Source organism: Vicia villosa, linkage group LG2 (genome assembly GCF_029867415.1).
Source record: "Vicia villosa cultivar HV-30 ecotype Madison, WI linkage group LG2, Vvil1.0, whole genome shotgun sequence".
NCBI classification, from domain to species: Eukaryota; Viridiplantae; Streptophyta; class Magnoliopsida; order Fabales; family Fabaceae; genus Vicia; species Vicia villosa.
This window is the reverse complement of record NC_081181.1, coordinates 226,542,349-226,614,437: the sequence shown is the minus strand read 5'-3', so window position 1 is coordinate 226,614,437 and position 72,089 is coordinate 226,542,349. Positions and strand designations below refer to the sequence as shown.

The 72,089-nt window shown below is 33.0% G+C and overlaps 2 protein-coding genes across 2 annotated transcripts in view; one reads left to right on the top strand and one right to left on the bottom strand.

Moving 5' to 3' along the window:
- The window catches only part of LOC131651505 (uncharacterized), a 613-nt gene extending 79 nt beyond the window's left edge, over positions 1 to 534 (top strand). The window contains exons 1-4 of the mRNA XM_058921164.1: positions 1 to 12; positions 107 to 173; positions 249 to 344; positions 442 to 534. The exon at positions 1 to 12 is cut by the window's left edge and continues 79 nt beyond it. Coding sequence (XP_058777147.1) covers positions 1 to 12; positions 107 to 173; positions 249 to 344; positions 442 to 534 — 268 coding nt within the window. The remainder of the gene's footprint in view (positions 13 to 106; positions 174 to 248; positions 345 to 441) is intronic.
- A 47,507-nt stretch (positions 535 to 48,041) lies between these two features.
- Positions 48,042 to 55,440, bottom strand: LOC131654103 (pleiotropic drug resistance protein 1-like). Its single transcript, XM_058924525.1, has 20 exons — positions 54,755 to 55,440; positions 54,356 to 54,476; positions 54,088 to 54,261; positions 53,807 to 53,966; positions 53,645 to 53,721; positions 53,502 to 53,555; positions 52,504 to 53,178; positions 52,066 to 52,382; positions 51,793 to 51,953; positions 51,574 to 51,677; positions 51,240 to 51,477; positions 51,016 to 51,140; positions 50,577 to 50,909; positions 50,163 to 50,453; positions 49,964 to 50,047; positions 49,732 to 49,865; positions 49,412 to 49,639; positions 49,127 to 49,298; positions 48,776 to 49,030; positions 48,042 to 48,673 (listed from the first exon to the last, which is right to left on the bottom strand). The coding sequence occupies exons 1-20, from the start codon at positions 55,078 to 55,080 to the stop codon at positions 48,410 to 48,412; spliced, it is 4,293 nt and encodes a 1,430-aa protein (XP_058780508.1). The 5' UTR covers positions 55,081 to 55,440; the 3' UTR covers positions 48,042 to 48,409.
- Between the last annotated feature and the right edge of the window lie 16,649 nt (positions 55,441 to 72,089).

Genomic DNA, 72,089 nt, shown 5'->3' with positions numbered 1-72,089 from the left:
AATTGTTTCGACGTAAGTTTATCTTTCAAAGAAACTTTATCTTTTATATTGATATTGATAAGTAATTTCATATTTTATGTGGCTTTAAATGGTTTTTTTTAATTAGTGCTTTTGAGGTTCATCAATTTGCAAATTATGGCAATAGAAAAAAGGCTACATGGCATAGACCCAATGTAAGTGTGATGTAAATTATAATTCTATATTTAATTTTATGATAATTATTCAATAATTATGTTTTTCATTTGTAGACAAGGAAACAACATAACTCTAATGATTGTGGATACTATGTGATGAAAAATATGTTGGACATTGTCTCTGCAAATATAACTGGATCTTGGATGCAGGTAAAAAAATAACTTTAATTTGTTATTTACTTCGCGTTTTGCAACTTAATGATAATTTTCAAAGAATAACTTTGTATTATACATTTACGTATTGTAGGTATTTGATGATCCTACAGAATTAACACAAGAAGATTTGTATGATTTGCGACTCCGTTGGGCAAACTGTTTCTTTGAGTTATATAAAGGATAACTTTATGTTTAGTGTTTTTATTTTGTAGTAGAAAATGTGTGTAAACTTTTCTTATCATTTTGTACACTTTGTATCCTAAATTAATACTTTTGAATAGTTTGACGAATATATATGCATATATCTTAGCTATTTGGTGCAATTAAATGTGGTCTGTGTGTTGTGGGAAAAATGTGCAAAGTAGCGACCTTACATTGGTCTGTGTGGTATTTGTGTATTATATTGAAAGTTAGGTAAAAAAATTACAGGTAAAAATAGGGAAAATTGGAATAACAATCAAATTATGCTAAAAATCAGAAAAGATATTACATCGGGCCGTAGTAAAAACCGATGTAAAATGTACTCTATTACATCGGGTAAAATGCACACCCAGATGTAAAATATGGCGCATAAAAATGGCATGCTTTTTCACATCGGGCCTTTCTAAAAACCGATGTAAAAGGTACTCTATTACATCGGGCGAAATGAGTACCCGATGTAAAATATGGCGCATATTTTTGTTTAATAAAAAATTGCATTATCTTTCACATCAGACATCTGAATTAAACCGATGTGGTATGCTAATGTTTCACATCGGGCTTTGGCCCGATGTAAAATGTCTCAGACTTATTACATCGCCTGGCTTTACATCGGGTCTAGACCCGATGTAAAAAGTAGTTTTTACCCGATGTAAAAAGTACTTTCTGCACTAGTGTAAGTTTTTTGCTCACTCGATATTAAATTATTTTAAGTGTATGTGAAAATTCTAAGAGCAGGGCAGAGTAGAAGAGAAAATAATATTCATCATTATTGTGTGTTTTCAAATAAGCACAAATATTTTTAATATAATAAAATATTTCTTGGAAATAAACTCAAGAAAAGAAATATTTTTAGGGCCAAATATGCATCTTAATCGATTAGACTACGACCATAATCTATTATGGACTAGAAAAATAGGAAAGTTTTTGTTGGATTTTAAATAGTGTAATGGATGTAGGTGTATAAATATGGTGTCATGATATTATTTCTCTAAATTTTTATCTCAAGTTCATTTTACAACCTTTATATCAATATCAGAGTTCAAAAAAGGAATTATTTACTGATTTAAAGTTACATATAGAAATGATAAAGCAACAGTTAGACATGAAAAACTCTTACTAAGTTTTTTGCTCACTCGATATTAAATTATTTTAAGTGTATGTGAAAATTCTAAGAGCAGGGTAGAGTAGAAGAGAAAATAATATTCATCATTATTGTGCGTTTTCAAATAAACACAAATATTTTTTATATAATCAAATATTTGTTGGAAATAAACTCAAGAAAAGAAATATTTTTAGGGTCAAATATGCATCTTAATCGATTAGACTACGACCATAATCTATTATGGCCTAGAAAAATAGGAAAGTTTTTGTTGGATTTAAAATATAATCCATTATAAGGCATCCAAATCGATTATTGAGCGAGGTTTCTCAATAATCGATTACATAAGTTCCATAATTGAGTATAGTCTAAATTTCGCTATAAGGCAGCAGACGGAAGAGGTGGCAGTCCAAGTCTATAATTTAATGAGAGATTTTTAACTTACATACATTTCATTATGCCTCTTTAATTTGATACAATATTTTAAAAAGATTCATGATCAATGGCAATGATTTGAAATCACAATGATTCGTATTTTTCAAAATAATATGATGTTTAAAAAATACTGTAATATAGTGGCGCTTTGAAACTGCTATTATTTTGGGACAAGTGTGTTGATTTAAAATAGTAACGGCTTAAAACTGCCACAAAATGAAAAAAATTCAAAAATCAATCGGAATTGTGGCCGTTTTAATGTGTTGTTACGACTAGTTCAAATGACATAATTTACTAAAACCAAAATGTTTGAAACAATCGATTGGGGACATGTGTCAATTGATTGGTTCACTTGAAAATTTAGCTTTTAAAAGGTAATATTTGAATATTTTTTATGCATGATAGTTTAGAAACTTTAGAGATAATAATGTGTGAACTATTTTTAGCATCAAAAGGATATATCATGAATTATAATGAATCTTTAAACATAATCATTTAACTTGATTCTTCTCTTGATTAGCTTAATCATAGACCAACACTTGACCATAAATATCTTAATCCTTTTTCTTCTTTGATCTTTCTTCTAAGATAAATTTTTGTCTTCATCAAAACCAAACCAAGAAACACATCTTCTTCATAATCTCCCCCTTTTTTATGTTGACAAAACAAATGATGGGAATTTTTTGTATAACACTTGATACACTTGATTTCTCCCCTATCTTTGATATCTCGCCCTATCTTTTGCAATTTATGCATTACCTTGGTATTATGAAAAAACAACAAAAACAAAAACAACCATCTCTTCTCCCCCTTTTTAACATTATCGAAAAGAAAAAAAGTAAAATCCAAAGGATTATAATAGAATATCATTTCACTGGTGGATACAAATTGTTCGATCCAGTGAGAAAGCAAGTTGTGATCAGCCGGGACATGATCATATATGAGCTTAAGGAATGTGATTGGACTGAAAATGTAAAAAGGATTTTGTGAGATTCTTATGTGAAGAACCAACAAGTGAAGTCGAAAGAGAAGTTCGATAAGAAGAAGTCAGAGATCAAGCAAGCACGAGCAGAACTCAAAGAACAAGATACATGCAAGACTGCAGAAATGTGTGATTATATCAAATGTTGATGTTGATAATGAAGGTGATATGGTACATTACGCTTTCTATGCAGATGTCGAACCACTCAGTGCAGTTGAGGCATTGAAGGATTCAAAGTGGATGAAAGCTATGAATGAGGAACTGGAGTCCAACGAAGTCAACAACATTCGGTCACTTGTCGAATTGCCTCAAGACAAGAAGGTAATCAATGTGAAGTGGGTATACAAGGTGAAGGTGAATCCTAAAGGAGAAGTAACTCGACACAGTGCAAGACTTGTGGTGAAATAATTTCTTCTGAAAGAATGAATCAACTTCGACGAAGTTTTTTCCCCTGTTGCTGGGATTGAAACAATAAGGACAGTTGTTTGTCTAGCAAACATTATCATATGTGTCAGATGGATGTAAAATGTGCATTCCTGAATGGTCCCTTAGATGAAGAATTTTATGTTGCAAAACCAATTAGGTTTGTGAAATAAGGCCAAAAAGAAAAGTATACTAGTTGCATAAAGCATTGTATGGACTCAAACAAGCTCTAAGAGCTTGGAATAAGAAGATATATATTTTTCTAAGGGAGAAGGAATTTGTGAATTGCACAAATGAGCATGGAGTATATGTAAGTAGAAGCAATAGTGAATTTATTATACTGTGTTTCTATGTTGATGACTTGTTAATAACAGGTAGCTACAAGGAAGAGATCGAGGACTTCAAATGTGATCTTAGCAAGGGAATTGAAATGTATGATATAGGAAGCATTTCATACTTCATTGCTATCGAATTCTAAAAACGTAGTATAGGCTTGATTATGAATCAAAGAATATATGCAAGTGAAATACTCAAAATATTTATGATGGAAGACTGCAATGCGACTTCTACACCTGCTGAACCAAGACTGTAGTTATCGAAAGACTCGGATGAAGATGATGTCGACCCAACACAGTACATAAGGCTTATTTGGTCATTAAGATACCTTTTTCACACAAGGCATGATCTAGCATGCAATATAGGTATAGTGAGCAGATTTATGCATAAGCTAAAGATATCACATCACATCTAGCAGCGACGAAGATGATACTAAGATATCTCAAATGAACTCTCGACTACGACATTTTGTTTCATGCAGCTGATGAAGGAAAATATTTCATGCTAGCGGGTTACACTAACTCAAGTTGGTGTAGTGATGTTAAGAATAGAAAATCCACATCTGATTATGTGTTTATGTTAGGTGGTGCACCAGTTGCTTGGAACTCAAGAAAAGAACCAGTAGTAGCATTATCGTCGTGTGAAGCAAAGTACATAACTGCTTCTCTCTATGCATGTCAAGCAATATGGATGGTGAATTTGGTCTAAGAGATTAGAAGAAAGAATCATGGAGCAATTACCATGAAGATCGACAACATGTCAACTACCAATCTAGTGAAGAATCTGATAGCACATGGCATAAACAAACACATTAAGTTGAGGTTCCATTATCTTCGAGAGCAAATAGCAATAGGGAATCTGAATTTGGAACACTGCAAAAGTGAGAATTAGATTGCAAACATCATGACGAAGAGTATGTAGGTCGAAGTGTTCGGAAGACTAAGAACAATGATAAATGTAGAGAGCTTAGACACAATAAATTAGATTGTGTGTTGAGAATGTAATTCTTTGTGTCAAAGCATGTATTTTGATAGAGTCTATCGTTGTCAAATTCTAGTGTGTCGAAGTAAGTTGTCGAAATGTTGAAGGAGCTAGCCTCGACAGAATTTCGACCTATCATTATTTTGTATGTTTTAGTTAGTTTGTTAGAGATTGCTTAGTGTGTAAGCAATCTCAGCCTATAAATAGGGAGACCCTATCATTTGTAATAAGTGGAGAAAAGTTGAATAAAATTTCAATTTTGAAGGCAGAGAGAAACTCTGCAGAATTGTCTTCTTCTCCCCCCTTTCTCCCAAATCCTAATTCCTTTGTTCTTCTCGAATTCATCTTTTCTTTTCTTCTTTCATAATTATTGTGCAACGGAATCATCTTGCACCCAAGGTGTTGTTGATTCACTCGAGTGAAGAGTGAAGAACAAGAGACAAAATCAATCGAAAGAATTGATTCTTGTTCAACAAGATTGATTCGAAATTCTCCAAGTGTTAGGGTGTAATTTCAACACGGAGATGCATCTTCAAAATAAATTTTACATAATAGTGGTGTTTCTTTAATTTCGTCCGAAAAATGGCTAAAATATATGCGTTCGAAGATGCATATCTAAATACTAGGGACAGTCTAAACTTTTCATGGTGGTGTGAGATAACACCTTTTTAAATGGAAAACAACAATCCTTCTTATTTAGAACCTCTTCATGTAACAACAGGCTGTATCAAAGAGCAAGTGGTCCAAACTATGGCTTTCTCTCAAAATTTTGGATGATATTTTTATTAAAAGATCTAATTAATCATAAATCTTTTATGTGACAATTTTGTTATAAATATATCTTTGATCAGTTGATAAATGTGAAAGTTTCAAATTATCCTTAACCCGAGTTTAAATGTCAACCTCAATAAAAATTGATTTTTTAACATTTTATTTTAAAAGACATTAATAAAATAGTTGTTTTAAACATCCAAACATATTGGTTATGTGTTGCTTTCAAACTCAATAGTTTATACAGTCAGTAAGACAACAATTAATAATGTACTGTTTAATTCGTAAGTTGAAGTTTCATATGTTTATACGTGGATTAAAAAGAATACAATAATAGATTTAATAATCTTGTGTTTACTTGATGTCATACTAATTTATTTATCTTGACCGGGTAGATTCAAAACCGGATGACACCAAAAAAAAAAAAAATCCCGTCAAATAACATGATGAAGAAAAAATTAATTGAAAATAAAATAAAATAAAAAGAAAAACAATAGATTACCTTTCTAATAAAAAGAGTTTAATTGAAGATGGAAAGAAAATCCATCACAATTTATAGAAAAGAAGCATTACATTGATTAAAAATTAACTAATACTAATATCCATTATACTTATACCATAATTTATGGTACCTCTCAAATATTTCATAATTCTTGCAAGCGCTTCCCAACGATGCTCAATGGATCTATGAGTATACCTACTCAATCTGTTCACAGCATAAGCTATATCTGGTCTAAAAAAAATCATCAAATGTAACAAACTTCCAATAATTTGAGTATACTCAGATTCAGAAACATGATCTCCTTCATTCTTCTTTAATTGAGCGTTAGAATCATAAGGGGTATTCGCAGATTTAACATCATAGTGACCAAACTTCTTAAGAAATTTTTCAACATAATGTTAAAAAAATTTGATGTCAAATTTTGATGAGAGAAAACTCTTAGTTTCAATAACTATATCAATGCATGTACCAAAAATAAGCATGTCATCCACATACAAAGATATAATAACACGTTCGTCATTCAAAGTTTTTGCATACACGCATTTATCAACATCAAAAGATAAAAATCCATCAGTAATTAAAGTTTAATCAAAATTTTCATGTCATTGTTTAGGAGCCTGTTTTAAATCATACAAGGACTTGAGAAGTTTACAAACTTTATTTTCTTGACCCTTAACCTCACAACCTTCAGGTTGAGTCATATAAATTTCTTCTTCTAAATCACCATTTAAAAAAGCATTTTTGACATTCATTTGATGAATCTCTAATTTATGAATGGAAGATAAAGCAATCAAAACGCGAATAGAAGAAGTTCTAGCGACAGGAGAAAAAGTATCAAAATAGTCAATGTTTTCATGTTGGGTAAAACCTTTTGCAACAAGTCTTGCTTTGTATTTACCAATACAACCACCAGGGTGAAATTTTCTTTTGAAGATCCATTTGCATCCAATATGTTTCGCTCCTGGTGGTAATGTAAGAACAAGATTTGTTCATGCAATAAGTCTCTATGTTTTGACGATAACAGTACATATATTTTGTATGTAACAATTTATTTTCTAATAGTTTTCTTGAGTGTGCATATATTATGTTCTAAAAGATTCTGGATTGATGTCCGTGAAGAATCATCAGAAACAAGCAAGGCAACTCGAAATTACTATTTGCAGTTGAATCAGAAACATCAGTAGTTCTGAAGAATGTTGAATGTTCATCAGAAGGAGAGTTACTGTGCGCCTCTCAAATAAGTTGTTGCTTCAAAAGCCACGAGTAACCAGAAGGAAGAATTCCGTTAGAACTTCTGTTCAAAGCAAGCTTTTAAATCATGATCAGGAACCAAGATTTGTTTGAAGAGCTGTTGCTTCTAAATCTGAAGACAAAGTCAAAGATCCTGAATGCAAGATCCGATACATCAAAGCTCAAGCCGAGAATACCAAGATCACACTCAAGGATGTACTGAAGATTAGAACCGGGCTAATCAAGCAAGAAGATCATATGCTAAAGATCCAAGAACCAGAAGTACCTTCAACAAAGAAAGAACTTGTTCTCAGATTGGCTGTTGCCTGCATATCTGGAAAACAAAGTTCCAATTCTAAGGATTCTGAAACTATATCTGAACAAACTATAGCGTCACAAGACCATTCCAGATCAGAATTCGAGTATCGCTTTTCAGAATAAGCTGTTGCTGTCAAGTTCTGATATACGAGACTTTGACTCTCACAAGATAATGATTCTATGCTTCTCATCAAGTAGTTTCTGAACTACAAATCAGAATCATTATCAGAAAATATGAAGACAAGTTGATCTCTTTTAAGCTTACTACTTCAGAACCAGAAGTACATTATTTGAAGATAAGATCAAGAACTTAGTCAAGAAGAAAATAGTACAACAGTACATTACGGATTCCACTATAATCCAGTACGTGTACTATTTTAAATAAGCTGTCTCCCACCAACTCACAATGTATCAAGCTACGAGACAAAGGAAAGTACTATCTACAACAATGCTTGATTCTATATGTTGGGAACTAACCGTTGGAAGCCAATAGACCTTCTTATCCTTCAACGTCTCTTTTGAGAACTATAAAAGAAGATTAAATCATCCAACAAAGGTTGACGAAATTGTCAACGCTACTGATGTCACTGTTAGATCAAGATTTGTTCTGATCAATATTCTTAGTTTTGATGATAACAATGTATATGAATTTTGTATGAGATAATGTGGTAGTCTGATACTATGCAATTTCCATTTCAGGAATTATATAAAGAGTATGCACAAAATCAGCGCAAGAAGCACTGACTCAGAAGGTTCAGCATGCAACATCAGAACATGGTCTGGAAAGACATCAGAAGATGGTCAAGCAGAATCAGAACATGGTCTATGGAAGCATCAGAAGGACTTGATATCAGAAGCAGAAGCACTGAAGTTCTCATGGTATCACGCTAAGAAGCACTTCAAGGTCAGAAGACAAGAAGATGCTCTGCACCATGCTGTTTGACTCTGATGAAATTCAAACGTTGTTTACACAAACATCAGATCAGAAGCAAGTACAAGATGGCAGGCTACGCTGACTGACAAAAGGAACGTTAGTAGCTATTAAAGGCAACGTCAGTAGACACAGCGAAAGCAAGGCTCGAGGTAGTTGACAAAAGAGTGAAACATTAAATGCAATGTTGTACGGATCACGCAAAGCATTAAATGCTCCCAACAGTCATCTTCTCAAACGCCTATATATTGAAGTTCTGATGAGAAGCTAAATATAACACTTGTGCAAATATACAGAAACGCTGTCAAATTCAAAAAGCTCTCAAACTTCATCTTCAACCTCACTACATTGTTGTTGTAATATATTAGTGAGATTAAGCTTAAACTTAAGAGAAAATCACAGTTGTGATAATAGCTTTATAAGAAGCATTGTAACTCTTAAACGAATTTGTTTACATTAAGTTGTAAGAACTAGAGTGATCAGGTTGTTGATCAGTATACTCTAGAAAGTCTTAGAGGGTATCTAAGCAGTTTGTTCCTAGAGTGATCAGGTTGTGATCAGTATACTCTAGAAGACTTAGAAGTTGTCTAAGTGGAAAACCATTGTAATCTTGTGTGATTAGTGGATTAAATCCTCAGGCGAGGTAAATCACTCCAAGGGGGTGGACTGGAGTAGTTTAGTTAACAACGAACCAGGATAAAAATCATTGTGCAAATTGTTTTTATCTTACAAGTTTTAAAAGCTGCACTTATTCAAACCCCCCCCTTTCTAAGTGTTTTTCTATCCTTCAATCACATCTATTGATTCAAATGAATCTGATGTAGCGTTTGATGCTGCTGGTATCGCTACTGATGTTATTACCATAGATGTCAAAGTTAATGTTTATACTATTATAATGGCTTTTGTCGTTGCAGTTGTTAATTGTGATTTGGTTTGAATGGAACTCAACCAACACAGATTAACAAGAACAAAAAGATCAATAAAGAAGACAATGCTTAGAAGCCAATATTAAGAAGCATATGTCAAAAGGAGAAGCTGAAGCACATGCTAATTCAAAATGCTACTAGGCCAATTAGTTGATGCTAATGCCTAAGTAGATATGCAGAAGTTGATCAGAAGATGAAGAAGAAGATTCTACAAGATGCTACTCAACTACAATAATATACATCTTGATAGAAATCAGAAGAAGCAAAGAGTTGTTGCTCAGAACTTGCTCAACAAAGAAGATGAAGAAGAAGACCACTACAAGATGCTACCCAACCTCTTATTATATACATCTTTGTAGAACAATGTAATGAACACAAGAGTTTATGCTCGTATTGTGTTTTAGGTCTAGGTTTCTTCATGTAAATTGTTCTAACACATGAGTTGTTGCTTAGAACTGTGTTAAAAAATATGTGCTTAATTTAGTGTTTACATCTAGCTTGTGTAGAAGCATTATATTGTAAGAAAACCTTTATCAAACAGTTGTTTGATTGTTCCTTGAGAGACCGAGTGAAGGTCAGAAACTCGAAAAGACAATGGTTGCAGTCATTGTGGAAATCCTTATAAGAGACCAAGTTGGTCATATCTTATTGGGTCAGTGATAGTCATATCTCAAAGAGGATCGAGTGAAGATTAGACTCTTGTGAGAATTGACGACAGATATCACTGTGGTGGAAATCCTCTTAGAAGACCGAGTGAAGGTCATAACTCTAAAGGGGTCAATGAATGTTATATATGTTGAATCAGATAATTGAACATGTCATTGTTGGTCAATCACAAGCGGTTGCTTGTGCAGAGGTCAATGAATGTTATATCTTTTAAGTCAGATCACTGAACAGGTCATTGGTTGTCAGTCAGTGGTGGTTGCCCGTGCAAGGTTGTTAGTCACCTGATGTTGCTTGTGCATTGTACTGTGAGTCACCGGCAATTGCCCGTGCAATTGTAATCAGTTTGGTTATAGTGGATTAAGACCTTGAATAAGTCAAAATCACCTCGGAAGGGTGGACTGGATTAGCTTGAGAAATTCTCAAGTGAACCTGGATATATCTGGTGTTATTTACTTATGTTTGTTGTCTTCAAGGTTATTAGAATCTCTAAGAAGACTTTGGTTTTGAAGAAGGTTGAATGCTTCTAAGAAATGCCAAGCTTCTAATAAGTAAGAGCTTAATGCTTCTGATAAACCGCGACTAGTTAAGCTTCCGTGCGAGAGTTTTAAGAAAGGGAAATTATTGAAAACCCAACTCAAACCCCTCCGTCTCTTGTGTTTTTCTCCACCTTCAGGTAAGTCAACTAGAGTCTAAGTATGATTTTTAGTAATTGAATCTATTTCAGTTTTGATAGCTTCCTATCCAAAACGTGATTCATAAGAAGAAATTGCTTCAGAAAAGTTTAAAGGGTAACTATCGATTAAATAAGTGTAAAAATCATTTCCAAAGAATGTTGGTTTCCTTTGTTTCTTACTCCTTCTCAAATCCTCATATTCATCCTTATTAAGATTATCATTATAATTAATACTATGATCAGCAATTTCAAGACATGAGTCATCCACAACATCATAAGAAATATGATCAAACTTTAAAGAAAATACGTGTTTAAAATATTCAGAATTCTTAGTCTCTATAATAGTATTACGATCATGCACATCACTTTTCAAAACAAGAAATCTATAAGCAACACTATGTTCACCATAACCAATAAACATGAAATCAGAAGAGTTAGATCCTACTTTCCTTTTCTTAGGATCTAGAAATATTACCTTAGCAAGACACCCCCACACTTTTAAATATTTCATATTTTGAGAATAACTTTTCCAAAGCACATATGATGTCTAACGAGTTTTCTTATGAGGAATTCTATTTTGTAAAAAATATGCAAATAAAATAGCTTCACCCCACAAATTATTAGGAGCAGAGGAACTAACCAACATAGAATTCATCATATTTTTCAAAGTTCTATTTTTCTTTTCAGCAACTCCATTTGATTCAGGTGAGTAAGGGGGAGTTACCTCATGTATAATACCTTCTTTTTCATAGAATTCATTAAATATTATATATGAACCTCCTCTATCGGATCTAACTCTCTTAATCTTTCTATTTAATTGATTTTCAACTTCAGCTTCATAAGAAAGAAACATGTTGAAGGCATCATCTTTATTTCTAACAAGATAGACTTTAGTGTATCTAGAGAAATCATCAATGAAAGTTATGTAATACATTTTTCCACCTCTTGTCATAGTATGTTTCAAGTCTCCTAAATCCGTATGAATTAATCCAAGCAGTTCAGTTTCACATTAAACAACCAAAGGACATGGTTTCTTAACAGGTTTGGTTTCAACACAAATTTCACATTTGTCATTACATGATTTATTAGAACTACTAATTAAGCTTATGTTTTGCATTTTCTGAATATAAGAGAAATTAACATGACCTAGTCTAGCACGCCACATATCAAAAGAGTCAATCATATAAGCAGAAGAAGATGCATTCCCATTTATTATTTCATTAATATTGAGTACAAATAGACCTTGATCAAAAATATCCCTTCCCCACAAACATGTTATCCTTTGTTATAATAATCTTTCCAGATTGAAAGGATACCTTCATCCCAGCTTTTCCTAAAAGATCACGGAGATCAAGTTTGTTCTTATGGTCGGGACATGAAGAACATCTTTTAAATCTAGGGTCTTTATGGATGTGAGTTTGAGAAGAACTTTCCCTTTACCATGGACTGGAGCAGTCCGAGAATCACCAAGGTACGTCAGTTCTTCTCCTTCCCCAACATAAGAGTAGGAGGTAAACGCATCTCTATTTCCACATATATGCTTAGTAGCACCTAAGTCTACTATCCAATCCTCACACCAGAAACCATATTCACCTGAGAAATTACAACAACAATAACATCATCCCTTTTCACCAAATTCACATTTGGTTTATGAGGTTTTCCATTTCTCGGGCGGTGTCTGCAATGTTTAGCAATATGACCCAGCTTTCCACAAACAAAGAAAGTTCATTTGTTTTTAAAGGTAGGGGTGAATTTAGGGATATTTTGATTAGGTTTCTTATCTGCGTACCTCTTACTATCAGGTTTTTGTTGAATCAGATTAGCACGAGTGGCGAAAGCCTTTACTCTTGCTCCAACAATCTCCCCCCGACTTATGTCCTCAATAATGATGTGAGTGATTAGGTCACTAAGTGAGAGTTGTTTTCTTCTGTGTTTCAGCTGTTGTTTGTATTCGTTCCATGATTGAGGTAGTTTTTCAGTCAAAAGTCCAGCAACATATTCATCTGGAAAAATTATGTTTTTGCTTTTCAAGTCTTCAATGAGTTTGTGATATTCATTGATTTGAGTTCTGATTTCCTTATCTTCAATCATTTCCCACCTGTAGTGATTTCCTATGACAAATTGATGTCTCCCGATAGCTTCAGTCGTATACTTTAGAATCATGGATTCCTAAATTTCCTTTGCTAACTTGTAGGAACAGTACACATCAAAGAGCTCGTTAGATAAAGTGCTAAGAACAACATGAAGACATACCTTGTTCGAATATGTCCAATTCACAATCTGTTTTGGATCAGCATTGGAATCTGGTCGCGAATCAGTGAGTGCAGAAGCAACTCTGTGCATGTCTAAAGTGGAGGAAATCCTTTCTTGTCATCTGCAAAAATGTTAGTCTTCAAAGACTTCAATTTTCGAGACGTCAGGAAAGGGCTTTGCGTGATGAGGGACCGGAGCAGCACCAAGGGTAGAGACATGAATAGAACCATCGTTGTCGGATGTGTTGTTATATTTTCAAGCGTTTTTGCGCTTAGGGCTCTCCATTGGAAATGATAAAACTCTCAAGATTGTCGGACTTAGAGAGCAAAAACAACAACAAGTTCAACAGTAACGAAACCACAACGTAAATTAAGGAAATTAACCGAGCTGAGTTGTAAATTAGATCCACTGTCCTTGAGAGTTTTATTCAGGTATTATCTTAAACACTCTCCAGGATTAAACAACACCTTCTGGTTGCAGTAACCAGGAACTCAAGAACTAGCGAGAATCTCAAATATATATTGCCCAGGAACAAAGAAGGAAGGAGAAGAAGATAATTTTATGGTATATTGTTTCATGAGAAATAAACCAACTATTTATAGGACAAAATTAGTGAATAACAAGGTAGAGGAAGGAAATAAATGATGGACGACAAAGTTTAATAACTTGGGCGGCAGCACAGCAAACCATACTGTTTTAGTCAAAGTGGACCGTGCAAGGTTTAATATCTTGGGCGGCAGCAAAACAAATCATACTGATTTAACACTGAACTTTCACTGGTGGAAGTTATTCTTTAAAAGGTTGCAGTAGTGTTTTGGTCTGATTTTGCACTAACTTCCACTGGTGGAAGTTGTTCTTAAAAAAACTGCAATAGTGTTTTGATCTGATTTCACACTAACTTCCACTGGGGGAGGATAGACTTTAAAATACACTATTTTCCCATCAATGTTATGATTTGTAACCATCACAAGAGCGTGTTGTTTCAAAAGAATGGTAGTCATAGAACCATCGTAGAATTTCATCAAGGGTGGCTCAAAAGTTAACCATTCCATCTTCAAGATTTTTTTTTCAAATTAAATAGGCGATTAGAGAAAACCGTCATACAAACTGACGTAATACCTGAGGGAGGGCGCTTGTGACAGAACCGTCGCAACTCATCTAACGTAAATCATCTTTTATCTTATAGTGAAAACAAAAACTTTGAAACTTATGGACAAAAAAGTTGGCTTTTAAAATAGAAAAAATAAAACTATTTTTTTATAGTAAGGAGACAAAAAATGCATTTAAATCTTTTATTTAAATATAAAACCATTCAATTATATATAATAGGGTTAAATATGTTTTAGTCTCTATAAATTATCAAAATTTGTTTTTGGTCTCTATAAAAAATGATATTTTTTTGTGCCTACAAAATTATTATGCATGTAGTTTTATTCTCTCCTAATAAAATTGAATGATTATTTTGCAGGCATGTTTAAAATGTTAAAAAAAACAAAATTTTAAAAAAAAGAACTCAACATTTAATTTCTAAGTCAAGATTTTCATCACTTTTATCATTATCTTTAAAATTTAAAAAATTAAATTTATATTTAATTCTTCTCATTTTAAAAATTTCTAAAATTTGATTAAATATTTTACAGTATTCTAAATATCTATAAAAGTTAAAGGGTAATTAAAAAATTTTAAAAATTTTAAAAAGTAACATGGACAAAAACTTTATACATAAAAATTTTGCAACGACCAAAATATATATTTTTTAATAATAAAAACTAAAAATAAAATTTAAAATATTTATAATGACAAAAACATAATTAATTATACAATAATTCACGGTTAATTAATTTATTTTTATTAAAAATATGAGTAAAAAATACAAATATGAATATTTATATACAGTGTTTTAAAAACCAGACCAGATCGGACGGTCGGATGGGAACCGGAGGGGTCATCGGTTTGGTCTAATTGTTGGATCACATATGTTACAAATCGGAAAAAAACGGATGAACCGGCAGTTTAAGAAAATCGACGGTTTAAATGCATGCTTTTTTTAACACAAAACGACGCCATTTTCATAAATTCATTTTTTTAAATATAATTAAACTTTATTCAAAATATATTTGGAAGAACTTTACGATTAGACTCAGTTCATAATTTATTTAAATTTATATTTTGAATTATTTTATTGTGAATGACGATTATATTTAGAATTTGAATATAAAGAATAAACATGTGAAATTTTGATAATTTGAAATTTCAAAATTTTATAAGTGTCGTAATATTTTTTTGAGACCGAGTTATCCGGTTCGACCGATTTAATAAATATATAATTTTGCAATAGAGATCGGCTTATTCAACCGAGAGTTATCCGATTTAATCTAATTTAATCATGCGATTCAACTAATAAACCAATGATCCAGTATTCTCACCAATTTGATGATCGGTCCGGTTTTTAAAAGAATGTAAATCATGGTTACACAGGTATGTTAGCTTTGAGAACTGAGATTTATTTTAAGGATGAATATTACGGTCCCATGCACAAGCCATTGTCATTCCTAAGTTAAAATAATAATAGAAACTTCTCATATATTCCACATACATGTAACTAAGCTTTCTCTCAAAACTTAAGCATGGATATATATATATATATATATATATATATATATATATATATATATATATATATATATATATATATATATATATATATATATATATATATATATATATATATATATATATATATATATATATATATATATATATATATATATTTAAACAATTTAAATTAATTATAAATATTTTATGTGACAATTTTGTTATAAATGTTTCTTTCATCAGTTGATAAATGAGAAGGTTTCAAATTATACTAAACCTGAGGTTAACTCTTAACCTCAATAAAAATGATTTTTTAAAATTTTATTTTAAAAGACATTAATATAAAAGTTACTTTAGATATCTCAAAACGTATTGGATGCGTTGCTTAATAATTATTGGTTTAGTTTATGTCATATTAATTTATTTATCTTGACTAATAGATTCAAAACTGGATTACACAAAAAAAAAGAAAACTTAAAAAAAAGACCCCGTCAAATAAACATGATGAAGGAGAAAATAATTGAAAATGACAAACAATAAAATAAAATAAAAAAGAAAGAAAAAACAAGAGATTACCTTTCTAATAAAAATAGTTTAATTGAAGATGGAAAGAAACTCCAGTACATTCTATAATAAAAATAAAGAGCATTACATTGATTAAAAATTCTAATAGTATCTCAGCAGTGACGTCATTGGCTTGCATTTCTTTTGGTGTTTCAAAGAAACATAATGTTTGAAAAATAGAACTTTCACATATAGTGTTGACTTTCAAAATATTAACAATAACAACCAGAATAATCATAAGTAAATGAATATTGGTAATGCTTACTCTTTAATATGCTGTGTTAATTTTTGTTCTTTTTTTCTTTTCTTCTTTGATTTTTTTATTAATTTTTCTTGTGTTTGTACTGGTTTATTTTATCTCCAACCTTACTCTATTTTTTATTTTTCCGCCTCCTTTATTCTGAATTTTACACTTTTTTTTTTGTCAAAAAACTAGGATTAATATGTAAGAAGATGTCAAAGTTGCAAGGTTGTTAAGATTTTGACATGACCAAAATACATAGCAGGGTTGCTATATTTTTTAAATTTTGAAAGGAAATAATAATGATGATAAATGCAATTACATTAAAAATTAAAAATTAATATTACTTATTTTTTGAAATTTTATGCTCAAATAGTAGGGTCAAATAAATAGTTTTAATTTGATTTTTGTTAGATGTTTTACTAAATTGAAAAAAAGGTGTCAAACAATAAAAAAAAATTCATATAATTAATTTTTTTGAAATAGTGATAAAAGTGTTTAGAATTTTGTTTATAAATATTTTTGTAATACAATTTTGATATTTTTTAATCAAAAAATAAAAAATAAAATAAATGATTTTTTAAAATTCTATAATGAAATTAAAAAATAATTATGAATGTAGTGATGAGTCAAAATAAAGAATTGAATTGATTTTATTTTTTTTACATTTTAAAGATATTTTAAAATAAATTAGAAAAAAAATGTAATAAAACTAAACATAATATTAACATATTTTTATGAAATATATTTAATTGTCTAGACGATGTTAGACTACTAAATATAGTGAAAAAGTTAGAGTACTATTATCTACAACAGTAGAATCACAGGTTTCTTGTAGATATTAAATAGTTAGTGTTTCGGTCCTAAGAGAATTTATATAAGGTTCAAGAATGAAGATAAGTTATGTGACAAAACTCATAATGAGTTTTGTGTTACATGCTTTGAAGATCAAGCACCAAGAGAAATAACAAAAAGTATCTTTGAGGATGATTGTCTACAAATATATTTTTCCTCACATATAGATGAGAATATTCTCATTTACTTATAAACAAACGTTATGGTGGAGAACACACTCATTACATTCAATGAGTTTTCCCGTGAATCCACAAAGAGTCAAATAATATCTTTATGAAAAAATTTAAAGAGGTATATGACATTCGTAATGTCAATAATCAAAATGTTGTGAATTCAATGTATAAATCAGATAAAGAATAAAAAACAAAGAAGAAGAACACAAAAATTAGTTATAATTACTATTCTTTTATTTTCTTTTAGAAAACAAGATTACAAGTTTACAAGAATAACAAATAACCTCTCTCACCCTAAATTAGTGCAACATGTAATGATGAGAGACTAGTATGCTATTTATAATAAAACCTAACATACTAACTAATGGGTTTTTACCACAAGGCCCATTACACAAGCTAACTTAATAAAAAAGCTAAATTAACAAATAGGGTTTACACACTAAAACCTAATTTAACATGCTAACAACCCTAGCATCTTCGACACCAGCATGTGAACAACCTTCGACTTCATGCTTAATCCTGTCGAACCGAGAAGCTACCTTTCGACCATACTAGAGTTCGATTCAATATCTTACAAATCTCCACCTTGGACCTAACTCTATAACATCAAGGAAACAAACTAGCTTTCTTCATGCAGCTTTATCAACTGCATACAGTGGAAAAACTTGCAACTCGGCAATGACTTGGTGATCATATCAGCATCATTGTGATAAGTCGAAACCTTCAGCACTTGGACTTCTCCACGCTCGATTACTCCTTTGACGAAATGTAACCTCACATCGATGTGCTTGTTTCGCTCATGATATGCTGAGTTCTTCGACAGGTGTATTGCACTTTGACTATCACATTTAACAGTGATATCTAGACCTTTAAGTTTCAGCTCCTTTGCAAAACCTTCAAGCCACAATGTTTCATTCACAGCTTCAGTTAAGGCAATATACCCCGCTTCAGTGGTTGATAGAGCAATAACCTTCTGAAGTGTTGCTTTCCAACTAATTGTTGTGCCAAACATAGTGAAAACATATCCAAAAATAGATTTTTTAGAATCCATACAATTTGCATAATCAGAGTCGACATATCCTTCGATTGCTGCTTTACTATCTTAACCTAAGGCTCCACCATAAATTAGGACCCTATTCAGAGACCCATTTATGTACCTTAAAGTCGACTTCAATGCTTGCCAGTGAGCCTTTCCAGAATTTGCCATGTACCTGCTTACAAGACTTACTGCATATGCTATGTCGGGTCTAGTACAGACCATAGCATACATCAAAGAACCAACTATATTAGCATATGGGATGCTATTCATATAGGCTCTTTCGACATCAGTACTGGGACACTGATCAATACTCAGCTTGAATTGAGGGTTTGTCGGAGTCATAACAGGCTTTGAATTCGACATACCAAACTTGTCGAGAATCTTCCGTAGGTACGCCTCTTGAGATAAACATAAAATTTTGACTGCTTTCTATCTCTTGGAATGTCAATACCAAGAATCCTGGATGGAGCTCCCAGATCCTTCATATCGAACTTCTTATTGAGTTCAACCTTCACCCTCATTACATCTCCGACATTGTTACTTGCTATGAGAATATCATCCACATAAAGCAGCAAAATAACAAATGAATTACCAGGTCGAAATCGAAAGTAAACACAGTGGTCGAACTGGCTTCTAACGAAACTCATGCGTGCCATGACCTTGTCGAATCTCCTATTCCAATGTCGAGGAGATTGTTTCAGTCCGTACAAAGATCTATTGAGCTTGCACACATAATATTCCTTCGCCTTTTTGACATATCCTTCAGGTTGCCTCATCAGGATCGTTTCATCTAGATCACAATACAAGAACACAATCTTCACATCCATTTGTTCTAGTTCAAGATCGAACTGTGTCACCATGGCAAGCAAGATTCGAATGGACCTATGCTTCACAACAGGAGAAAACACATCATTGAAGTCGACACCTTCTTTCTGAGTGAAACCCCTTGCGACCAACCTTGCCTTGTATCTTTTTAACGCCACTCCTTTGATTCCTTCCTTAACTTTGAAAATCCATTTACAACTAACTAACCTTGCCCCAACAGGTTTCTTGATCAATTCCCAAGTATGATTATCATGAAGAGATTTCATCTCATCATCCATGGCCTTCAGCCATTCAGTCTTATTTCGACTCCTCATAACTTCCTTATAATCTCTAGGTTCTTCGTCTAGAACCACACTTGCAGAGATTAAGGCATAAGTTATAAGATCTGCATACCCAAGTCTCTGAGGTGGCTTGATAACTCTTCTCGACCTATCTTTTGACAATAGGTAGTCATCGACAATTTCCTCAACTTCCTCAACATCTTCTGCTTCTTCTTCAACTTCATCAAGGATATGCAATTCAGCGTCAACATGCTCCACCTCAACAGGAATCTCTACCTGTTCCAGCTCTTCTTCAGATGTTTCTGCACTTCGACCAACATCATCAGTTTTCTTAAAATCCATTTCAGCTTCATTAAAAACTACATCTCGACTGGTGATACTCCTCCTGTGACCTGGCTCTAGGCACCATAGCCTATAAACTTTGACTCCTTCAGGATATCCCATGAACATGCATTTCAGAGCTCTAGATTCGACCTTGTCTTGCCTAATATGAGCATAGGCTATGCAGCCAAATACTCTCAGTCTGTCGAGATCTGGTGGATATCCCGACCAAACTTCTTTAGGTTTCTTCATATCTAACGCTGTAATACGGTGAACTGACTTTTTATTAATCGGAATGTCGCGGTAAGCAAGAGTCGCCACCGACTTTTATTTTATCCAAACAATATTCGGAAAGGCAAAAAGAAACAGAAAAAAAACCTTTTAAGAAATCTGAGTTCGGGGGGTAATTTATGCAAAGGGAAGGTGTAAGGCACCCTTTGCATCCATGGTTTTCCATGGGCTCTTAATTGCTTTGCTTGCTCATTTGTTTAGAAAGTGTAGATGAAAGAGATAGGGACTTTAGCTTGTGAATAAGCGTTGCCCTTTTGAAAAATTATGAGAAAGAATATAATAAAAAGGTTTGAGCATTGCAAGGCAATTAGGGGCAATTACCTTAAACTCAGATGATAGGTCTCTTTTTGCCTTTCAGAATGAAAGGGTCTATCCTTGCCATAAGAGGGCAGGAAGCCTTTCGTTTGGAGGTTGAAGGGTCATCGAAGCATCCTTTGCCATAAGACTGCCCCATGCCATAGAAGGGCAGGTAGTCTAAGGCAAGGATCAGAATAAGCCATTTTCGTAGGCAGCCAGAAGATACCTCAGCCTTTTTCGTAGGCAACATCCGAGGGTCGAGGTCATTTGTGTATCGAAGGCAGCATCATTAGGGTCGTGACCTTTTTATCGAGGCAACATGGCTGAGGTATCCTCGAATTCGAGGGACGAGGCTTATTCTGCAAAAACACAAAGGCAACAGGCAACAGGCAACAGAGAGGGTTACCCAAAAAGCGTGCGTGTGTGCACCAATCATGTGATTCAATTCAGATTATATTATCTTGTGTTTAGTTATTCTAATTGATTCAGAGTTGCACTCCCTAAATTACTAACCATGCAGTTATAAAGCAATAAAGGGAAGGGGGAAAATGAAACCAGCGGAGGAGAGGGGATTTGTAACCAGCGGATATAAAATAATAGGTCTGAACAAGTAATAATTAAATAGGGTCGAGGTTTTAGGGTTACCGACTATTCGAGCTTTGGCAATTGGCGAACCCTGGAAAGAAAGAAACATGGCAAACAATAAAAAAAAGGTGAGTGCATGGCTAATTCAGAGGCGAACATTTCTAACCCTAAAATAAGAAGGTCGAGACAATAATTTGAAATAAGTAATTAAATGAAGGGCACTTAGCTTTTTGCATTTGATCTGATATGGTTGATAGGGCGCCTTCAAGGTTAACCCTGAAAAGAAACAAGGCAGACAAAATAAAAGCGACACAACCTTAACATTAAAATAAACCAAATGTAATCTAAATTAAATTAAAACAGAATTACTTAACTTCAGGTTTTGGGGTAGGCGCGTAGTCGGGGGATCTTTGAAGAGTAGACCTGAAAAGGCATAAGAGGAAAACTTTCAGTGTAGGGCATGATCTTCGTGAACCCTGATTAGGGTACGAATTAAAATGAAGTAAAATAATTTAATTAATTATTGGTCTGACGACCTAATTAATTAAATCGAGTCAGGAAAATAAAATTGAGTATGAGATATATTTTTTTAGAATTTTTTGAATATATAAGTAATTAAATAGAGATTAAATAAAAAGAAATATATTATTATATGAATAAAATAATTTAAAAATAAATAAATAAAAAGGAGAATTTAAATAATAAATATGAAATTTTGGATTAAGTAAAATAAATAACTATATAAAAAAAAAAGAGAAAACAAAATAAATAATTAAATATTAAATACATAAATATATAGTTAAGAAAATAAAATTATTATAAATGAATAAATTATTATTATAAAAAAAAGGAAGTTTTGAAAATAAAACATATAACATTTTATTATGATAAAAAAAGAATTTAAAAATAATATATGTATATTATAAATAAAACAAAATAAGGCTATATAATTAAAAATTAAAAAAATTGGAAAATACTTAACTTTCAATCCAGTGTGGCGCATGCATGGTGGTCTTTGGTGCACCTGCAAACTCCTGTGCGTTGTATTGATCCGTCTGAGAATCTAACGGTTGGATTGATGAGGGAACACGAGAGCGCAGGGACGAGGAAGCAGCGAATCCATTATTTTGAAATATAAAAACGCGCGCGTGTCTGAGCCAGTCAGGGAAGGACACGTCATCGTCTTCTTCAATCAGAATTCTGAAACATACTTTTTTACAGCGCTTGTTGTAGGCGCGCTATAAAAAGCTCATCTCTATCACACCTGCGAAAATCATAGAATACCCAAAACGAAGCAAAAATTTGGCGCGACTACCTCTTTACGATCGTCCAGACACGACGAGTCTCATAGCAACCACAATCGACCCTGATTTTGCTTAGAACGAAAACCCCCAAATTAAAGTTCTAAACCCTAACATGGCAACACGCATATAACAGCATCATAACGTCCCAAAATTTCCAGAATTAATCAACACAATATGAGAAATACAAATATGCAATTGGATTCGAGAATGAATGTATGAATTTGCAGAATCGAAGCAATTTAAAGATCGGTTAAAAGTGACTTACAGTGCTCGATTGTTGATGCTTTGGGACTCAAAAACAATTGAGAATCGTTCAATGATGATCAAGGAACGATTATTGATCAATTACAACACCTGAATCAACCTGCAAATCAGAATTCAACCTTAGAATTTTTGTGAATTTTAGGGCTCGAGTTTGGTTCTCTTCAGGCTGCCAAAACGTGAAAACCTGCATCTGAATTTGTTTAGTACTTATAGGAGAAAGGTCTAGGTTAACAAAATTGGAGGAAATCTTGTTGAATCTTGTGATTGAATTTTTGAGAAATTTGATTGAAAAATCTTTCTATCTTTGGCCAATTTCAATATTTTTCTTCACCAACTTGACTTGCACGAATTTGGGTGATATATTGAGATATTATTTGGATTAATGATGATTGAAATTGGTTGGAAATAGAATCAAATCATATTTCATGTAATTATATGATTTATTTTGACTTTTAATATGAATAAAAATTCATAATAAATCACATAATTCAATAAAATTCGTGGCAATTGATTCTTGGGCTTGGGATGGATTATGGATCAAGTTTGAATCAAAATAACTTGGGCCTACTTGCAAAAATACTTCAAATTTTTCACATTTTTCCCTCCAAAATAGTCCAACTTTGACAAGTCCTATATCTCTCATTTTTTGGGGTATGGAAGTGTTCCAAGACTTTTTAGAAACCTTAAAGAGTCCTCTAACCAGTGTCTTTGGTCTCATATCAAAATTATTCTCCATTTTCATTTTATGTCCTTTTGAAAAAATGTCTTTTTGTTGACTTTTTAAAAAAAGACCTATAATGTATGAAGCCATATCTCTTAAACCATTGACCTGTGAGCTTTGATTCTTGGACCATTGGATAGAGGAATGAATTCTCTTCAAAATGAGCTTTGGTGGGAATTTTTCTGATGAAGTATGAATATTTGGTGAATTTTCAAAGTTTGGTTGACTTTTTCAGTTCATGCCCAAAATAGTAACTCTTGACTTTTGACTTCTCTGATCTTTCCTTGCATCATCATGATCAACCCTTGATCCAATGATGATTTTAGGGTTATGAGAATGTTGTTGACCAAATATCTTGAGTTTTGACTGTATAATGACTGTTTTGCCCTTGGGAGTCGACTGTTGACCTAATCAGGATTTGAGGGACTAAATTTGCTCTGTTTGACTTGAAACTTTATATGGAGATACTTTGGGATGTTAGTGACCCTATGGAACCACCTTGAGCCATTGATTCAATGATTTTCCTCTGAATTATTCAAACCCTAGTTTAGAACTTCTGTGTGGGAGACTGTGTTTTGGAGCTTTGTCTTTTGATTTGGTTTTGTGTATGAAAAATAGCATGGGCAAATTTTGGGGTATGACAGCTGCCCCTGTTCAATTATCTTAAACCTGAAGATGTAGAGTGGTTTGCGCGCCAGTCGGTATCTAAAGGTGGAAGATGATTGAACATAAGAATACCAAGAAATTTGCCCTATTTGAAGTAGGGACTTTTGTCGGAGATGGGCTTGTGGATGCCATCTGGTAGTTGAATTTTGAGAAGATGTTGTTTGCGTGTTGACCGTGTCATTACCGTTCGTGGTAGATGAATTAGATCCTTGGGAATTGATTGTGTCAGTATCGTTCGTGATACTTGAATTAGATCTTGGAAAGATGATCGTGTCTTCATCGTTCGTGATGATAGAATTAGATCTGAGGAGATAATCGTGTCTTCATCGTTCGTGATGATAGAATTAAATTCTCTTGTCGTGTCAGCACCGTTCGTAGTGACTGAATTAGACTGGGAAGGCCAGTGATCGTGTCCACACCGTTCGTGATGATAGACTTAGACCTCTGAAATTTGATCGTGTCAGTACCGTTCGTAGTATCTGAATTAGATCTTCTGTCGTGTCAGTACCGTTCGTAGTAGCTGAATTAGACTGAGAAGGTCAGTGACCGTGTCTACACCGTTCGTGATGATAGAATTAGATCTCTGAGGGTTGACCGTGTCAGTACCGTTCGTAGTAACCGAATTAGATCTTTTGTCGTGTCAGTACTGTTCGTAGTAGCTGAATTAGACTTTGAAAGTGATCGTGTCATTACCGTTCGTGGTAAATGAATTAGATCTTCGAGCGTTGATCGTGTCAGTACCGTTCGTAGTAGCTGAATTAGATCTTGGAAAGTTGGGGATTTCGTTCATTTGTCGGTACCTGTATTCTGAAAAAGGTAAAGTTAATCTTTATGCAATGTCATGATGCATGGGTTATGTAATGAATCCCTCAAAATAAATGAGAGCTTTTGCATGTTATGTATGAGTTCATTATGAGGTAATGTATGCAATGTATGAATACGTTTATGACATATGATATGTGAATATGGTTTATGTTGTCTTTGATTAAGAAAGTAGATCTTTATGTCCTTGTAATTGTACTGTCTGATCTTGTCTTGGAGATGCTCAGCTGGGAATTTATTATTTCTGCTTGGAGATGATCAGTGACTTGATGTTCCCTGATTGATTGGTGATAAAGATATTGATAAGTCGTGTTGGAGGAAAGCGACAGTGTTGAAGATGTAAACTCTGTTGGGGAACCATGTCTTTGTCGAGAGCGATTGAAGATATCTTCTTAATGATTACTCTGTGGGGATATGATCTTGTGAACCCGGCTTTGTGGGGAGACATGGGTGAAAGTTGCCCCCAGTATTATAGTAACTACTACTTGATTTAGGACACGTCACTTAAAATGTCAAACGGGACTTGTATAGATTTGCCCCAGTTAGCAGGAACTTTGGAAAGATTCACCTTGCGAGGACTTTATAAGATGTGCACTTTAGGAGACATGCCCCTAGTAATCATATGCCCAATATGATGTCCTATGTTGGTTGAGAAGTAGCTTCAGATCTTCTTGGATGCGTGCCCCTGATTATTTTGGCATCCTTGAGAGATTCTCGGAAACTTGACTGGATTGCCCCAGATTGATTGAGCAAAACGTGTCATGCCCCTTGTATACGTAAGAGACATGGTTTCTTGGAGTAATATCGTCTGTCGGGATAACTTTCAGTCATTAGTTGTTCCATGTGCAAGTTCTTTCTGTTGCTAACGTTTGAAATTATGTAGCAGAATTTGTTTAATAATGAATTCATGAGATGCAATGCATACGTCTGTCTTGAGTTTTTGAAAATATTTTTAAAACAGGAGATGTAAAAAGCGTGATATTTGTAAAAACATGATATTTGTAACAATGTGATGTTTGTAAAAACGTGATATCAACTCGGCATTTGTGGTAAACCTTAAGGAGTCAGGATACCCTTTTGGTAACAGTATGCTTTTGAACTAATCATGCTTCAATTAGGACTTTCAAGGGTTGTAACGTGGCTTGGTTCACGGTTTAAGAAACAAAGGATAATGGCTCAAAGTTTATTTATACCCATCCCCTTCTTCGTGATGTTCTTCAGTCCTAAGCTCAGTTAATTCAACTTGTGCATTCGGGTTCCAAGAGACTTTTGCACCTTTTGATAATGATGATGGTTCACAAGCAAAGAGCACTTTTTGAGACGGCAATCACTTCTTCCTTTTGGTAGTCACAACATTGTGTTGTTCAGGAATTTATTGACTTTTCTTTTTTCATTCATTTTTTTATTTTGATATCCCTAACTTTTGCCTGAACTGTCTATTTTGAGATTACAGTCAGCGGGATGCCTTGATTTTTGCCTAAGTCACCTTTTTGATTTTTGACTTAGCAGGCTTTTCTTTGTATATATGTTTTTTCATTTTTTTTCTTTTTTGAAAGATATTGACTGCCTTGCTTTAATGATTGATGAACCATCATTGACTTTTGATTAACATCTCCAACACTTCTTTGATGTGTGCGGATGAATGCTTGTGATTGAAACCCTTGTTGGAAGGCGTACTGAATGATTCTCTTAAAATAGAATGCACAGCCAAATCAACTGAGAACTACCCTGCCCCAGGTTATGATCAAGGGTTTTAATTAGTACAAGAAATAAACTTCTACTTCTTAGGCTCAAAAGGGGTTGACGAGGGATTAACATCCTTATATCTCCACTGTTTAGGAATTGAAACAATGCCTGTACATTGTCAACATAGTCCGTTCAAAAGCATAATGTATGAGGTTGCGGTATCTTTTTCGTCATCCTCCCTCAAAAGGCTCACAGCTTAACAGGAGTTGAATAAACATAAAATATATGCAAAGTAAAACGCAATTTAAAATGAGTGATAACGAAATAATGTATTCAAGACAAACATATGCAATGCACGGATGATAATTGTTAAAACAGATAATGTCTATCATAAGTCGAATGTTTAAACAAACAGAATAGAAATTGCAAATGAAAGTAAATCTAATTATCTAAATAGTTCATCCTTCTAGCCATCCATAATCTTGTTGTGATTAGGCATGGTTGCAGGGGGGTCGAACTCAATTTCTCCGGCGTCGATCATATCCTGGATCTTGTTCTTTAATGGCCAAAAATCATTAGTGTCATGTCCAATACTATCAGAGTGATAAGCGCATCTTGCATTAGGATTATATTGATGAGATAAGGTGTTGGGCTTCAGAGGAGGATCCTTTAAAGTAATCAACCCTGCTTTAAGCAACTGTTGTAACGCTTCGGCCAAAGTTATGTTGATCTTTGTGAATTGCCTTTTAGATGCACCTTGTTTACATTGGTTGCCCCTTTGTTGTGTCGGCACTTGATTGGAGGCTAGGACCGTCCCCACAGTATTAGATTCATTCCTCTCATTGTTCGCTTTCTTTGAGGTATTAGCATACGTAGCCACTTGAATTTTACCGCTTCGAATACCGCTTTCAACATGTTCCCCAGTCAGTATGAGTTCAGTGAATCCAGATTGTGAACTTCCCAGCAAATGACTATAGAAAGGTCCAGTCAGTGTATTAATGAACATATCGACCAATTCTCTGTCAGTTAAGGAGGGTTTGACTCTTCCAGCTAGATCTCTCCATTTCTGAGCATACTCCTTGAAACTTTCCTTAGGTCCCATAGACATGCTTTGTAGTTGCATGCGAGTTGGTGCGAGATCGGAATTATATTGGTATTGCTTATAGAAAGCAACAACTAAATCTTCCCAGGTATGAATGTTGGTACTTTCCAGTTGATAGTACCATTCGAGTTGAGTTCCAGATAAGCTTTCCTGAAAGAAATGGATCCAGAGCCGCTTATCAGCAGTGTGAGGCTGAATCTTCCTTACATAAGACCTCAAGTGTAGTTTAGGACAAGAGACTCCATCATACTTAGCAAAGGCGGGAGTTTTGAATTTTGGAGGAATAACGACCCCAGGAACAAGTCCAAGCTCTTCAAAATCCAGCCCAGGTATCTTCTGAATTTCCACGCTTCTCAGACGCTCTTCTAACATCTTGTATTTGTCATCGGGATGTTCGTCCTCATGGTAATAGTCCTCTTCTTCTTCAGAGAGTTTGGCAGACTCGTGGTTACTTTTTGCATCGGTTTTGATACTATCATTATCTTGCTCATCCTCACCACTGTCTTCAGAGGTTTCAGCATCCCTGAGTTGCAAGATCGGTCTAAGCTTTTTCACCTTAGTCTTCTTACCCTTTTTCTTCTTCTTTTTAGTTAACACGGCTTTCAGCTCTTCTTGCCCTTTGGACAAATTCAAAATCAAGGCTTGGAACTCGGTGTTTTGAGCTTGAAGATCCTTAACTGATTGTTCGAGATTTATGATGCTGAAATAAACAGCGAGGAAGGATGAGAAACCCATCATAGGAAACCTGTTATGCAATGTTATGAATGCAAATGAAATGTTTTCAAGGATCTTTAAGGAATTTAGTTAGCAACTTTAGAAATTTAATCAGTCACAGCTTCGTCTGAAGAACCTTGGCTTTCATTTTTAAGTGTCCTTCTTTAAGAATCAAGCTCACCATATCGAGTGGGTCATCGCCTCTGATTCAGGATACTTCTGAATTTGAAGATACGTGGCCAGAGGAAAATAAATCCTCTTGCCCCTTGATAGGTACTGGATCTCTGAATTGGAAGGTATGTGGCCAGAGGAAAGTAAATCCTCTTGCCCCTTGATTAGGAGATCAACCTTTGATAAGGGCACCTGAAATTGTGCGCCCTAAATCCCTAAGATCCTTGAAAGGGTTAGTTAAATCATGTTATGCTTATGATGTCATGATGTCATGAATGTTATGCGAATGCAACTCATTAGGCATAGTGTGAGATAGTAAGGGCAAACACGTCCTTTTAACAAAACCTGCAAAGAACAAAGGTTAGTAGCAAACACAAACAAGTCACACAAGTCACACAATTTTTTGGCTTAAGGCTTGCATGGAGTCTGATCAGGTGTCCTTCCCAAGGGTATTTCTATGGATAAGGAGATTTCAGCAACGGGTTCTACAAGTTATCCAAAATTGTCAGCCCTTCTAAAGCACCCTCGGACATGATGCATTCGCACCATGCAATGATACTTTGAGAAAGAACCTATCTGAATTGTAGTATCGGGTAGCGACTAGTCCTTAACATTTGTCAAGGGTAGTCCCCCCACTACGTTCCTAAAGGCCAGGATGGGTTAAGGGTAACTAAAGGTCCTTGAGCTCCGGCGCACCCACAGACACATACATAGACCTCCCTCATTTGAGAAAGGTGTGCATATACTATGGAGTCCTAACTCAAGTGTGAACTTCATATTGACTCATCTTCCACATATGTGAAAGAGATCGCCATGACTATGCCACTCCTAATCTTAAGTGTTCTTGAATCCGGGAATAGGATTCATCCATCATTTAATTCCCAAAACAGCCCTGAAAAATAAAACAAGCAAAGCAAACAATAGAAAACATTTAAGTGATTCCTAAACTTTTAAGGTAACCCCTCTTTTATCGAAAAATCCCCAGCAGAGTCGCCAGTTCTGTAATACGGTGAACTGACTTTTTATTAATCGGAATGTCGCGGTAAGCAAGAGTCGCCACCGACTTTTATTTTATCCAAACAATATTCGGAAAGGCAAAAAGAAACAGAAAAAAAACCTTTTAAGAAATCTGAGTTCGGGGGATAATTTATGCAAAGGGAAGGTGTAAGGCACCCTTTGCATCCATGGTTTTCCATGGGCTCTTAATTGCTGTGCTTGCTCATTTGTTTAGAAAGTGTAGATGAAAGAGATAGGGACTTTAGCTTGTGAATAAGCGTTGCCCTTTTGAAAAATTATGAGAAAGAATATAATAAAAAGGTTTGAGCATTGCAAGGCAATTAGGGGCAATTACCTTAAACTCAGATGATAGGTCTCTTTTTGCCTTTCAGAATGAAAGGGTCTATCCTTGCCATAAGAGGGCAGGAAGCCTTTCGTTTGGAGGTTGAAGGGTCATCGAAGCATCCTTTGCCATAAGACTGCCCCATGCCATAGAAGGGCAGGTAGTCTAAGGCAAGGATCAGAATAAGCCATTTTCGTAGGCAGCCAGAAGATACCTCAGCCTTTTTCGTAGGCAACATCCGAGGGTCGAGGTCATTTGTGTATCGAAGGCAGCATCATTAGGGTCGTGACCTTTTTATCGAGGCAACATGGCTGAGGTATCCTCGAATTCGAGGGACGAGGCTTATTCTGCAAAAACACAAAGGCAACAGGCAACAGGCAACAGAGAGGGTTACCCAAAAAGCGTGCGTGTGTGCACCAATCATGTGATTCAATTCAGATTATATTATCTTGTGTTTAGTTATTCTAATTGATTCAGAGTTGCACTCCCTAAATTACTAACCATGCAGTTATAAAGCAATAAAGGGAAGGGGGAAAATGAAACCAGCGGAGGAGAGGGGATTTGTAACCAGCGGATATAAAATAATAGGTCTGAACAAGTAATAATTAAATAGGGTCGAGGTTTTAGGGTTACCGACTATTCGAGCTTTGGCAATTGGCGAACCCTGGAAAGAAAGAAACATGGCAAACAATAAAAAAAAGGTGAGTGCATGGCTAATTCAGAGGCGAACATTTCTAACCCTAAAATAAGAAGGTCGAGACAATAATTTGAAATAAGTAATTAAATGAAGGGCACTTAGCTTTTTGCATTTGATCTGATATGGTTGATAGGGCGCCTTCAAGGTTAACCCTGAAAAGAAACAAGGCAGACAAAATAAAAGCGACACAACCTTAACATTAAAATAAACCAAATGTAATCTAAATTAAATTAAAACAGAATTACTTAACTTCAGGTTTTGGGGTAGGCGCGTAGTCGGGGGATCTTTGAAGAGTAGACCTGAAAAGGCATAAGAGGAAAACTTTCAGTGTAGGGCATGATCTTCGTGAACCCTGATTAGGGTACGAATTAAAATGAAGTAAAATAATTTAATTAATTATTGGTCTGACGACCTAATTAATTAAATCGAGTCAGGAAAATAAAATTGAGTATGAGATATATTTTTTTAGAATTTTTTGAATATATAAGTAATTAAATAGAGATTAAATAAAAAGAAATATATTATTATATGAATAAAATAATTTAAAAATAAATAAATAAAAAGGAGAATTTAAATAATAAATATGAAATTTTGGATTAAGTAAAATAAATAACTATATAAAAAAAAAAGAGAAAACAAAATAAATAATTAAATATTAAATACATAAATATATAGTTAAGAAAATAAAATTATTATAAATGAATAAATTATTATTATAAAAAAAAGGAAGTTTTGAAAATAAATAACATTTTATTATGATAAAAAAAGAATTTAAAAATAATATATGTATATTATAAATAAAACAAAATAAGGCTATATAATTAAAAATTAAAAAAATTGGAAAATACTTAACTTTCAATCCAGTGTGGCGCATGCATGGTGGTCTTTGGTGCACCTGCAAACTCCTGTGCGTTGTATTGATCCGTCTGAGAATCTAACGGTTGGATTGATGAGGGAACACGAGAGCGCAGGGACGAGGAAGCAGCGAATCCATTATTTTGAAATATAAAAACGCGCGCGTGTCTGAGCCAGTCAGGGAAGGACACGTCATCGTCTTCTTCAATCAGAATTCTGAAACATACTTTTTTACAGCGCTTGTTGTAGGCGCGCTATAAAAAGCTCATCTCTATCACACCTGCGAAAATCATAGAATACCCAAAACGAAGCAAAAATTTGGCGCGACTACCTCTTTACGATCGTCCAGACACGACGAGTCTCATAGCAACCACAATCGACCCTGATTTTGCTTAGAACGAAAACCCCCAAATTAAAGTTCTAAACCCTAACATGGCAACACGCATATAACAGCATCATAACGTCCCAAAATTTCCAGAATTAATCAACACAATATGAGAAATACAAATATGCAATTGGATTCGAGAATGAATGTATGAATTTGCAGAATCGAAGAAATTTAAAGATCGGTTAAAAGTGACTTACAGTGCTCGATTGTTGATGCTTTGGGACTCAAAAACAATTGAGAATCGTTCAATGATGATCAAGGAACGATTATTGATCAATTACAACACCTGAATCAACCTGCAAATCAGAATTCAACCTTAGAATTTTTGTGAATTTTAGGGCTCGAGTTTGGTTCTCTTCAGGCTGCCAAAACGTGAAAACCTGCATCTGAATTTGTTTAGTACTTATAGGAGAAAGGTCTAGGTTAACAAAATTGGAGGAAATCTTGTTGAATCTTGTGATTGAATTTTTGAGAAATTTGATTGAAAAATCTTTCTATCTTTGGCCAATTTCAATATTTTTCTTCACCAACTTGACTTGCACGAATTTGGGTGATATATTGAGATATTATTTGGATTAATGATGATTGAAATTGGTTGGAAATAGAATCAAATCATATTTCATGTAATTATATGATTTATTTTGACTTTTAATATGAATAAAAATTCATAATAAATCACATAATTCAATAAAATTCGTGGCAATTGATTCTTGGGCTTGGGATGGATTATGGATCAAGTTTGAATCAAAATAACTTGGGCCTACTTGCAAAAATACTTCAAATTTTTCACATTTTTCCCTCCAAAATAGTCCAACTTTGACAAGTCCTATATCTCTCATTTTTTGGGGTATGGAAGTGTTCCAAGACTTTTTAGAAACCTTAAAGAGTCCTCTAACCAGTGTCTTTGGTCTCATATCAAAATTATTCTCCATTTTCATTTTATGTCCTTTTGAAAAAATGTCTTTTTGTTGACTTTTTAAAAAAAGACCTATAATGTATGAAGCCATATCTCTTAAACCATTGACCTGTGAGCTTTGATTCTTGGACCATTGGATAGAGGAATGAATTCTCTTCAAAATGAGCTTTGGTGGGAATTTTTCTGATGAAGTATGAATATTTGGTGAATTTTCAAAGTTTGGTTGACTTTTTCAGTTCATGCCCAAAATAGTAACTCTTGACTTTTGACTTCTCTGATCTTTCCTTGCATCATCATGATCAACCCTTGATCCAATGATGATTTTAGGGTTATGAGAATGTTGTTGACCAAATATCTTGAGTTTTGACTCTATAATGACTGTTTTGCCCTTGGGAGTCGACTGTTGACCTAATCAGGATTTGAGGGACTAAATTTGCTCTGTTTGACTTGAAACTTTATATGGAGATACTTTGGGATGTTAGTGACCCTATGGAACCACCTTGAGCCATTGATTCAATGATTTTCCTCTGAATTATTCAAACCCTAGTTTAGAACTTCTGTGTGGGAGACTGTGTTTTGGAGCTTTGTCTTTTGATTTGGTTTTGTGTATGAAAAATAGCATGGGCAAATTTTGGGGTATGACAAACGCTGTCGAAGGACATCTGTTTATCAGATATGTTGCTGTTGAAACAGCCTCAGCCCAGAACACCTTCTTTAACCTAGCACTAGTCAACATGCATCTAACTCTCTATGCCTTGCAATACCAGAGGCAGCACAAAAAATGTCGAACGCCTCATTGCAAAACTCAAGGCTATTGTCGGTTATCAACCTCTTGAACTTTCTGCCAGTCTGATTTTTGACCAAAGTCTTCCAACTTTTGAAATTCTCAAAAGTTTCATCCTTAGTCTTCTGGATGAATACTCATAACTTCCTGGAATAATCATCAACTATGGATAGAAATTACCTTGCTCCTGAATGTGATGGACACCTTGCAGGCCCCCAAAGATCAGCATGGATGTAATCAAGAGATCCATGTGTTCTTTATTTGCCTTTGTTGAACTTCACTTTGTAAGATTTTCCAATTACACAGGGTTCACAAAACTTCAGCTTTTCCACTTTGTCTCCACCAAGCAGATTTTGTTTCCCTAATTCGACCAGACCCCTTTCACTGACATGGCCCAATCTCATGTGCCAGATTCCTGTCTTCGACAAAGGTTTCGTGGATGCAGCATTTGTCGAACCACTTACAACTTTAGCCTCAAGGGTATACAAGAATTGTTTCTTCACGCCTCTCAAGACCTCCTTCGACCCCTTCATGACTCTTAGGATACTTTTCTCTCCTTGGAAAACATATCCTTTCTTGTCGAATTCACCGAGAGAAAACAGATTTCTCTTCAAATCAGGAACACACCTGACTTCAATCAACAACCTTATTGACTCATCATGGAGCTTGAATCTCACAGATCCAACACCTGCAATCTTGCAAGCTTTGTTGTTTCCCAGCAGTACTGATCCACCATCTTGATCACATAATTCCTCGAACAAGTCTTTGTTTGGAGTCATGTGCCAAGTGCAACCTGAATCCATAATCCACTCCTTCCTATAGTCACTGCTTGAAACCACAAGGACATCAGATGATTCGAAATCATCTTGAACAATGGCTGCATTGCCATTATCTTTACCTCCATGATCTTTCAGGCGTTCAGGGCACACTTTTCTTGTGTGACCCTCCTTCTTACAATGATAGCATTGAATACCAGATGCTTCGCCACTATAAGACTTCAATTGACTTTTGCCCTTCTTCTTGTCGAACTTACCATCCTTTCGCAGGAATTTGCCCTTAACGGCAAACCTTCACCAACTGTCAAAGCTTTATGCTCCTTTCGTTCATTCAAGTCCTTAGAATACATGGCTGATTGAACTTCTTCAAAGGTCAGGGATTCCCTTCCATACATGAGAGTTTCTTTGAAGTGAGCATGTGATCGAGGCAAAGCGCACAATAGTAACAGCGCTTGATCTTCATCATCGATCTTCACATCAATATTTATAAGATCAAGAATCAGCTTGTTGAACATATCCAATTGCTCAGCCAATACTTTGTCTTCAATCATCTTGAATGAATACAAAGCTTGCTTCAGGTAGAGTCGATTTACCAACGATTTGGTCATGTACAAACTTTCAAGTTTCACCCATAACCCTGATGTCGTCGTCTTCTTTGATACCTGTCGAAGAACCTTATCACCAAGACTCAACAAAATTGCGATGTGTGCTTTCTCGATCATGGTTGTCTTCTCTCTTTCCGTTAACGCAGCGCTCATAGTCGTCGCTCCCTTCAACGCTTCCAAACAACCCTGCTGAACCAGTAGGGCTTTCATCTCCAAGCGCCACATACCGAAATCGTTCACTCCGGTGAATATTTTAATCTCATACTTTGTTGAAGGCATCTTATCCACGCTCACCGCACCAATTTGTTGTGAATTCAATGTCAAAAACGAAGTATAAACTAAGGAAAGAATAAAGAACAAGGAAGAAGAAGAACACAAGAATTGGTTATAACTGCTATTCTTTTACTTTCTCTTAGAAAACAAGATTACAAGTTTACAAGAATAACAAATAACCTCACTCACCCTAAATTAGGATTTGCAGCATGCAATGATGAGAGACTAGTATACTATTTATAATAAAACCTAACATACTAACTAATGGGCTTTTACCACAAGGCCCATTACACAAGTTAACTTAATAAACAAGCTAACTTAACAAATTAGGGTTTACACACTAAAATCTACTTTAACATGCTAACAACCCTAGCATCTTCCACACTAGCATATGAACAACCCTCGACTTCATACTTAATCATGTCGAACCAAGAAGCTACCTTTCGATCATACTAGAGTTCGATCTAATATTTCACAAAAGATAATGTTTATTGCAAGTTAAAAGAACGCAGGTTAATGGAAAGTAATATACTTAACATTGAGATCTTTTGAAGTATAGAATTTTCCTAAGTTTAAGATGTTCACAATCTTTATCAAGTTTAGTATGATTTAATATCAAAAGATTTCATGAAGAATAATATATTTGAAAGTATGAAGTTATTTTTTTTCATTCACTATTCGAAAAACGTTTAGACATGAAATAGGCCAATGAGAATAATATCAATAATATCAATATGTTTAGAAGTTCATTATCTTCATCGTGTTCAAAATAGTCACAAATTTATTCAAGTGATTAATTCTCAAAACAAAAATGAAGAAGCAACTTCCTTCAATCCATCTCGCTACAAATGCAGTAAAAAGAGTCACATAAGGTCAAATTATTAACAAAATCATAAGAAACTTGAGAAGTTGGACAAAAGACACAAAAAGCTCAAAAGAGAGAAAAATGTACATTGTATGAAATGACAATAAAATTGTTATCTGAAAGAGTCAATAAGTTGGCTTATGTCTCAAGGAAAATCACGAATAAGACGAGGTAAACATTTTTGAAACTGAACCTAAATTTTGACTACTCTTAATTTGTAAACTAGATGATGATTTTGTTAACAATTTAGTGTGGGGAAGAAGTCGCACATTGATTAGAAAATAGAAGTTTAACACTTTATAAGTGAGAGAACCCACACACCTATCACCTTAAGATTTTGGGTGAATATGTGGTGTGTCTCTCACAAAGATGTGTCCCAGGTGTAAAATGATCTCTAGTTGGGATTCTCCAAGTAGCCTCCAACAATGATATCAGAGCCTTTGGTTTCGAGTCAAGTGACCGACTTACTTGTATCGAAAATACTCTACATAGGTGGTGGATAGGAGGTGTTCAGTTAAAAAGTGTTAACGGCGGTACGAGTGTATGTGGAAGAATGAACATTGTGTATAGACTCACACTTGAGGGAGAGTGTTGAGAATCAAGTGTGAGGAAGAAGTCTCACATTGATTAGAAAAGAGAAGATTGAGCACTTTATAAGTGAGAGAACTCACACACCTATTACCTTAAGTTTTTTGATGAATATGTGGTGTGTCTTCCACAAATGTGTGTTGCTCAAAGGATAGTCAAATAAAGTAAGAATGCTCCTCGCTCGACCAACAAATTTAACTAAATTTTATAAAATTGTTTCTAACTCTAAGAAAATTATTTCTTCTCTTGAATAAAAAATAATATTTTAAACAAGGAAATAGAAATTTGACATTATTTTAGGAAATAAACATGGGTCTTATGGAAAAATTGGTTTGGGCTATTATCCAGAAATTCATGAAAAATATTTCAAAAATTATTTAGTTTCCAATAACAAATTTAGTAGTCCTTTTATAGAATAGGCTTTTGTATAGAAGAAAAGTTCATACATTCTTTATTTGCAATAAAAGGATAAATAATTCTGTCGTTGGTGAAAAGATAGGGATTTCAAAGGACATTATTCCTAAAACTAGTTCTTAAAGGATTCAAACTGATTTTGGTACTAAAGACAAAAGCTTTTTTTTAAGGTGTGCTTAAAGGTCAAAAATTCAATATGGTAACAAAATTCTAGTTCAGCCTGGTGGGAGAACGGAATGTGGAAACTCGTACTTGTAATAAAAATTGTTGCATTCTGTTGTGAATTCAATGCCACGAACAAAGTATAAAATAAGGGATGAATAAAGGACAAGGAAGAAGAGGAGAACACAAATATTGGTTATAACTGCTATTCTTTTACTTTCTCTTAAAACAAGATTACAAGTTTACAAGAATAACAAATAACCTCTCTCACCCTAAATTAGAATTTGCAGCTTAGCAATGATGAGAGACTAGTATGCTATTTATAATAAAACCTAACATATTAACTAATGGGCTTTTGTCCACAAGGCCCATTACACAAGCCACTTAATAAACAAGCTAACTTAACAAATTAGGATTTAAACACTAAAACCTAGTTTAACATGCTAACAACCCTAGCATCTTCGACACAAGCATGTGAACAACCTTCGACTTCATGCTTAATCCTGTCGAACCAAGAAGCTACCCTTCGACCATACTAGAGTTCGATCCAATATCTCACAAATCTCCACCTTGGATCTAACACTACAACATCAAGGAAACAAACTAGCTTTCTTCGTGCAGCTTTATCAGCTGCATACAATGGAAAAACTTGCAACTCGGCAATGTCTTGGTGATCATATCAGCAGCATTGTCTTCAGTCGAAACCTTCAGCACTTGGACTTCTCCACGCTCGATTACTCCTCTGACGAAATGCAGTCTCACATCAATGTGCTTAGTTCGCTCATGATAGGCTGAATTCTTCGACAGGTGTATTGCACTTTGACTATCACATTTAACAGTGATACCTCGACCTTGAAGTTTCAGCTCCTTCGCAAAACCTTCAAGCCACAATGCTTCTTTCACAGCTTCAGTTAGGGCAATATACTCTGCTTCAGTGGTTGATAGAGCAACAACATTCTGAAGTGTTGCTTTCTGTCATACCCCAAAATTTGCCCACACTTTTTAGTGACAAAAATTTTTGAAATTACTTTCAAAATTGGATTTTTATAAAATCTTGGATTCATTTACATTGACATCCTGAATTTTATAAATATTCGATTTAAAGTCTATTTTAAAATATAATGGTTTACTCTTAAATTATTTATATTTTAATAAATAGCAAAATGCTGGCCGATGCTATATACTTTCAATTGGCTTTTTATTTTAGACAAATAACATAGCACAATTGGTAAGGAAGTAAAGCTTGCACTTTCTACCCTCATTCTTCACCAACAATTATCTAACAACCCTTAACAATTTCTCACAATTTCCATTCACAGTTTTTCAACTTTCTTTACATTTTTATTTCAAAAAAAACTTTCTTTCAATTCTCATATTTTGGCCGATGATTCTATATGAGGCCCCCTAATTTTATTTATCCTTTCCATTTTAAATTTTAATTAGTTTTACCATATGATGAATTCTGATGGTGGTTTATTTTGAAACTATTATTAATACTTTATAACTAACAATTTCACTAATCCTAATTTAACTCTCAATCTCTCTCGTACAAAAAAAATTCACACCATTTTTTATATCATTCTATGCAACTTTTCTTTTGTTTGTACATATGTTTACCACTTTAAAAAATATCCACATCTTACTAGTTATGGATACTTAAGAATTTCTTTTTTCCTGGTCTCACGATTTCGGCGAAATTTTTCATATAGTGATGAATTGTTACAGTAAACAAGATCTCCTCATAAAACAAAACCAAAACTTTGGTGTCTTTTATGAAGAAGCTATGATCATTCAAATAACAAATAATCTTCACACATGCTTAACTAGCAATTACAACATGTGTTCATATTTTTTTGTTTTGTTTGCAGTAAATTTCATGGAAAGGAAACAGCGGCCAATCCAAAGTCGCGACGTTGCCTGAATCACCGACACCCCCGTCGTGTCTCATTTTCGATCCGACATTAGTAGTGGTGCGAAAGTTTAAATCAAAGCAAAAGGTAAGTAACAGCAATTTTTGACAATCATTCATTGTATTATCTCTTCCATTTCCATTTACAGGTTTACACAAAGCCTTCAAACCATAATGGATCACAACAATTTCTGACTTGAAATCAACGGAATCAGCGCAATCGGTTTTGGCACGCATCATCGCGAAATCGTTGTTGTCGAGCTTCAGCAGATTCGGACGCGAACACCATCATCTCCGCAGGTAATGTTTTCGATAATCCCTTTACATTTAGTCATTGTACCGGTTGAGTATATATTGAGAGAATATACTGGATTAGAGAAGGTAAGATAGTGGTTGAGAGATGAACAGAAGTTTGAAAGGGAAGTTCCATCGTTGAAACAGAGAAGGAGATTTGACTGTGAGGGAGGCGGGTTATACTAGAAATTTTTTAGGTTTTTTTTCTAAATTCACTTTCATGTTTTGGGCCAAATAACCTTAAGCCCATCCGAACTTCTTCCTGCACCCTATTGTTGTAGAATACACCCCTTCCTGTGCCTTAATTGTTTTAGATTTTATTCTGGGCCTTCTCCTCTATTTTGGGCCAGCGCCTCTTTAACAAATTGCACCCCATTTATGTTTTTACCAAGCTCGTGTTTATTTGTTTCCTTTAATGGTTTTAATTTCTCTTTAATTTTTCTTTATTGTTTCAATTCATGAAAATACAAAATATAGTACAACTTTCTTCTTTTATATTAAAAACTCCAAAAAATATTTTAGTTAATTACTTTTAGAATTTAATACGTTTGTTTAGTTTAGATCTCTTTGTCATTTTTTTGTCATGATTGATCAATTATTCGTTCTATCTCTTATTATTATTTTGTATATCCATGACTAACATTTTCCTGTTTTACGAGGTACCATCTCGAGCATTGGACCATTTTGGCAACCCCTTTTATTTTTTGCATATATTGTCTTTTATTTCTGTATTTTTTTAACTGTACGTGGGTTGTAATAGTTTTAACTAGGTTTTATTTTTTTTTTGCACCTCATATTATGTATCTGCCCCAAAGCCATGTAATAGCGTAGGAACTTTATCTTTCCGCACTTTATTTTCTGTAAATATATTAACTGCTAGTAATTAGGGTGTGTATGGCAAGACTAATCAATCAATCGTTAGCTCACTAACATCAAGATTAAAATAACTGAAAATAGCACACTCTTTTTACTTGTTCACACACTCACCTCTAGGGTACGCCCCTCTTGGTTGCCTTACGAGTAATGGTCGTGTCCCTCGAATATAAAGGTACCCAATAGCAAATGTCCCTCGATTAAAATCATCAAAGATCATAGTCCCTCGATGACCCTCGAACTGTTGCCTGCGAATACATGATCTTGTCCTTCGAATTGTTGCCTACGAAATGATGATTGTCCCTTCGAATATTGCTAAAGGTACCTCTACTTGTTGCCTTCAACGACTTCCGATGACCCTTCGATTGTCTCGCACGTCCAATAAAAAAGAACTACCTACCCATAAATGGTATGGTTAGTCCTAGGAAATTTAAAAAGTATAGAAAAGACAAAAGTATAGGGTAGTGCTCCTAGTTTGCTTGCTCAAAGCAAAGAAATTGTTTTTCACACCTCTTTCAAAAACAAAGGCTACGCTTTTAAGCTAAAGTCCTTTTTTCTTCAAAAATGTCTTTTTCAAACAAACAGTAAACAAACATGAGCTAAGCAAACTAAGAGCCCACAGAGAACTGTGGATGAAAAGGGTGCTTACACCTTCCCTTTTCATAACTTACCCCCCGAGCCCGTTTCTTCTAAAAAAGGTCTTTTTCTGTTCTTTTTACCTTTCCTGAAATTGGACAAAATAAAAGTCGGTGGCAACTCTTGCTCACCGCAACATTTGTTGCATATTGAAAATAATAAAGTCAGTTCACCGTATTACACTTTCCAACTAATTGCAGTGCCAAACATAGTGAAAACATATCCAGAAATAGATTTTCTGGAATCCATACAACCTGCATAATTAGAGTCGACATATCCTCCTATTACTGCTTTACTATCTTCACCCAAGGCTCCATCATAAATTAGGACTCTATTCAGAGACTCATTTATGTACCTTAAAATCCACTTCAATGCTTGCCAGTGAGCCTTTCCAGGGTTCGCCATGTACCTGCTTACAAGACTTACTGCATATGCTATGTCGGCTCTAGTACCGACCATAGCATACATCAAAGAACCAACTATATTAGCATATGGGATGCCATTCATATAGGCTCTTTCGACATCAGTACTGGGACACTGATCAATACTCAGCTTGAATTGAGGGTTTGTTGGAGTCACAACTGGCTTCGAATTCAACATACCAAATTTTTCGCGAATCTTTCGTAGATATGCCTCTTGAGATAAGCATAACTTCGACTTCTTTCTATCTCTTCGAATGTCAATTCCAAGAATCCTGGAAGCAGCTCCCAGATCCTTCATATCGAACTCCTTATTGAGTTCAGCCTTCACCCTCGTCACATCTTCAACATTGTTGCTTGCTATGAGAATATCATCCACATAAAGCAACAAAATAACAAATGAATTACCAGGTCGAAATCTGAAGTAAACGCAGTGGTCGAACTGACTTCTAATAAAACTTATGCGTGCCATTAACTTGTCGAATCTCCTATTCAAATGTCGAGGAGATTGTTTTCGCCCATACAAAGATCTATTTAACTTGCACACATAATCTTCCTTCCCCTTTTCGACATACCCTTCAGGTTGCCTCATCAGGACCGTTTCATCTAGATCACCATACAAGAATGCAGTCTTCACATCCATCTGTTCCAGTTCAAGATCGAACTGTGCCACCATGGCAAGCAACATTCGAATGGACCTATGCTTCACAACAGGAGAAAACACATCATTGAAGTCGACACCTTCTTTCTGAGTGAAACCCCTTGCAACTAACCTTACCTTGTATCTTTTCGACGTCACTCCTTTAATTCCTTCCTTAACTTTGAAAATCCATTTACAACTGACTAACCTTGCCCCAGCAGGTTTCTTGATCAGTTCCCAAGTATGATTATCATGAAGAGATTTCATCTCATCATCCATGGCCTTCAGCCATTCAGTCTTATTTCGACTCCTCATAACTTCCTTGTAGTCTCTAGGTTCTTCGTCTAGAACCTCACTTGCAGAGATTAATGCATAAGCTATAAGATCTGCATACCTAAGTCTCTGAGGTGCCTTGATGACTCTTTTCGACCTATCTCTCGACAATAGGTAGTCATCGTCAGTTTCCTCTACTTCATCAGCATCTTCTGCTTCTTCGACTTCATCAGGGATATGCAATTCAGCATCAACATGCTCCACCTCAACAGGAATCTCTACCTGTTCCAGCTCTTCGTCAGATGTTTCTGTACTTCGACTAACATTATCAATTTTCTTGAAAGTCATTTCAGCTTCATTGAAAACTACATCTCGACTGGTGATACACCTCCTGTGACCTGGCTCTAGGCACCATAGCCTATAAGCTTTGACTCCTTCTGGGTATCCCATGAACATGCATTTCAGAGCTCTAGGTTCGACCTTGTCTTGCCTAATGTGAGCATAGGCTACGCAGCCAAATACTCTCAGTTTGTCGAGATCAGGTGGATGTCCTGACCAAACTTCTTCAGGTGTCTTCATATCTAACGTTGTCGAAGGACATCTGTTTATCAGATATGTTGCTGTCGAAACAGCCTCAGCCCAGAACACCTTCGTTAACCCCACACTAGTCAACATGCATCTGACTCTCTCCAAAATAGTTTGATTAAACCTTTCAGCCAAACTATTTTGCTGTGGAGTACCTGCAGTAGCTCTATGCCTTGCAATACCAGAGGTAGCACAAAAACTGTCGAATGCCTCATTGCAAAATTCAAGGCCATTGTCGGTTCTCAACCTCTTGACCTTTCTGCCAGTCTGATTTTCAACTAGAGTCTTCCAACTTTTGAAATTCTCAAAAGTTTCATCCTTAGTCTTCTGGATGAATACCCATAATTTTCTGGAATAATCATCTACTATGGATAGAAAATACCTTGCTCCTGAATGTGATGGACACCTTGCAGGCCCCCAAAGATCAGCATGGATGTAATCAAGGGATCCATGTGTTCTTTGTTTGCCTTTGTTGAACTTCACTCTTGAAGATTTTCCAAGTACACAGGGTTCACAAAACTTCAGCTTTTCGACTTTGTCTCCACCAAGCAGATTTTGTTTCCCTAATTCGACCAGACCCCTTTCACTGACATGGCCCAATCTCATGTGCCAGATTTCTGTCTTCGACAAAGGTTTCGTGGATGCAACATTTGTCGAACCACTTACAACTTCAGCCTCAAGGGTATACAAGCCTTGTTTCTTCACGCCTCTCAAGACTTCCTTCGAACCTTTCATGACTATTAGGATACTTTTCTCTCCTTGGAAAACATATCCTTTCTTGTCGAATTCACCAAGAGAAAGCAGATTTCTCTTTAAGTCAGGAACATACCTGACTTCAGTCAACAACCTTATTGACTCATCATGGAGCTTGAATCTCACTGATCCAACACCTGCAATCTTGCAAGCCTTGTTGTTTCCCAACAATACTGATCCACCATCTTGATCACATAATTCCTCGAACAAGTCTTTGTTTGAAGTCATGTGCCAAGTGCAACCTGAATCCATAATCCACTCCTTCTTAGAGTCATTGCTTGAAACCACAAGAACATCAGATGATTCGAAATCATCTTGAACAATGGTTGCATTACCATTATCCTTACCTCCATGATATTTCAGGCGTTCAGGGCACACCTTTCTTGTGTGACCCTCCTTCTTACAATGGTAGCATCGAATGCCAAATGCTTCGCCACTGTAAGACTTCGACTGGCTTTTGCCTTTCTTCTTGTCGAACTTACCATCCTTTCGTAAGAGTTTTCCTTTAACGGCCAAACCTTCGCCAACAGTCGAAGGTTTATGCTCCTTTCGTTCATTCAAGTCCTTAGAGTACAAGGCTGATTGAACTTCTTCAAACGTCAGGGACTCCCTTCCATACAAGAGAGTTTCTTTGAAGTGAGCATGTGATCGAGGCAAAGAACACAATAGTAACAGCGCTTGATCTTCATCATCGATCTTCACATCAATATTTTCAAGATCAAGAATCAGCTTGTTGAACATATCCAACTGCTCAGCCAATACTTTGTTTTCAATCATCTTGAATGAATACAAAGCTTGCTTCAAGTAGAGTCGATTTACCAGCGATTTGGTCATATACAAACTTTCAAGTTTCACCCATAACCCTGATGCCGTCGTCTCCTTTGATACCTGCCGGAGAACCTTATCACCAAGGCTCAACAAAATTGCGCTGTGTGCTTTCTCGATCATATTCGTCTTCTCCGCTGCCGTCAATTCTGCATTCATGGCTGCCTCTCCCTTCAACGCTTCCAAACAACCCTGCTGAACCAGTAGGGCTTTCATCTTCAAGCGCCACAGACCGAAATCATTCACTCCGGTGAACTTTTCAATCTCATACTTTGTTGAAGGCATCTTCTCCACGCTCACCGCACCAATTTGTTGTGAATTCAATGCCACGAACAAAATATAAAATAAGGGATGAATAAAGGACAAGGAAGAAGAGGAGAACACAAATATTGGTTATAACTGCTATTCTTTTACTTTCTCTTAAAACAAGATTACAAGTTTACAAGAATAACAAATAACCTCTCTCACCCTAAATTAGGATTTGCAGCTTAGCAATGATGAGAGACTAGTATGCTGTTTATAATAAAACCTAACATACTAACTAATGGGCTTTTTTCCACAAGGCCCATTACACAAGCCAACTTAATAAACAAGCTAACTTAACAAATTAGGGTTTAAACACTAAAACCCAATTTAACATGCTAACAACTCTAGCATCTTCGACACAAGCATGTGAACAACCTTCGACTTCATGCTTAATCTTGTCGAACCAAGAAGCTACCCTTCGACCATACTAGAGTTCGATCCAATATCTCACACATTCAAATATAAACGGTAAGTCTCACATCATTTATGAATGAGAAGAATGTTTAATTTATAAGAAAAATGATATATATACCTAATATTTTAAGATTTTGCAAAGAGATGTAAAATCATTTCGCTTATAATCCTGAAACATTGGTCTTGTTGTTACCTCTTTTTCCGGACTTTCTAGCTAGAATGATAATGATGATCCAAGTAAAAAAAAATATTTCTTCATAAAACTTGTAATAGTAAAATATGCATTTAATATGTCAATATTAAATGTGAAGGTTTACATTAAACTAAACGAAGAATCTTACCTATCCTACATAAAAAAGAATGCTGGAGTAAATGAATAAGAATGTTTCAATTGCCTTAAATGAAGGACATAAGTGTTAAGACAGTTTCAAACTACTCCCCTATTTTGAGAAAATTCTAAGATTTAAAATGGACCTTTGGAAAAAACTGCAACAACTTTAACCAACCAATTAACAAAAGACACTTGAGTATGATCTGGAGTCACCTTGCAAGTACAAAAGACACCTATCATAAAGAAGTAGTGCACAATAGAAGAAAATTATTCATTTGACATATTTCACATAATCACATTCATAAAAATCATAAAGATCATAAGATGAGGATGAACATCATCAAATATGCAAACCCATAATTCACATTCATAAAGATCAGTTTGCAAGTACAAGAAGCTGTCTAATCATCACAACAACATCATATTGGAAAAGCAATATGTCCTATTGTTAGATCTCAATCACCTAACTTGCATATAATCAATTGGATCTCCAAATACTTAAGGATGTTCGTCACGTAACATATCTCAACATGTTCATCACATAACATATTTCAGCACATTTATCACAAAACATGCTTCAACATGTTCATCACAGAACAACCATCAGTGTGTTTATCACATAATTGACTTCATGATGATTCCTAGGGGTGGCAATTGGATCCATTAAGCTAAAATCCATCCAATCCATCCACCAAAAAATCCATCCAATCCATCCACCAAATAAAAAATTAAGTTAATGGATGGATTTAATCCATCCATTTATATACATGGATGGATCCAATCCATCCAACACATTTTGATAATCCAATGGATTATTTTTATTTTATACTTTAAATGGTTAAAGTTATTTACGAGTTTCTTCAGAAAATTGAAAAATCGAATTTTTTTCTGAAAAAACCGAAAAATCGTATTTTTACGAAAAACAAAAAAATCCAGTTTTTTCGGGAAAACAAAAAAATCGGGTTTTTTCAGAAAAACGGAAAAATCGAGTTTTTTCAAAAAACGAAAAAACCTAGTTTTTTCCGAAAAACAAAAAAATCGTGTTTTTCCGAAAAACGGAAAAAATCAGGTTTTTCTCAAAAAACAATAAAGTCGAGTTTTTTTTTTTCAGAAAAATGAAAAAATCGAGTTTTTTTCGGAAAACGAAAAAATCGAGTTTTTTCCGAAAAACGAAAAATCGAGTTTTTTTTTCGAAAAAAGTCGATACTTTTTGGGGGAAAACGAAAAAAATCAAGTTTTTTTCGGAAAAAACGAAAAAAACCGAGTTTTTTCGAAAAACGGAAAAATCGAGTTTTTTTCGAAAAAATGAAAAAAATCGAGATTTTTTGGGGAAAACGAAAAAAACCGAGTTTTTTTTCGGAAAAAACAAAAAAAATCGAGTTTTTTTGGGCAACACGAAAAAATCGAGTTTTTTTTTCGGAAAAAACGAAAAAAGTCGAGTTTTTTTCGAAAAACGAAAACATCGAGTTTTTTTGGGAAAATGAAAAAATCGAGTTTTTTTCTCAGAAAAACGAAAAAAGTCGAGTTTTTTTTCGAAAAAACGAAAAAATCGAGTTTTTTTTCGGAAAAAACGAAAAAAATCGAGCTTTTTTTTTGGGGAAAACAAAAAAAACGAGTCTTTTTTCAGAAAAACGAAAAATCGAGTTTTTTTTCTTTAGAAAAACGAAAAAATTGAGTTTTTTCGAAAAAACGAAAAACACAAGTTTTTTTTGGAAAAAACGAGAAATCGAGTTTTTTTTGAGAAAACGAAAATTCAAATTTTTTCGGAAGAACGAAAAATCAATTATTTTTCAGAAAAACGAAAAAACTATTTTAAAATACGTAAATTATTATTTTTATGAAATTTTAAAAAAAATAAAATATTTTTAATTATCTTTTGGATGGATGGATATCCATCCATTAGAAATTTGTTAATGGATGGATTGGATGGATTTTATTCCTTAATGGATGGATTGGATTGGATTTTTATTTAGAGAGTTTAATGGATTGTAATGGATTAATGGATTGGTTTGATCCATCCATTAAGGATCCAATCCATATCCATCCAATCCATCCATTTTGCCACCCCTAATGATTCCTCTATTATGATCAGAATGTTACGAGGAAGACCATGACAAAGCAACTATTATGATATGTTTATTCATTATTGTTTACTGATTAGTATATGTTGATGCAGGTATGGATATATCCCCATTTTAAGAGCTGTTATTTGAATTCAGATTCTATAATCTAAACCATGCTGAGGGAAGTTTTTCATGTTTTGGATTCTATAATCTCAACGTGTCGATCAATCCTTTAAATTATAATGTATGGTTTGTATTGCAACGGCTACTTATGGTGAACTATAATACACATCAACTTGTAAAGCATGATGGAAGAGGCTGAAGTTAAATTTTCAGCCTTGACTTACAGGACAGATTTGATAACTGATACATAGTTTCTTGCATGCAAATTCAACATTTAGTAGAACAATATCAATTTTCAAGAGAAGGAACCTAGAATTAATAACTCAAAAGTGAGTACAAACTGGCCTCAAAATACATTATCTTTCATTGATGATCAAAATATAATACAAAGTATTGTGTTATTCAGAATCAGATGCTTGTACATTTATAAAGCAAGCTTCAAGTTGTGTCAAACAAGGGAAAATAAATTTCCTAAAAAACTACTGTATGAAATACAGATACAAGTATGATACAACAAGCTAGGAAAAATTGAGGGGGAGGGAAAATAAAAAATATAAAGAATCCTTGTTGGAGAGAGACAGAGAGAGAGAGAGAGAGAGAGAGAGAGAGAGAGAGAGAGAGAGAGAGAGAGAGAGAGAGAGAGAGAGAGAGAGAGAGAGAGAGAGAGAGAGAGAGAGAGAGAGAGAGAGAGAGAGAGAGAGAGAGTAATCTATCTCTTTTGAAAGTTAAAGGCCTTGATTGCAACAGCAAAAATAAATGCAAAGAGAACAGCGACTCCACCGACCACAATAGCAGACTCTCCTATGAAGTCGTGTTTGATACCAAAAAAGTCTTCAATGAAAATTTTCACATTCTTTCCGTCTTCAGTCGTCATAGTAGTAGTTATATCTCCAAATTGAGATGCAATCAATCCGTATATGGTCCATGCAACTGGACATGCCCAGTAGTACCATCTCCACCATACTGGAATGCTCTGTTATGAAAAGGTAAGAAGAGCAAAAACACAATAGTTAGCATACATATAATATAAGTTCATAAGTTCATTCAAACAGTCTTTCTGAATGTTAGTGCTTACAGGTCTTGGGACGACGAATCCTGAAAAGAGGTTCCAAATTGCATAAAATGCAGCAGCCACGATAGAAGCAACATGGTGATTTGGTGTCACTGCCACAGCCATCATACCATAGAAGGTAAAGTAGAGCAATGTGAAGTACATAAAGAATAGATACCAAAGGAATTTTTCTGCGGTCCAGTCAAATCCGATCATGGCATAGACTATAACTCCATATACCACAGCTTGAGCAAAGACATAAGGTAGCTCTACCAAAATCTGTGACGAAAAGGGAGGTGTTAATAAGAGAATTTCTAGTTTGCATACTAACCTAAGTAGTAAATAAGTGGTAGATTAGACGATGATTATAATTACCTGTGAAATTGCATAGGGTAAGGCAGAATACATTCCAGCAGCTTTTTCTCGATAAAATACAGTTCTTTCAACCGCTACCACTGGCTGCACAGAAGAAGAATTTTGTACTCCAAGGAAGAGAACAGCAGTATACATTGAACCCACAGCATTCAACAGGTCTTGTCTACTTTCGCTGCAAGACACCAAAAGGTATTAGAATTTGAATGTAAATAAACAGAGATTAGAAAATATAATGTTTAATGAATAATATGGAATTATTTTTTGATTAAAAATAGTTTGACTTACTGTTTGCCACCGAGGTCCCAAAACATTGTTCCAAACATCAAGGCTATGAATGTAGTGAAGAAAAACCTCACTGCAGTGTATGGTGGATTACGCCAATATGACCATCGTTGCTTCCATAAGCAGGCCTGGCATTGGACCAAGAAAGACTGAGAGAATTGAGTAGGGAAATATAGATCCTTTGAAGCAGGAGCAGGCTGGCCAAGTTCTTGTATGAGTTGTTTGTTTCTCCTGAAGAGACATAAAGAACAGTTTAAGCATGTTGCAAACATGACAGGAATAGCTACTATAGTTTAGATTCATATCCATATGCACTAGTTTACCTATATAGATCTGAATTTTTGTACAAGTCGGTAAAATCAACACCCAAATTAAATTCTTGTGCTGTACTTGAAACTTCCAACATCCATGTTGCTGGGTTATATCCGTCTTTGATTTTACTCACCCCGTCAATGCTCTGGACAAAGAAAGTTATTTGAAAACTTTAGCAACTAATTACAATCAAGAAATAGAGACATTGACTTGTGTAAATGTTAAACTATAGTAGAATCTTACCTCAAAATACTTGATCAAATGAGTAGAATGACGACCAAGTGGTCCAACATATATTTCTTGCCCTCCACGCTTCATGAGGAATAGCTAGAATTGCATATGAATAATATGTCAAATTCTAGCATAATAGAGAGGAAAAGAACTATAAAAGGAAGCTTTGTTTGTCATTAATATTTATTTATTATTACCATTCACTACATACCTCATCAAATGCTTCAAATATGTCAATGCTAGGCTGATGGATAGTACAGACAACTGTTCTTCCTGTGTCCACTGTGTTCCTTACAGTTCTCATAACAATTGCAGCAGCTCTAGCATCTAAACCAGAAGTTGGCTCATCCATGAAAATAATAGATGGATTAGCCACTAGTTCGACTGCAATAGTAAGTCGCTTGCGTTGTTCAGTTGAGAGACCACTAACGCCGGGCAAACCTACCAGGGAGTTACTCAACGAGTTCAGCTCCACGAGATCCATCACTTCATCAATAAACATCTGCAATCATTTGTAATGAATGTCCTTAAAGTCAGAACAATCAACCTCAAGTAGATTAAACTTTTCATTTGGAGAAATGAAACCTAAAAGGGCATATCCCTTGTGCTGTAAGCATTAACTGACCTTTCGGGTCTTGGAGTCAACTCCTGAAGGTAAACGAAGCCATGCCGAGTAAAGCAGGGACTCATAAACTGTTACATGAGGTGAATGGATATCATTCTGCTCACAGTAGCCAGAGATTCTAGCAAATGTTTCCTGCTTTTTCGGGTAACCAGAAACCTTGATGTCTCCATCAATATGTCCACCTGTTTTCCTACCAGCCAGAACATCCATCAGAGTTGTCTTTCCAGCTCCACTTACACCCATCAAAGCTGTGAGAACACCAGGTTTGAATGCACCACTAACACCCTTCAAAAGTACTAATCTGTCCTCTGAAACACCTTGCTCCTTCATTTCCTGTCAGTTGAAAATAGAGTTAAGTTAGAAAAAAAAAATTGTCTTACTGAATATGAGTTGAGTTGGATATCTAAATGTCGAATGTATCACTTTGTGCGAGTCTTACCGCTGGCATATCAACAGAATATACAATATCATCAAAAGTGATCGAATGTGGTTCAAATGGAAGAACCATTCCTTTCTTCTTTCCATGGCTGGAGTCTGATACAGAATCACCTCTTCCTGAACTTTCTGAAAGAGAAGAGAAAAAATGTTCAGCTACTAAAGTATATGACAAACTTCTATATGTTTGCTATCATGAGTGATATGCATATAATCAAGAAGGCTCACCTATGCGTGGTAATTCAACTTCTTGTACGGTCCTGTCATTAGAAGAAACATCTTCTGAATCTTCTGGTATTGTTGCTTGAGGCTTATCAAATGGGCCTAGTACAGCGAGAGCCACAGCAAACACCACGTTGAAAAGGAACACAAATCCAGCCAATCCCGCGACACCGATCCAGTACCAATATGAATGTGGGAAGAACCCACGGGTATCAAGATATTGTTTTCCCAAATCAAAAGTAGCCTATAGGTAAGTATATAATAAAATAAATCAGGCATGTAAATTTCTCAATAAAAAATTAGATGTATTAAGAAGTTGCAAGCAAGCTCAAGAAATTACATTGTGCCAACCGTGTCCAAGAAATTCATTGGCCATCAAAGCATTTTGCCCATACATCAAAGGTGAGATCCAGTAACCCCAAATCCACCACTTCTTGATATCCTCTGTTACATTAGCAATAACATTCAATAAGCATCAACTAACTAAGGTTTCATTTCGTCACAAGAAATTAGTTTTCAATTTTGGTTAAAATTTAATGTGTTATTCAATTTAACTTACTTCTTGAAAGAATGAAGCCACCCAATGCAAGAAATGTGAGAATTGCGAAGGACCCAAATGTGTTGGCAACAATCATGTTTCTACCAAGTGCTGCGATGGCTCGGAACAATCCAGAAGCCATCTGACTCAGGAAAATCACTACAAGGAACTGCTTGAGCAACCTGCCCAAAATTCAAGACTTCACATCATTAGTAGCATGCTAATGCAGACTAGATAGTACATGTGGCATTCAATACTAAATGCTCCTAACAGAATAAAAGCGACTTTTTTTACCTTTCAACATTTGGATCAAATCCAATAACGTAGTAGGTAAGAAACACCCAAAGAGAAGCTTCCATTAAAGTAATGGGAATCTTGAGAATCCACGCAGGAATAGCATATGCCCATGAGGGATAAAATAGAAGGTCTCGTTGCTTGTAGAAAACAGGAAGCTTAGCAATGGTCATAGAAATCTCAGACATTCCATTGAACATAATTGTCATAAGTGTGAAAAATAAAGCACCAGCATAAACACCCGCATCATCCTGATTATTGTGGTGCATCTCAGTACGAAAAAACAGTGTCATTGCTATCAATGCCATGACGAAAAGCTGAAAAATATATATCAAGAGCAATATGTTTAGTCACTCAAAATCATAATCACAGAATGCATAGATGAAAAAGAGTAACTTTTTACTTATTTATAATAAAAAAGCTAGATAGATTCCAAACCTGAGTTAGCTTGAAGATGTAAACAAATGAATTCCTTTTCATGAGCAAATACTCTCTTGAGAAGTTAGCCTTTAGAAGCTCCGTCTTGTTAAGACCATACTCTTTGGTGGTCAAAGCAGCTGGATGGCTCTTTGTCTTGTCAAATGGAACGGAAAGCTCCTCAGCAAGTTTCCTACCAATGTGGAATGATTGAAACGCCTCAGCGAATTGAGTAACAGTTACAAATCTGTATGGTTGATCTCTGCGCATCCAGTACTGAGCTTGATCCTTTTTTGATGTTACTTCTTGAAGAAAATCAGCAACACCTTTCCTGTCAGGACATTTGAAACCCATTGAATCAAAAAAGTCGAGAACATATTCACGGGGGCCATGGTACACGATTTGTCCATCGGAGATTAAAATAATGTCATCAAAAAGATCATAAGTCTCAGGTGCTGGCTGGAGCAGTGATATAACTGCAGTTCCATTCATAATATGAACATATTGCCTCAGAGAGCTCACAATCTGGAAAGTTGTAGAACTATCAAGCCCAGTAGAAATTTCATCCATGAATAATGCATTTGCTGGTCCAACCAACATCTCTCCTGTAGTGACACGCTTCCTTTGTCCTCCAGAGATACCACGCAACATTTCGTCCCCCACCATGGTATCGGCACATATATCCAACCCCAAAATCTGCAAAATAATACAATGTCAAACTTAATACCTTTGGCTTATAAGAAAATTCAACAAACAACACGAAGCAAAACCTTATTATAGCATGCAAGACATGATAGAGCCTATGCAAGGACAAATACTAATTGGGAGCAATCAATTCAAACTACAAAATGAGTTTAATTTTGATACACTGTCATTTTAAAAGTTTTACACTGTCAACATATAAGAATCAATCGTATGTATCCCTTAAGAAGTACTTATGATTGAAGTCAAACATTTTCAATTATCTGGAGATTATGAGAGGATAGAACTAATTATTGAACTGTATTTTAGTATATTACCTTGAGTATATAATCTGTTGAAATGCTATACTCCTGTCCTTCAGTTGCAATTGCCTATTATATCGAAATACAATTAGATATGCAAAGAGGTAAAATAATCCCAACGACTATTTCAAGACTGGTAATAGCTTCTTTATGTATACCTTCATGTAGACATCGATATCCGGGTCAGGCTTGATATTTGCTGCTTTCTCTCTTCTAGACAACTCAGAAAGCATGTCTGTGGATCCCAAGTAAAAACAAGTCAAGTTTTATGCACATCCCAAATTAGATATTGAAAACTGAACCGGTAAAAATTGACTAACCGTAACGTGATCCAACTCCTTGGCACCTTGCTGAGAAAGCCAAGGTTTCTCTCACAGTCATTTCTCCAATATGAACATCATGCTGGCTGATATAAGCAGCAGTTCTTTGAGGTACAAACTCATTTAGTGCATGGCCATTGTAAGTCACACTCCCAGATAGCTGTATGAATTAAACATTGTTACAAGATTAGATAACTTTACATATATTAAGTAAACTTTTTTAACTACTAATGAATTATACGTCGATGACGTTGATGATATTAAATGGAAATTTGATTTACCTGAAGACTTGGATCAAGCTTTCCAGATAAGGCTAAAAGGAGTGTAGTCTTTCCTGAACCAGGAGGACCTAAGAGTAGTGTCATCCTTCGAGGTTTAATAATTCCATTAACATCCTTAAGAATCGCCACATGTCTCTTTTTGCTAGGGAGAATATGGAGAACATTCAATAAACCCTGAAAACAATGAAAGACTTCAACTTATGAGACTCAACAACAATAAACAAAACAGATCTAAGAAGAAAAAGTATAATTTCTGATCACTCCTTACCTCTACAACATTAGTAACAGCATTAATGAAACTAGGCAAAGCTCTACTTCCCACAAAAGCTTCCGCATCAATTTTCAAGTTCTTATATCGAACTTCAATCGTCGGAATATCAAGTCCAACTCTATAATAAGAAGCAAAAACACAAAACACAATGAGTTATGAAAACACACATGTCCATAATCTGTTTTCAAAAGCTATCATAAACAGTTTATTGAAATAAGCTGAAAACAGCACATGAACATATGATCCAAACATACATTTATTGAAATAAAATAAAAACAACTTATAGCTTATATAAGAAAACAGATTAACTCGATTTCATCTCATATTAAAGAAACACCTTAAATAATAAGCACTTAATTAACCTGTAACAGAAAACTGGATCTTATAGTTATTTACCTATCAACTCTTTCCTTGACCTTCAAGAGAAACCTTTCATTATCCTGTTCAGCAACCTTAACCAACCTCTCCAGAAGCTTCTGCTTCTCTTGAAATCCAATATCAGTAACATCAACTTCAGTTGCAACTCCATGTGAAGCAGTTAAGAGACCTTTTCGCAAACGGTTGTAAGTAGGTAGTTTTTCAAGTGCCGCCCATTTAAGCGCTTCTTCGTCATCTTCTTCACGTGATGATTTAGAGAAAACCTCAACTCCACTGTTTCTCCATATAGTTGAACTTCGAGCTCGTAAACTGTTCGTTGCTCTGTATATATCAGTTCCTTCCATTCTCGCTGTTTTCAAACAGCTTCAACGCAAAGCTTGTGTTTCCTCAACGCGATTTTAGTTATAATGATTGTGATTATGAAAGTTGAAACCAAACAAGGCGCTATCACCGAAAGAATCAATTAATAATTAACTTAAAAAAAGAAAGAGAGAGTTATTTTTTGTGTTTACTATTAAAAGGTTAGTGAAAAGGTGATGAAAATGAATGAGAAAATATGAGTGTATTTATACGTTTGATGAGAAATAGATTTAAGTCAAACGTGATTATTTGAGAAAAGTGATTAATAAGAAAAGTTACAAGGAGGTCAACAATGGGAACCGGGAAGAAAAAGGAGAAGAAGGGTCAAATAAAGTAAGAGGAAAGTTCTGTGTTGTAACGTGTTCTTTGTTCTAAAGTAGAGAACACGGGTTATGATGAAATAGTAATTTAAATATCATTTATTGATTCAAAACTTTATTATAATAATAATGTGATAATGTGTAGATTATATAAAATAGAAGGGAAAAATGTTTATTCATTTTATATAAAGAGGGGAATATTATTGTGTCTGTAGCTGTTAATATAATAATATTATTATTACATGATTAAACACAAGGCGGCTACGCTTCCTCATTGTCATTGATTATTGTTATTATTATATTATTATTAGGCACGTTCATTATTTGAATTTATTTTTATTCTATTTTTGAAGAAATTTTTTGAAGTTGAGAAATGAAAAATAAAATATTAATGAGAAACGGAAGAAAAAAATAGTACACGAGAAGAACGTTGGATTTAAAAAATTGGTAGTTAGAAGTTGTTTAAGGACCTTGACTAAATGACCAGTACAGGTGTAAAGTTAGGGAAGATACATGTTATTTTCACATTGTTTCAAATTTCAACATTGAGATGAAAATTTTGTATAGATTTCAAACGGAACAGCACAAGAATCATTTGAGATACATGTAAGTAAATTTAATGAAAAGAAGTGTCAATCAATACTTACAATCAAATTAGTAATAGAATATTGACATTTGGACTTCTAGATGGAAAGCAAATTAACATGACTTTTGTCAACAAATTCAAGTTGGTTAGTGAAGTTCGTCTTTGCCTTAAAAGGAAATGCCTTGTGGACCAATTGGTATTCAACTTCTAGATATTGGATAATTAATTGAATTTCCTACAAAATCATTATTGCTAATAATGGTGCTTAGAAGATAATTTTTCCTTCATTCTATTTTTTAAACAAACCAAATAAACAGAAATTCTCTTCATAATTATGAAGTCAAGAGTATTAATGTGGAATAGACGTATTTTAAATAAATCTCAATAAAAATGAACACTTTTAAAAATAAATTATTTGAGTATTTATAGAATAAATGTATTTCATAAGCAAGGTTTAGCAATGTATTCTAGATTAATTGGGCTTTTTGAAGTGTTATACCTAATAAATTGAGTGAACATGTCTTTTAGTTCGGCGGAATGTGTTTGAGTGGTCGTAAAAGAATGGGTAGATTTAACTTAATTTGGTTGATGTTGATATGGAAGATCAAGAACTTAATCATATTTCAGCGCAATATATTTAATTTTGACACTTTGTTGGAATACTGTTGATATTATAAGAAGAAGAGAATTGGGAAAGAATATTTTCCATTATGCTTGAATAAATGTTACATATATGAAACTGTTAATGTGAGGCTTATTTTATCTGTTCACATAACTAACTCTTAACTAAGATAACATATAGTAGTTATGTTGATACCTCCTCACAAGTTAATATATATATATATATATATATATATATATATATATATATATATATATATATATATATATATATATATATATATATATATATATATATATATATATATATATATATATTTCTTCCGTTTCTTTTTATAAACAAATTTTATTTTTTTAGGTTTATTCAATAAATAATATATTTAGATTACATACAAATTAGATACATTATTTATTGAATGAACTTAAAAAGTAAAATTTACTTATTTATAAAAGAGAATGGTGGAAGTAATTTTAATTTGAACAAAAGAGAGTTAAACAAAGGAGAATGTAACAGTTTGGTTAATAAATCGCCTAACTGCGTGCTAGAAGGCACAGGAAGTAAATGTACCAGCTTCGAAGTTAGCTTTTTTCGTATCACATGGCAGTTTAATTCAATATGTTTGTTGTGTTAGTGAAAAGTAGGATTGTGCGCAAGGTAGATGGCAGATTTGCTATTATAATATATGGATGCAAAGTCGAGAAACGTGATATAAAATCTGTAAAAAAGATGGCATAACCATTGTATTTCACAATTAAGAGAGGCTAGTGCCTGATACTCCACTTCAGTAGAGGATCAAGAGATAGTGTTATGCTTCTTTAAACGCCATAATAGAAGAGAATTGCCAAGAAGGACACAAAAGCCAATAACTGATTTCTTGGAATCAGGACATCGAGCCTAGTATCAATCAGCACAGCCATGGAGTTTAAGTGGACTAGAGCTGGAAAATAAAATGCCTTGTGCAGGGAAAGCTTTCAGGTATTGTAGGACACGAGTAGCAGCTTGATAATGAAGGAGCAAGAAACACAAGAAAGAGGGGTTTGAATTGGGTTGCACCAAGTATAATCTTTTTGCAACTCAAAACACAAGGTTAACAAGTGAATAAAAATAGATGAACACAATTATTTTTATCCTGGTTCACAGTTAACGAAGTTACTTTAGTCAACCCGTCTGGGTAATTTTGCCTTCTCAATATGAACTTAATCCACTATAACCAAACTGATTATAGACAACCACAATAACCGCAACCAATGCCTTCTTTAAACTCCTGACTAGCACATAGCCTTCTTAAGGAAACAACCACAATAAGCTCCGATCAACCTTGCTGACAACCTCAACAAGTTCAATTGATCCTAATTACTGTGACCGCAGCCACAGTCTTCTCAGATCTTCTAACTAGCACCTAGTCCCCAAAGGAAACATTCAACCATGTTGATTAAGTGTGTGTATTACAAAGATGCTTTTAATCAGAAGATTACACAATATTTAAGTACAGCAACACAAAAGTGTTGATAAGAAAGATATGAATAAAAACTCCTTGCTAAAAATACAAAACTATACAAAGAATTTCTCTAACATAGTTTGTGCAGCTCTTTGGTTTAGTTTTGTAGAACTGACTCGTTGATTTCTAATTTTTCCAATTGATTGCTTTATAGAGAAGGATAGATCCGTTAGAGGGTAGAATAGGAAATGCAAAGTACAACTGTAAACTCCCCAACGATCATGGTGAGAATGGTAGATAACAAGTACAGGTTGGATTCTCCTTATAACACCTTATAAGAGTAGAGGTCACAATTTACATTATTACTTTTGTGCCCATCATCACACGCAAGTTATCCTTGATCTTCCAAGTCTTCAGAGGCTTCTGATTATATGTTGATTGAAGCATGTTTTAGATGATCAGAACTTGAATCGTCAAACCTAAGTCTTTTAGTCTTTAGAGCTTGTTTAGCAGAATCTTTGTCTTCAGAGTATTCAGCAATTGGTCTTTAGAAGCGATGTCTTTAGATCTTCAGAGCTCGTTCAGCAAAACCTTGTCTTCAACATCTTCAGAACATGAGACACATGAGTGAAGCTTTAGAAGGTCTCCAAAGATTCTCTTACAATGTCAGAATCAGAATCTCTTGTATTAACGTTCCTTGTGCATAGTTTCATAAGTAGCATTTCAGAAAGATGACTTTCGTTATAACACATCACTAGTATTCTTCCAGAGTATTAAGTTCAGAACTTGATGATGTCACATGCCTTCTTACTAGATTCAGAACCTGCAAGTAAAAAGCCACACACTAGAAAGAAAATTGTTAGTGTATATAATTGTTCCTTAATATAACATGTAAAGTTATCATAAAAACCTAAGCCCAGATGTGGAACCAATCTTGTTCTGACAATCTCCCCCTTTTTTATGATGACAAAACCATATATTTTGATAGAACAATTTATACTGGGTAATCACCATAAAACTCAAATTCAGACAAGTTAACCAGCTCCCCCTAAATCTGTTAATACTTTAAAATTCATTCAAGATTGTTCAAAGTCTCCCCTTGAGCCCAAGACTCACAAAATAAATTTTGAAGTACAAAATGAACTATAGAGAAAGAATACTTCTCCATTGACATCTCATCAAAGTCTGACTAGAGCTCCATAATCTTCATCTCATAACCTGGCGTACTATCAGAACACTATGAGTATCATAACCTAGTTTAGTTAGTGTCTTAATGCCAAGCATCAAACATTAGAACTTATAACGTTGGTTATCCAGAAGCTTGATTACACACCAGAAGGTAGAGGTGTCAATTTAAATGGCCAGGGCCTAATATTTAAGGCCCTCAAAATATAAGGGGCCTAAATTTTTAAAAGTAAATGAGCCCCAAAATAAATAGGGCCTTAAAATAAAGGCTCCTAAATTTGAAGTAAGGCCTCAAGGCCCAAACTTTTTCACAAAATATTTTTGATAAAAAACTAACTTTTTGATTTTTCACTAAAAAATGATTTTTTTTTTATTTTTAATAAAAAAAATTAACTTTTTTATTTTTTGAAAAAACCGTTTTTTTTATTTTCGACAAAATTCAACTTTTTTATATTTTCGAAAAAAAATCATTTTTTTACCGGAAAATCGACTTCTTGTATTTTCGTCAAAAAATAGGAATTTTGCCGAAAAGGTCAAATTTTGTATTTTTGACGAAAAACCGATTTCTTTCCAGAAAAAGTTGACTTTTATATTTTCCGAAAAATCGGTTTTTTAAATATTTTCGAAAGAAAAAAAATTATCGGAAAATTGACTTCTTGTATTTTCGACAAAAAATTAAATTTATTTATGTAAAAGTCGGTTTTTATAGTTTCGACAAAAATTGGTTTTTTTTCGAAAAAGTCGACTTTTTATATTTTCGACAAAAATCGAAATTTTTTCGAAAAATCGATTTTTTTTGAAAAAAAACCGACTTTTTATATTTTCGATAAAAAAGTCGACTTTTTATATTTTCGATTAAAAATTTTTTTTTTTTCAGAAAAGTCGACTTTTTACAGCTTAGAAAAAAAATCGATTTTTTCTAGAAAAGTTAACTTTTTTCTTTTTTGAAAAAATCATTTTGTATTTTCGACAAAAAAGTTGATTTTTTTTGGAAAAAGTCAACTTTTTTATTTTCGAAAATAAAACTGTTGTTTTTTTCGAAAAAGTCAATTTTTATATTTTCGACAAAAAATCTGTTTTTTTCCCCAAAAATATGTGATTCAAACTATTTAGTTTCAAACAAATTATAATTTGGGGCCCTTACTTAGGCCCCATAAAAAACAAAAATATAAGGGGACTTTGAAATATGGGGCCTAAAAATTATTTATTTAGTAAAGGGCCTAAAAAAGAGGGGCCATATAGGGGCTTAATTGGGCTTTTTTGACCCCTCTACTAGAAGGTGCCAAACATCATATCATCAGAAGGTTCAGAACCTGAACCAACTCCTAATAGACCATGTCTTCTTACCGTGTCTTGGACCATATCGTAGACCACGTCTTCTAATCATATCTTAGACCACGTCATAGAATATGTATTCTAACCATGTCTCTTGACCATGTCTTAGAACACGTCTTTAGACCATGTCTTTTAGAACATATCTTCTGACCATGTCTTCAGAAGGTTCACAACCTTGAAATAGTATCAGAACAAGAGAAGACTTACTACACTTCTAAATTGTTCGCAACTTCTGAAGTATCAGAGTCTGGTCCTTCAGAACCTTAGTTACAACTGTTTTCGGATATTCCACGACTTCTGAACAACTTTGTAAAAAATCAAACGTTGCAGAAGCATGTGTTTAACATTATTTCAGAAAATTCACAACTTCTGAACAAAATGCTTAATCATAGATTACCTTTGACTTGATTCCAGATAGTTTTCCAACTTCTGAAGCATCAAAGTCAAAATACCATACTTTCATAAAGTTCACAACTTCGGAACAATAGGTGTTATCAACATATGATCACCTTAATTTCAAACAGTCCACGACTTCTGAACAATAAAGGTAACTGAGCTTGATTTAACCATATTTTTCAGAAATTTCACAACTTCTGAAACATATGTCGTATTAATGCACACGTGTATTTGAATCAGAGTGAGCTTGTGGAATATCAGAGCATAGGTTCACAACCTCTTTTCACATAAAGCTTATAACTTTTGAACACATCACAGGGTCAGAGAAGAAATAACTTTCAAGAGAAGTAGAATAACACATTAAGATCCGTTTTAGACAGTTCACAACCTCTAAACAACGACGTCTTTTCTAACAGAAGCTTTTAGCTCTTCAAAGCAACTTTTATTCATCCTTGATCTTGATTACGTCTGTTGATGCTAAACATCTTGATAATGTCTTATGACGTTAATCTTCTTAGGATCTTTTGATTCCATATGGTCTTAGACCAGATGATGATTTTCTGATTGCTTAGCCAAATTACATGTCTATTAAAGCCAGTGAACTTTTACAAAGTTCCTGAGTCAAACATTGAACATGGGTTAGTAGTAACAACATTATATATCATGTTTAACATGTTTGGGCTTTGAGCAAGAGATTAGATATTATCAAAATCATTACTTTTTCTCCCTCTTTGTCATTATCAAAAAGGCTTTTAAAGACAAAGAAAAAAATAAATGTTTGGGATAACTACTAGGAAAATAATCATAGGAGTTGTGAGCACACTTCCCAAAGAATTAAGGAAAAGAACATCGTTGTATTAAAATGAAATGGAACCAGATTACAAAAGCAATACAGCCACGGAAATATCAAAGACTAAAGACTTTACATTTATCTTTATTGAGGCCATATACAGGTCCATTTCTTCAAACAATGCCAATAATTCCTGCCTTATAGGAAATTTCAGACAAAACTCTTCCATATGATATGAAGGATTGGTATTGGCTTCTTGAAACAACCACATACTCTTGCAGAAAGTTGAAGATAGTTTGAGAGAGGTTCACATGTAGGTTATTGACCAAGAAGTAGATGAAGAAACGATCATCATGAGACAAAATGTGTTTGTTAACCATTCTTGGAGGAAAATTAGGTAACAACAGCTTAAACCACATTTTTGGAATGGGTAGAAAATTTTCAGGGTTGGTGGATTCATATAAAGATGAGACATCAAGAAGAGAAACTAGCTGCTCGACAAAGGAATACTGAAAAAGAAACTGTTTAATAGTGAATCCAGTTTCTTCACAACCGACAGCCTTAGCTATAGATGACGGTGTGATAAAGATAGGAATGTTGTGGATCCGAGATATAATGACACTATCATCATACCTTACATACGCATTTTTCCATAAATATTTAACCAGATGAACGTAGATGGGTTTCTCCAGTACAGTGAAGTAGTTAGACCAATCCTGAATATGCATGATGAAGGTGAAACATGGAGCAACCTCTTTTAGACGAAGAATCTTATTTTTCACTTCCGAGATGATTTCAAAAATATCTTCATTGCCAGAGAAAGTTTTTAGATACATGATGGACTAAAGACAATGGAATACAAGGAGTGAGGAGATATAAGAAGAAAGAAAGGAAACGTGACTAACTGGAGAAAATATTTTTCAGGAAGTGACAAGATATAATGAAATCAGAAAGTGTGCTAACATGATTTATTTTTAGAAAATAGGTGACCCAAAAAATGTTAGACAATTAATATACCTTTCTGATATAGTGTCAGATGGATGAGTAAGTGTATATACATATAATTAGAATAATAAATGATTAAAAAATGCAATAAAAACTTTAACGTCGGAAGGCCTATTAAGAGAGAACACTTTTTACTCTGAACATGTGACCATGTTTAAATGTTTCAGAATAAAGATAAGTCTATCTTCGGCAAGGGGTTTTGTAAAGATATTAGCCCATTGATGGTCTGTATCGACGAATTTTAAACATAATCTCTAATAAAATGATGTTTGATAAAATGATGTTTGATCTCAAAATGGTTCGCTCTAGAATGTAAAATGGGGTTTTTAGATAAGCAGATGGCATAAGTGTTGTCACAGAAGATAGGAATGTTATTCTCAAAAATTTGATAATCCTCTAACTGACTTTTCATTCAGAGGATTTGTTTATTGCAACTAGAAGCATATATGTATTCTGCTTCAGTAGTTGAGAGAGCTATAGTAGACTGTCTCTTGCTGGACCATGATATTAAGTTTTTGACAAAAGACCATGATATTAAGTTGTATCCAAGAAATTGACAGCTTCTAGAAGTACCTTTTCTTTCTAGTCCCTCATAAGCATAGTCAGCATCATTTTTTTTTTTGCTTTATGCACTCTGATTCTAGGTGAATGGGCTCTAATAATCCATAGTTTGTGCCGAGAAGTCATGATACTGGCCAAGTATTATTCCTACTAGAAATCGAACTCGATATTCCCTAAACTTCTCATCCTTAACAGGAGCTCGTTTACTACTCGAGCTCAATTGATAAAATATTTTCGTAATCAAACTCAATCTCTAATTAAAACATTTTCTTACTACTGAAAATGAAATCACTGTTTTTGTACAGAACAATGCTTTTTTTTTGGATAACCCATAATCAAATATTATTAGTTTGATTTAGATTTTAGATTACACCAAATCACATCATAAAGTCACCCAAGTGGTGTATTATATTAGTATTTAATTTGTTTTTTCTAATTAAATTTGACTTCTAGATGGAAGAAAAACAGCCTATGTCGCATTCATGAATCTCTCTCGATGGCCTGACCATGTTCAACATTTATCACCTAAATTACTTAAATACCCCTTTCCTTCTAGATAATCTTTTCATCATCACGAGTTCATAGTTTATTTTTCAAACGCTATTTTAAATAGTGTTTTAGCTTATAGTTTATAGCTTATTTTTTCTTCCATTAATACCCTTATAAATTTTAATTATTTTAAATATGTATTTAATTATTAATTAATAAATGTTTTTTATTTTATTTTATATTTATCAGCTAGTTAAATCGCTAATTTTACCAAACACTTTAATTAGCTTATCAATTATCAGACATCAGTCATCAATTATAAGCTATTAACCATCAATCATCAGCCACAAGCTAACTTATCACCCAACTGCTAATTTTATCAGACATAGTCTATCTTATCTTTATAATTTAATAATTCATGTATCTATACAAGATTTACACTCTGTTTGGTATGAGTGAAATATGAAAGAGAGAAGTAGCAGAGAGGGAAGTAGATGAGAGATACCCAACTTCTCTCGTTTGGGAGAGCAGAGAACTAGCGAAGAGAGAGAGAAATTGCGTGGGACCCATACATTTTCTGATTCTCTCACCCATGCGAAGAAAGGAGGAGAACTACTCATTTTTCCATTTATGCCCTGCAAATAAAAACTCTTGTTTCATTATTCACTCTGTGCTTGTTTCATTATTCAACAGTGTATTGTACATAATGTTCCTCATGCCACTATTTTTTAAAAAATTGATCATTAATATTATTATTTGAGTGAAAGGTGTTAGTGATGAGATTAATATGTAGCTTGATGGAAAAAAATAACGTTTCTCGTAGCATATTTAATTTTTTTTTATAAATGATAATGAGGTATTTTAGAAAGACAGAAATAAATTGATTAAATAAAACTAGACGTCTACCCGTGCGATGCACGGATTAATTTTATAGGCTTATTTTTATAAATTATGTTATTTAAATATTATTTTTGAAATATACTCATAAATTAAATGATAAAATATATAATGTTTAATTCAAAGTTGAGAATGTAGAAAAAATTGATTTTGAAAACTCAAAATATAAAGATGAACCTAAAATTAGTTGTTAAAATGAGCTATGACTTTTATAATATAAGTTTTATTTATTTATGCTGCGTACAATGTTTTAATAAATTATTTTTTTCCTAAAAACAATTAGATTTTAAACATTTATATTACTTTGTTTTATGAAAAATAATAACATTACCTAATTTTTTTTTTAAATGCAAGTGTATCTAAATGTTATTATTATTATTTTCTAAAAAACTAAAAAAAACATTATTTTTTAAGATCCTAAAATTAGAGAATAAATTATGACCATCGGAAAATTTATTAATAAAAACATTAACATTATTATCATTTGAACATGAATATAAAAAACTATTGAAAAAACTAATAGATTAAAAAAAGATTTCATGTTTGAAAATATGTAATGAAAAGTGTAATAGATTAATAAAGATGATAAGTTAGGTTTAGATATAAAATGAGTTAGTGATGATAATAGTAATTAGAGATAGAATGATCAACATGAATTGAATTAATGGTAAAATAAGAAAGAAAAATAAGAATAATAAAAATAGATGAAGCAATGAAGTTAAGAAATCATTAAAGGTGACAACAAATAATTCATACTATTTAAACCTAAATCTATCGCAACACAAACTTTTGAACAATTTCTTTATCAAAGAAATGCATTTTGTGATGATTTAAAGTTTGCCCCTATAAAAGTAAACATAACAAAAAATTAGAAAAAAACAATAAATAATACTATTGTACAAAATAATTTAAGAATACCTACATAATTGAAAACTCCTTATTTTTTTTATGAGTTGCTCCTTTCATACAATGCTAATTCCTTAAAAAAAAAACAAACAAAATACATAAGAAAATAAATGAAAACATTATAGGAGAATAAAGAGAGGGAGGAAGGAAAGAGAACCAATGTCTAAGTTATTATAAAATAAAGCACAATAAATAATACATAAAAAATCAAAATGGAAGTAGAATAAAAAGGAAAATAAAAATCTTAATTTGAGTTATTGTTTCCTTAAATATGAGTAAATAAATTAAATTTCTTATAAATAATATATTTTCTTTTGTGATGCAGTTATGGAAACAAAATACTAATAAAGTATATTTGAAAAAAAAACATTTGTACATATTAATATCCTTTCATTTTTTGACGCAGTTATGAAAACAAAATATATATAAAAAGAGAAATTTCAACCATCTCTATTTGCATACTAATTGAACCATCTATTTGAAAATTGTGAAACCAATTTGATTCATCTGCAATCATACGTGTTCACGTTAAAATATAAAAAAGTTAAACTATAGAAACAATATTTGATGAAAAAACATTAAAAAACAATAGTTTTTCAAATTAAAGATATAAAAAGTAGAATCATAGAAACAATTTTTGATGTAACAACAATGAAAATAAACTAAATTGTGATAGTTATCATGTGAAAAGCTCTCATGAAAAAAAATATATATATATATATTGAAGAAGCAAAAAAAATAGATTAAAAGATCTAAACTAAGAAAATAATGACGTTTTAAAGGAAAGACCAAAATCTAGTACAAAACAGCATCACAGTAGGCTAATTCTAGACAGAAACCACATGAGACTTAAAATCCTAGCATGAAACAACAACATTGACCTTGGTCAAACAATTCATTCAAACTACAATTATCCCAAATAATAACCAAATTAAACATCATGAGAAAATAATGAATTTGCACAAAGAAAATGGTGTGGACAACTCCCATTGAGATAAATTTATACTGAAAGCAAATTGGTGGTTATTTTTTAGAAAATGGATAGTTAGTGGGGAGTGTTATGGTTTAGTGGATTAATTTTTTAATTAAAAAAAATGAGAGATCATAAATGGAGGTAGTGGAATGAAGTTTGTGAAAATTATTATTAATTTTAATTGAAATATTAATATATTATTATATTTTTTAAATTAATTATTTAATTATTATTAATGATTAATTGAACAAAAAATTATGTGATTGTGTGGATAACTCCATTGAGATAAATAGGTGACTGGTAAGATTGGTTTTGAAATGGAATTGATGGAGTTGTTATTTTGTAAACATTAGGAAAATAGTTTTTATTTGAGAAAATGTAATTGATAGTAGACATTTTTTATTTCGAACGTGTGAATTAAGTTTTTTTAGAGACATCATTTTTATAACTTTTTTATTACTTTTAATTATATATACATAGAATTAATTATTAACTATTCATTATTATTATTATTATCAATTATTATTGAATAATTGTAATTTATGGGAGAAAAATTAGGTGTACATTGAACTTTTAATAGTTAGTGGAATGATTGTGAAAAAAATACTATTTTATTATTCAAAAAATAAAATGGCTAATTTGAATATTTTTTAAATTGATTATAATAATTAAGAAAGTGTTTTTGAAATAGTGGGAGTTTTTAATTCATTTAATTAATTAATTTATAGTTTATTAATTAATTAATTAATTTTTTATTTAATTTAATTACTCATCATTTATTAAAAGTTTTGGCGGGAAATTTTGGTGGGAAGAACTTCTAGGATTATAATTTAGTATGATGATAACAAATATTAATCAGAAATTATTAATAATTGAAAATAATAAGTACTGAAATGAATTAATATCAAAAAAATGAAATCAATTTGCAAATAGTTTTTTTACTTTTGAGGGCATTTGTGTAATTTTAAAATCAATCAACATTTCTTTCTTTTCTATTTCTCTTCTATTTCTTTTATACCAAACAATATATCAAATCTACTCTATTTCTCATATACTTCTTTCTTCTCTCACTCTTTCTCTTATACTTCTCTCTTTACCATTTCTCTTGCCAGCCAAACAAACCCTTAAAAGGGTGTGCAACAATTCTTTATTATTTAAAAATGATTCTCAATTTTTCACTGTTTTAATAACTAATGTGCGGTTCTTGTTAGTTGTGTCTTTATTAGAAAGATAAAAAATCTATTTTATATAATTATTATAGGGAGCATCATTATGAGTTGGTTCCAATTATTTAAATATTAAACTGGTACATTATTTGTACTTAAATATATAAAATAATAGTAGAAAACGTCAAAATCTATGATCTTAACTTAACAGCTTAAAAGTAAAGTGAGAAGAATTTATACAATAAATAAATGTCATTGCCAGCTCTTTTGACATTTTTAAATGCCTTATGGGCAAGGGCAATCAAGATATGTAGATTAGAAAGATCCTGTCCTCCACCCACTCTCCTAGTAAATAAAACAATCATTTATCTTTAGACAATACTAGTAATTAGTACTATTTTCTTTCACATTTATAATATTTCCTATCTTAAATTAATTAGTTTTGAATCTATTAACTTTTTAAACAATATTTTTATTTAATTCAGAACATATTTATTTTAGCTTTAAAAATATATTTTTAAAAATAATTTTATAAAGATGTATTTTAAAATATTAAAAGTTCTTTTAAATTCATTTTTTTTATAAATTAAAAACTAATTTTATATACATTATTGAATACTAAAATATAGTTGAAATCACAATTTTTTTTTTTAAATTCAATTTTTTTATAAGAAGTATTTTAAAATAATTTGAAATTTAAGTAATTTTTTAAAATTTTAATATCCAAAAAAATATAGTCAAAAGATAAAATACTTAAAATAACATTTTAAGAATGGGTTTAATGGATATGCACTGCCAGTGTAAATCAGTTTTACACTGTCATCCAATAGAAAACAAACAATTTGCCATGTCATTAAAATTTTTAAAAAATAAAAGTGTGATGGAATTGGATACATGGTTGTGATTGGTTGACAGTGTAAAACTATTTTACACTGTCAGTGCATCACCTCTTTTCTCTTTAAGAATAAAAATTAAAAAATTGAAATTTTTAAATAAAAAATTATAAATTTTTTAAACATAAATATATAATACTATAAAATTTATTTTAATTAAAAAAAGAAAAAACCTGTTCTAAAAAAAGTGTTAGAAATGTTCTTCTTTTAACATTTTTATTAACATTCATTTTTTAATTTAATTGTATTTATATAATTTTTATCAGTTTATATTTTATAACGCCCCCTAGATTTTACTCACTTGCAAAAAGAATTAAATTTGTTTTTTAAAGTGTTCTTAATTTTTAATTAAATAATTCAAGCAATTATTTTTTATTAATTTTAACCATTCTAAAAACAATAGTGGTGCAGCATGTTACCTTCTTTCTTTGTAATATTATTTATAAAAATTTTAAAGGTTATTAATATTAAATTTAACCGAACTAATCATTTTTTTCAAATATAGTGATCTATATATTCAACATCATTCACTTGCTTGAAAATTGAAATCATCTATTCTATTCTATCTTTGGAAGTTGAAGATCTAGACAGATACAAGCAAGATGAGAGCAGTAATCTACTTTTAATATAATAAAGTACAATATATATGAAATCCTATAATTATCCTTATAATCATCAATTTGAGAAAATCGGAGACATAACGGTAATTGCATCTCCTTTATTATTTTAATTAATAAATAAATATTATAATTATTTAGTAACAATAATTACACCCCTTAACCAATTAAATTACACAAACCCTAATTATTACTAATTGTTACATTGGAACACGCTTTGTAACCAAATTCACACGGTTTTGTTTTTCCATTCATTGAAAAATACACCAGTTTTAATTTTTAGTCCATTCAAATTCTTTCTCACCAATTATAAAGTAAGGTTGTTTTTCACCTTCCTATACATCTTCAGATCCTTTCAATCTTCCTCCTGTCTTTGGTTTACACATAAGTTCTACATGTTCTTCTTTCTTCTTCTTTCATAATTTCGTCATATTATTCTAGGTCATAATATTGATTCTTTGTTTTTTCGTCTCCACCCTTTTGGCCTGAATTTTTCTTCTTTCTCCTGCTGTCATCGTGTTTATGTTTCATCTTTTATATAATTTTTTCTGATGCTTTCATTTATTCGTTTGTGTTTCTGTTAAACAGATAATGAGCCGAAATTTGTTATCGGTTAGAAGATGGAAAAAAACAAGGGTCGGATTTTTACTGACCATAGATTGTTGTTGTTTGTTGTTACGCTTAGATTGAGAGATGAGATGATTGTTTTTCCATAAGGATAGAAGCAGAGTTGGAAGACCCAGTGCAGAAAGAGAGAATCGATGAGAAATTAAAGTTGAGAGAGAATGTTATTGTTGATTGCTTTTTCCAAATTATGCTTTTTAATTGGTTTGTTAATTGATATTATTTTAATTTAATGTGAAATTTTTCATTTTATTATTTTCATGTTATATTACTGTATTTGTTATATTATTCACGTGATTGATGCAAATGGGATGAAGACATTTTACTTTATTCCATTTTACTATATTATTTTGTGTAAATGAATTTCAATTATAATTTATTATTTATAATAAGTAGTATACATCTATTTATTATATTATTCATTGATTTGGTTTTATATATTTTAGTTTACAAACAGTAATATGCTTTATATCATGATTGAGATTGAGATTTACTTTGCACGCATGTCTTTTTAACTTTTCAAAACTTGCTTATTTCAATAAATTGCTTATTCCAATTAACTTTTCAAAATTGTGAAACTTACCTATGCCAATACATTGATATTCGAAATTGGAATGTTCAATATTTTACTTCAAATATTAATTTTATATAAAGAATAATTGCTATGAAAATAAATAAAATAATAGAAAAAAAGGAGATTTATGTATTATCTATTTTTAATATCATAAAATAATATACTGTCAAAAATACTTAATTACCCTAACTAAAATTAATTTAAAATAATATTTTGTGCCTCTATGATCATTTTCATTATTAATATTGTATTAATATCAGTAATTATTATTTTTTATTATTTTTTTCATTTTAATAATAATATCTTATTATTAGGTTAAGTGTATATTTTAAAACAAAACAGTCATATTTTCTTTATTCTAAAATAAATCCTAATTAATTATTACAGTTTATAAAATATATCTCTATTATCTAGGTTGATTAATTATTACAGTTTATAAAATGTATCTCTATTATCTAGGTTGACTCAAATCAATTTTCTAAACTTTAGGTGTTCTCCCATAAAAATTATTTATTTCAATCTACTAAAACATTATTAGGTATACGCTTACATGATTGGATAGTTATAAATAGTTGAGTTACATTACATGACCAATATGTGTTATTTATGTATAATTTAATATTTTATTTGATAGTATATTTTATAAATAAAACACACATTTAACAACGTGTTACTACAAATAAATGTTTTATAAATGTGCTTTTGAATTTTTAATTGCAACATATTTTTCATTATTATAACTACTAAATTTATTTAAAATTTATCTCCCAATGTGTGATCCGTACGAACATACACGTGTAAATTAAATCTACTTTTAATATAATAAAATTGATCTTTTGCCGACAACGTGAAAGTTTTCGGTGGAAGTCGTAGACGGCGACAAATTCAGTGGTTGAGGGTGGAAACTACGTGTTTAGGGTAAATCTACTTTTAATATAATATATTTGTTGTAATAAATTCATTATATTTGTAATAAATATAATAAATATATGGGTTATGGTAAATATATTTATTATAATAAATATATTTTTGGTAATTAATTCATTATTTTGTAATAAATTTATGGGTAATGGTAAATGAGACATAAATAAAAAAAATTTATCTTAAAAAAATGATACGTTTTACAAATAAAATATGTCAACTAATAAATTACTAAACAAACCTACCATATAAAATTTCTTAAATTTAAGATAGTATATTTATTTTCAAAGTAATCATTAAGAGATAGTACAATGATTACCTATTCCTATTATAAGTTTTACTAAAAAAACTATTTTAATAATTTTATTTATTGCAGACCATTCATTACGGTATTGATAAAATCAAATTTATTATGACCTGCCTCCACAACTTGGGAAACCTACACACCTCTTTTACCTAAAACCTTCAAATTATAAGCAATTTTCAATTCAACTGCATCGTATGTTCCAATTTTTTTTATATCCCACCTTAGGAGATAATTTTCCTATTTACAATACTTCATTTCTCTTTCACCGTGATTCTAGCTTCCCTTCAATTGTTATTAAAAAATTGCTATACTCTTCCTAATCAAGCATCCATTCATATATCAACAGATTATTATATGCAAGACAACCACAGTTAATAGGTGTTTCATT

What these genes read in the sequence shown, in the direction of transcription:
- LOC131654103 (XM_058924525.1), bottom strand. Translation starts at nt 55,080, where the DNA reads ATGGAAGGAACTGATATATACAGAGCAACGAACAGTTTACGAGCTCGA. An exon ending in TATTTGAAGCATTTGATGAG is followed by an intron (nt 50,048 to 50,162) that starts GTATGTAGTGAA and finishes ATGCAATTCTAG; the next exon opens with CTATTCCTCATGAAGCGTGG. An exon ending in ATTTGATCAAGTATTTTGAG is followed by an intron (nt 49,866 to 49,963) that starts GTAAGATTCTAC and finishes TTCTTTGTCCAG; the next exon opens with AGCATTGACGGGGTGAGTAA.